The following is a 72,089-nucleotide window of genomic DNA, read 5'->3' on the forward strand; positions in this document are numbered from 1 at the left end:
CTATCTATTTCATTTTACAGGCACTTAGTGCATATATTTCAAATTTGAACTGCAAGTGCTTGAAAAATGGGGAAATTGTTTGAAATATGCCCTAGAGGCAATAATAAATAAGTTATTATTATATTTCCTCGTTCATGATAATCGTTTATTATCCATGCTATAATTGTATTGATAGGAAACTCAGATACATGTGTGGATACATAGACAACACTATGTCCCTAGTAAGCCTCTAGTTGACTAGCTCGTTGATCAATAGATGGTTACAGTTTCCTGACCATGGACATTGGATGTCATTGATAACGGGATCACATCATTAGAAGAATGATGTGATGGACAAGACCCAATCCTAAGCCTAGCATAGAGATCGTGTAGTTCGTATGCTGAAGCTTTTCTAATGTCAAGTATCTTTTCCTTAGACCATGAGATTGTGCAACTCCCGGATACCGTGGGAATGCTTTGGGTGTACCAAACGTCACAACGTAACTGGGTGGCTATAAAGGTGCATTACAGGTATCTCCGAAAGTGTCTGTTGGGTTGGCACGAATCGAGACTGGGATTTGTCACTCCGTGTAAACGGAGAGGTATCTCTGGGCCCACTCGGTAGGACATCATCATAATGTGCACAATGTGATCAAGGAGTTGATCACGGGATGATGTGTTACGGAACGAGTAAAGAGACTTGCCGGTAACGAGATTGAACAAGGTACCGGTATACCGACGATCGAATCTCGGGCAAGTACAATACCGCTAGACAAAGGGAATTGTATATGGGATCAATTGAGTCCTTGACATCGTGGTTCATCCGATGAGATCATCGTGGAATATGTGGGAGCCAACATGGGTATCCAGATCCCGCTGTTGGTTATTGACCGGAGAACGTCTCGGTCATGTCTGCATGTCTCCCGAACCCGTAGGGTCTACACACTTAAGGTTCGGTGACGCTAGGGTTATAAAGGAAGCTTGTATGTGGTTACTGAATGTTGTTCGGAGTCCCGGATGAGATCCCGGACGTCACGAGGAGTTCCGGAATGGTCCGGAGGTAAAGATTTATATATGGGAAGTCCTGTTTTGGTCACCGGAAAAGTTTCGGGCGATATCGGTAATTTACCGGGACCACCGGGAGGGTCCCGGGAGTCCACCAAGTGGGGCCACCTGCCCCAGAAGGTTGCGTGGGCCAAGTGTGGGAGGGGACCAGCCCCTAGGTGGGCTGGTGCGCCCCCCACAAGGGGCCCAAGGCGCAAGGGAGAGTGGGAGGGGGCAAACCCTAGGGCAGATGGGCCCTAAGGCCCACCCCAGGCGCGCCTCCCCTCTCTCCCCCTCTTGGCCGCCTCCCCAAGCCCCATCTAGGGCTGGCCGTACCCCTTTGGGGGGGAAACCCTAGATGGGGGCGCAGCCCTCTCCCTCCCCTATATATGTTGGAGGTTTTTGGAGCAGCCCAACACATGAGAACTTCTCCTCTTGGTGCAGCCTTGCCCCTCTCCCTCCTCCTCCTCTCCCATGGTGCTTGGCGAAACCCTGCGGGATTGCCACGCTCCTCCACCACCACCACGCCGTTGTGCTGCTGCTGGATGGAGTCTTCCTCAACCTCTCCTTCTCTCCTTGCTAGATCAAGGCATGGGAGACGTCACCGGACTGTACGTGTGTTGAACGCGGAGGTGCCGTCCGTTCAGCACTAGGATCTCCGGTGATTTGGATCACGACGAGCACGACTCCTTCAACCCCGTTCTCTTGAACGCTTCCGCTTAGCGATCTACAAGGGTATGTAGATGCACTCTCCTTCCCCTCGTTGCTGGTTTCTCCATAGATAGATCTTGGTGACACGTAGGAAAATTTTGAATTTTTGCTACGTTCCCCAACAGTGGCATCATGAGCTAGGTCTATTGCGTAGATTCTTTGCACGAGTAGAACACAAAGTAGTTGTGGGCGTTGATCTTGTTCAATATGCTTACCGTTACTAGTCCAATCTTGTTTCGACGGTATTGTGGGATGAAGCGGCCCGGACCGACCTTACACGTACTCTTACGTGAGACAGGTTCCACCGACTGACATGCACTTGGTGCATAAGGTGGCTAGCGGGTGCCAGTCTCTCCCACTTTAGTCGGAACGGATTCGATGAAAAGGGTCCTTATGAAGGGTAAATAGCAATTGGCATATCACGTTGTGGTTTTGCGTAGGTAAGAAACGTTCTTGCTAGAAACCCATAGCAGCCACGTAAAACATGCAACAACAATTAGAGGACGTCTAACTTGTTTTTGTAGGGTATGCTATGTGATGTGATATGGCCAACAAGAATGTGATGAATGATATGTGATGTATGAGATTGATCATGTTCTTGTAATAGGAATCACGACTTGCATGTCGATGAGTATGACAACCGGCAGGAGCCATAGGAGTTGTCTTAAATTTATTGTATGACCTGCGTGTCATTAAACAACGCCATGTAATTACTTTACTTTACTGCTAACCGGTAGCCATAGTAGTAGAAGTAATAGTTGGCGAGACAACTTCATGAAGACACGATGATGGAGATCATGATGATGGAGATCATGGTGTCATGCCGGTGACGATGATGATCATGGAGCCCCGAAGATGGATATCAATGGAGCTATATGATATTGGCCATATCATGTCACTACTATATAATTGCATGTGATGTTTATTATGTTTATGCATCTTGTTTACTTAGAACGACGGTAGTAAATAAGATGATCCCTTACACCAATTTCAAGAAGTTTTCTCCCCTAACTGTGCACCGTTGCTAAAGTTCGTCGCTTCGAAGCACCACGTGATGATCGGGTGTGATAGATCCTTACGTTCACATACAATGGGTGTAAGACAGATTTACACATGCAATACACTTAGGGTTAACTTGACGAGCCTAGCATGTACAGACATGGCCTCGGAACACGGAGACCGAAAGGTCGAGCATGAGTCGTATAGTAGATACGATCAACATGAAGATGTTCACCGATGATGACTAGTCCGTCTCACGTGATGATCGGACACGGCCTAGTTGACTCGGATCATGTAATCACTTAGATGACTAGAGGGATGTCTATCTGAGTGGGTGTTCATAAGATGAACTTAATTATCTGAACATAGTCAAAAGGATTTTGCAAATTATGTCGTAGCTCGCGCTTTAGTTCTACTGTTTTAAATATGTTCCTAGAGAAAATATAGTTGAAAGTTGAAAGTAGCAATTATGCGGACAGTAGAAAGCTTATGTCCTTAATGCACTGCTCAGTGTGCCGAACCCCAAACGTCGTTTGTGGATGTTGCGAACATCGGACATACACGTTTTGATAACTACGTGATAGTTCAGTTAAACGGTTTAGAGTTGAGGCACTAAAGACGTTTTCGAAACATGGCGGAACATATGAGATGTTTCAAGGGCTGAAATTGGGATTTCAGGCTCGTGCCCACGTCAAGAGGTATGAGACCTCCGACGATTTTCTTAGCCTGCAAACTAAGGGAGAAAAGCTCAATCGTAGAGCTTGTGCTCAGATTGTCTGAGTGCAACAATCACTTGAATCGAGTGGGAGTTGATCTTCCAGATGAGATAGTGATGTTTCCCCAAATTCATTGCCACCAAGTTGCTAGAGCTTCGTGATGAACTATAACATATCAGGGATAGATATGATGATCCTTGAAATATTCGTGATGTTTGACACCGCGAAAGTAGAAATCAAGAAGGAGCATCAATTGTTGATGGTTGGTGAAACCACTAGTTTCAAGAAGGGCAAGGGAACAAAGGGATACTTCATGAAACGGTAATTCAACTGCTGCTCTAGTGAAGAAACCCAAGGTTGAACCCAAACCCGAGACTAAGTGCTTCTGTAATAAAGGGAACAGCCACTGGAGCAGAATTACCCTAGATATTTGGTAGATGAGAAGGCTGGCAAGGTCGATAGAAGTATATTGGATATACATTGTGTTGATGTGTACTTTACTAGTACTCCTAGTAGCACCAGGGTATTAGATACCGGTTCGGTTGCCAAGTGTTAGTAACTCGAAATAAAAGCTACAGAATAAACGGAGACTAGCTAAAGGTGAGCTGACGATATGTGTTGGAAATGTTTCCAATGTTGATATGATCAAGCATCGCACGCTCCCTCTACCATCGAGATTGGTGTTAAAACCTGAATAATTGTTATTTGGTGTTTGCGTTGAGCATAGACATGATTGGATTATGACTATCGCAATACGGTTATTCATTTAAAGAGAATAATGGTTACTCTATTTATTTGAATAATACCTTCAATGGTCTTGCACCTAAAATGAATGGTTCATTGAAATCTCGATCGTAGTGATACACATGTTCATGCCAAAAGATAGTAATGATAGTACCACCTACTTGTGGCACTGCCACGTAAGTCATATCGGTATAAAATGCATGAAGAAGCTCCATGTTGATGGATCTTTGGACTCACTCATTTTTGAAAAGTTTGAGACATGCGAACCATGTCTATCGGTGTATATGCATGAAGAAACTCCATGCAAATGGACCGTTTGAACTCACTTGATTTTGAATCACTTGAGACATGCAAATCATACCACATGGGCAAGATGACTGAAAGCCTCGTTTTAGTAAGACGGACAAGATAGCAACTCGTTGGAAGTAACACATTTTGATGTGTGCAGTCCAATGAGTGCTGAGGCATGCAGTGAATATCGTTATGTTCTTACTTCACAGATGATTCGAGTAGATGTTGAGAATATTTTCTTGATGAAACACAAGTCTGAATTATTGAATGGTTCAAGTAATTTCAGAGTGAAGTAGAAGATCATTGTGACAAGAGGATAAAATGTCTATGATATGATCATAGAGATGAATATCTGAGTTACGAGTTTTGGCACGCAATTAAGACATTGTGGAAATTGTTTTACAATTAATACCGCCTGGAACACCATAGTGTGATGGTGTGTCCGAACATCATAGTTGCACCCTATTGGATATGGTGGGTACCATGATGTCTCTTATCAAATTACCACTATTGTTCATGGGTTAGGCATTAGAGACAACCACATTCACTTTAAATAGGGCACCACGTAATTCCGTTCAGATGACACCGTATGAATTATGGTTTAGAGAAACCTAAGTTGTCGTTTCTTAAAGGTTTGGGGCTGCGACGCTTATGTGAAAAAGTTTCAGGATTGATAAGCTCGAACCCAAAGCGGATAAAATACATCTTCATAGGACACCCAAAACAGTTGGGTATACCTCCTAATTCAGATCCGAAAGCAATATGGATTGTTTCTTGAATCGGGTCCTTTCTCGAGGAAAGGTTTCTCTCGAAAGAGTTGAGTGGGAGGATGGTGGAGACTTGATATGGTTATTGAACCATAACTTCAACCAGTGTGTATCAGGGCACAGGAAGTTGTTCATGTGGCACCTACACCAATTGAAGTAGAAGCTTATGATAGTGATCATGAAGTTTCGGATCAAGTCACTGCCGTACCTCATAGGGTGACAAGGATACGTACTACTTCAAAGTGGTACAGTAATCCTGTCTTGAAGGTCATGTTGCTAGACAACAATGAACCTACGAGCTATGAAGAAGCGATGGTGGGCCCAAATTCCGACAAATGGTTAAGAAACCATGAAATCCGAGATAGGATCCATGTATCAGAACAAAGCATGGACTTTGGTGGACTTGCCCAATGATCGGCAAGCCATTAAGATAAATGGATCTTTAAGAAGAAGACGGACGTGGACGGTAATGTCACCGTCTATGAAGCTCGACTTGTGGCGAAGATTTTTTCACAAGTTCAAGGAGTTGACTACGATGAGATTTTCTCATCCGTAGCGATGCTTAAGTCCGTCGGATTCATGTTAGCATTAGCTGCATTTATGAAATCTGGCAGATGGATGTCAAAACGAGTTTCCTTACCAGTTTTCGTAAGGAAAGGTTGTATGTGATACAATCAGAAAGGTTTTGTCGATCCTAAGGATGTTAAAAGGTATGCTAGCACCAGCGATCCTTCTAAGGACTGGAGTAAGCATCACGGAGTTGGAATGTGCGCTTTGATGAGATGATCAAAGATTTTGGGTTTATACAAAGTTTATGAGAAACTTGTATTTCCAAAGAAGTGAGTGGGAGCACTATAGAATTTCTGATGAGTATATGTTGTTGACATATTGATGATCAGAAATGATGTAGAATTTCTAGAAAGCATATAGGATTATTTGAAAAGTGTTTTTCAAGGGAAAACCTGGATTAAGCTACTTGAACATTGAGCATCAAGATCTATAAGGATAGATCAAAATGCTTAATAATACTTTCAAATGAGCACATACCTTGACATGATCTTGAATGTGTTCAAGATGGATCAGTCAAAGAAGGAGTTCTTGCCTGAGTAGTAAGGTATGAAGTTAAGACTTGAAGCTCGACCACGGCAGAAAAGAGAGAAAGGACGAAGGTCGTCCCCTATGCTTTAGACGTAGGCTCTACAGTATGCTATGCTAAGTACCGCACCTGATGTGTGCCTTGCCACATGTCTGGCAAGAGAGTACAAAGGTGATCAAGGAGTGGATCATCAGATAGCGGTCAAAGTTATCCTTAGAGGAATAAGGATATGTTTCTCGATTATGGAGGTGATAAAGAGTTCGGCGTAAAGGGTTACGTTGATGCAAGCTTTAACACCTATCTGAATGACTCTGAGTAGCAAACCGGATACGTATAGTGGAGCAACCATTTGGAATAGCTCCAAGTGGAGCGTGGAAGCAGCATTTACAATATGACATAGAGAATTGCGAAGTACATACGGATTTGAATGTTGCAGACCCGTTGACTAAAACCTCTCTTACAAGCAAAACATGATCAAACCCCAGAACTCATTGAGTCTTAATCATATGATGATGTGAACTAGTTTAATGAAACTAGTAAACTCTTTGGATGTTGGTCACATGGCGATGTGACCTGTGAGTGTTAATCACATGACGATGTGAACTAGATTATTGACTCTAGTGCAAGTGGGAGACTGTTGGAAATATGCCCTAGAGGCAATAATAAATAAGTTATTATTATATTTCCTCGTTCATGATAATCGTTTATTATCCATGCTATAATTGTATTGATAGGAAACTCAGATACATGTGTGGATACATAGACAACACTATGTCCCTAGTAAGCCTCTAGTTGACTAGCTCGTTGATCAATAGATGGTTACAGTTTCCTGACCATGGACATTGGATGTCATTGATAACGGGACCACATCATTAGGAGAATGATGTGATGGACAAGACCCAATCCTAAGCCTAGCATAGAGATCGTGTAGTTCGTATGCTGAAGCTTTTCTAATGTCAAGTATCTTTTCCTTAGACCATGAGATTGTGCAACTCCCGGATACCGTAGGAATGCTTTGGGTGTACCAAACGTCACAACGTAACTGGGTGGCTATAAAGGTGCATTACAGGTATCTCCGAAAGTGTCTGTTGGGTTGGCACGAATCGAGACTGGGATTTGTCACTCCGTGTAAACGGAGAGGTATCTCTGGGCCCACTCGGTAGGACATCATCATAATGTGCACAATGTGATCAAGGAGTTGATCACGGGATGATGTGTTACGGAACGAGTAAAGAGACTTGACGGTAACGAGATTGAACAAGGTATCGGTATACCGACGATCGAATCTCGGGCAAGTACAATACCGCTAGACAAAGGGAATTGTATACGGGATCAATTGAGTCCTTGACATCGTGGTTCATCCGATGAGATCATCGTGGAATATGTGGGAGCCAACATGGGTATCCAGATCCTGCTGTTGGTTATTGACTGGAGAACGTCTCGGTCATGTCTGCATGTCTCCCGAACCCGTAGGGTCTACACACTTAAGGTTCGGTGACGCTAGGGTTATAAAGGAAGCTTGTATGTGGTTACTGAATGTTGTTCGGAGTCCCGGATGAGATCCCGGACGTCACGAAGAGTTCCGGAATGGTCCGGAGGTAAAGATTTGTATATGGGAAGTCCTGTTTTGGTCACCGGAAAAGTTTCGGGCGATATCGGTAATGTACCGGGACCACCGGGAGGGTCCCGGGGGTCCACCAAGTGGGGCCACCTGCCCCAGAAGGTTGCGTGGGCCAAGTGTGGGAGGGGACCAGCCCCTAGGTGGGCTGGTGCGCCCCCCACAAGGGGCCCAAGGCGCAAGGGAGAGTGGGAGGGGGCAAACCCTAGGGCAGATGGGCCCTAAGGCCCACCCCAGGCGCGCCTCCCCTCTCTCCCCCTCTTGGCCGCCTCCCCAAGCACCATCTAGGGCTGCCATACCCCTTTGGGGGGGAAACCCTAGATGGGGTCGCAGCCCTCTCCCTCCCTTATATATATTGGAGGTTTTTGGAGCAGCCCAACACATGAGAACTTCTCCTCTTGGTGCAGCCTTGCCCCTCTCCCTCCTCCTCCTCCTCTCCCATGGTGCTTGGCGAAACCCTGCGGGATTGCCACGCTCCTCCACCACCACCACGCCGTTGTGCTGCTGCTGGATGGAGTCTTCCTCAACCTCTCCTTCTCTCCTTGCTAGATCAAGGCATGGGAGACGTCACCGGGTTGTACGTGTGTTGAACGCGGAGGTGCCGTCCGTTCGGCACTAGGATCTCCGGTGATTTGGATCACGACGAGTACGACTCCTTCAACCCCGTTCTCTTGAACGCTTCCGCTTAGCGATCTACAAGGGTATGTAGATGCACTCTCCTTCCCCTCGTTGTTGGTTTCTCCATAGATAGATCTTGGTGACACGTAGGAAAATTTTGAATTTCTGCTACGTTCCCCAACAGTGGCATCATGAGCTAGGTCTATTGCGTAGATTCTTTGCACGAGTAGAACACAAAGTAGTTGTGGGCGTTGATCTTGTTCAATATGCTTACCGTTACTAGTCCAATCTTGTTTCGACGGTCCTGTGGGATGAAGCGGCCCGGACCGACCTTATACGTACTCTTACGTGAGACACGTTCCACCGACTGACATGCACTTGGTGCATAAGGTGGCTAGCGGGTGCCAGTCTCTCCCACTTTAGTCGGAACGGATTCGATGAAAAGGGTCCTTATGAAGGGTAAATAGCAATTGGCATATCACGTTGTGGTTTTGCGTAGGTAAGAAACGTTCTTGCTAGAAACCCATAGCAGCCACGTAAAACATGCAACAACAATTAGAGGACGTCTAACTTGTTTTTGTAGGGTATGCTATGTGATGTGATATGGCCAACAAGAATGTGATGAATGATATGTGATGTATGAGATTGATCATGTTCTTGTAATAGGAATCACGACTTGCATGTCGATGAGTATGACAACCGGCAGGAGCCATAGGAGTTGTCTTAAATTTATTGTATGACCTGCGTGTCATTAAACAACGCCATGTAATTACTTTACTTTACTGCTAACCAGTAGCCATAGTAGTAGAAGTAATAGTTGGCGAGACAACTTCATGAAGACACGATGATGGAGATCATGATGATGGAGATCATGGTGTCATGCCGGTGACGATGATAATCATGGAGCCCCGAAGATGGAGATCAATGGAGCTATATGATATTGGCCATATCATGTCACTACTATATAATTGCATGTGATGTTTATTATGTTTATGCATCTTGTTTACTTAGAACGACGGTAGTTAATAAGATGATCCCTTACACCAATTTCAAGAAGTGTTCTCCCCTAACTGTGCACCGTTGCTAAAGTTCGTCGCTTCGAAGCACCACGTGATGATCGGGTGTGATAGATCCTTACGTTCACATACAATGGGTGTAAGACAGATTTACACATGCAATACACTTAGGGTTAACTTGACGAGCCTAGCATGTACAGACATGGCCTTGGAACACAGAGACCGAAAGGTCGAGCATGAGTCGTATAGTAGATACGATCAACATGAAGATGTTCACCGATGATGACTAGTCCGTCTCACGTGATGATCGGACACGGCCTAGTTGACTCGGATCATGTAATCACTTAGATGACTAGAGGGATGTCTATCTGAGTGGGAGTTCATAAGATGAACTTAATTATCTGAACATAGTCAAAAGGATTTTGCAAATTATGTCGTAGCTCGCGCTTTAGTTCTACTGTTTTAAATATGTTCCTAGAGAAAATATAGTTGAAAGTTGAAAGTAGAAATTATGCGGACAGTAGAAAGCTTATGTCCTTAATGCACTGCTCAGTGTGCCGAACCCCAAACGTCGTTTGTGGATGTTGCGAACATCGGACATACACGTTTTGATAACTACGTGATAGTTCAGTTAAACGGTTTAGAGTTGAGGCACTAAAGACGTTTTCGAAACATGGCGGAACATATGAGATGTTTCAAGGGCTGAAATTGGGATTTCAGGCTCGTGCCCACGTCAAGAGGTATGAGACCTCCGATGATTTTCTTAGCCTGCAAACTAAGGGAGAAAAGCTCAATCGTAGAGCTTGTGCTCAGATTGTCTGAGTGCAACAATCACTTGAATTGAGTGGGAGTTGATCTTCCAGATGAGATAGTGATGTTTCCCCAAAGTCATTGCCACCAAGTTGCTAGAGCTTCGTGATGAACTATAACATATCAGGGATAGATATGATGATCCTTGAAATATTCGTGATGTTTGACACCGCGAAAGTAGAAATCAAGAAGGAGCATCAATTGTTGATGGTTGGTGAAACCACTAGTTTCAAGAAGGGCAAGGGAACAAAGGGATACTTCATGAAACGGCAATTCAACTGCTGCTCTAGTGAAGAAACCCAAGGTTGAACCCAAACCCGAGACTAAGTGCTTCTGTAATAAAGGGAACAGCCACTGGAGCAGAATTACCCTAGATATTTGGTAGATGAGAAGGCTGGCAAGGCCGATAGAAGTATATTGGATATACATTGTGTTGATGTGTACTTTACTAGTACTCCTAGTAGCACCAGGGTATTAGATACCGGTTCGGTTGCCAAGTGTTAGTAACTCGAAATAAAAGCTACGGAATAAACGGAGACTAGCTAAAGGTGAGCTGACGATATGTGTTGGAAATGTTTCCAATGTTGATATGATCAAGCATCGCACGCTCCCTCTACCATCGAGATTGGTGTTAAAACCTGAATAATTGTTATTTGGTGTTTGCGTTGAGCATAGACATGATTGGATTATGACTATCGCAATACGGTTATTCATTTAAAGAGAATAATGGTTACTCTATTTATTTGAATAATACCTTCAATGGTCTTGCACCTAAAATGAATGGTTCATTGAAATCTCGATCGTAGTGATACACATGTTCATGCCAAAAGATAGTAATGATAGTACCACCTACTTGTGGCACTGCCACGTAAGTCATATCGGTATAAAATGCATGAAGAAGCTCCATGTTGATGGATCTTTGGACTCACTCATTTTTGAAAAGTTTGAGACATGCGAACCATGTCTATCGGTGTATATGCATGAAGAAACTCCATGCAAATGGACCGTTTGAACTCACTTGATTTTGAATCACTTGAGACATGCAAATCATACCACATGGGCAAGATGACTGAAAGCCTCGTTTTAGTAAGACGGGACAAGATAGCAACTCGTTGGAAGTAACACATTTTGATGTGTGCAGTCCAATGAGTGCTGAGGCATGCAGTGAATATCGTTATGTTCTTACTTCATAGATGATTCGAGTAGATGTTGAGAATATTTTCTTGATGAAACACAAGTCTGAATTATTGAATGGTTCAAGTAATTTCAGAGTGAAGTAGAAGATCATTGTGACAAGAGGATAAAATGTCTATGATATGATCATAGAGATGAATATCTGAGTTACGAGTTTTGGCACGCAATTAAGACATTGTGGAAATTGTTTTACAATTAATACCGCCTAGAACACCATAGTGTGATGGTGTGTCCGAACATCATAGTTGCACCCTATTGGATATGGTGGGTACCATGATGTCTCTTATCAAATTACCACTATTGTTCATGGGTTAGGCATTAGAGACAACCACATTCACTTTAAATAGGGCACCACGTAATTCCGTTCAGATGACACCGTATGAATTATGGTTTAGAGAAACCTAAGTTGTCGTTTCTTAAAGGTTTGGGGCTGCGACGCTTATGTGAAAAAGTTTCAGGATTGATAAGCTCGAACCCAAAGCGGATAAAATACATCTTCATAGGACACCCAAAACAGTTGGGTATACCTCTTAATTCAGATCCGAAAGCAATATGGATTGTTTCTTGAATCGGGTCCTTTCTCGAGGAAAGGTTTCTCTCGAAAGAGTTGAGTGGGAGGATGGTGGAGACTTGATATGGTTATTGAACCATCACTTCAACCAGTGTGTATCAGGGCACAGGAAGTTGTTCATGTGGCACCGACACCAATTGAAGTAGAAGCTTATGATAGTGATCATGAAGTTTCGGATCAAGTCACTGCCGTACCTCGTAGGGTGACAAGGATACGTACTACTTCAAAGTGGTACAGTAATCCTGTCTTGAAGGTCATGTTGCTAGACAAGAATGAACCTACGAGCTATGAAGAAGCGATGGTGGGCCCAAATTCCGACAAATGGTTAAGAAACCATGAAATCCGAGATAGGATCCATGTATCAGAACAAAGCATGGACTTTGGTGGACTTGCCCAATGATCGGCAAGCCATTAAGATAAATGGATCTTTAAGAAGAAGACGGACGTGGACGGTAATGTCACCGTCTATGAAGCTCGACTTGTGGCGAAGATTTTTTCACAAGTTCAAGGAGTTGACTACGATGAGATTTTCTCATCCGTAGCGATGCTTAAGTCCGTCGGATTCATGTTAGCATTAGCTGCATTTATGAAATCTGGCAGATGGATGTCAAAACGAGTTTCCTTACCAGTTTTCGTAAGGAAAGGTTGTATGTGATACAATCAGAAAGGTTTTGTCGATCCTAAGGATGTTAAAAGGTATGCTAGCACCAGCGATCCTTCTAAGGACTGGAGTAAGCATCTCGGAGTTGGAATGTGCGCTTTGATGAGATGATCAAAGATTTTGGGTTTATACAAAGTTTATGAGAAACTTGTATTTCCAAAGAAGTGAGTGGGAGCACTATAGAATTTCTGATGAGTATATGTTGTTGACATATTGATGATCAGAAATGATGTAGAATTTCTAGAAAGCATATAGGATTATTTGAAAAGTGTTTTTCAAGGGAAAACCTGGATTAACCTACTTGAACATTGAGCATCAAGATCTATAAGGATAGATCAAAATGCTTAATAATACTTTCAAATGAGCACATACCTTGACATGATCTTGAATGTGTTCAAGATGGATCAGTCAAAGAAGGAGTTCTTGCCTGAGTAGTAAGGTATGAAGTTAAGACTTGAAGCTCGACCACGGCAGAAAAGAGAGAAAGGACGAAGGTCGTCCCCTATGCTTTAGACGTAGGCTCTACAGTATGCTATGCTAAGTACCGCACCTGATGTGTGCCTTGCCACATGTCTGGCAAGAGAGTACAAAGGTGATCAAGGAGTGGATCATCAGATAGCGGTCAAAGTTATCCTTAGAGGAATAAGGATATGTTTCTCGATTATGGAGGTGATAAAGAGTTCGGCGTAAAGGGTTACGTTGATGCAAGCTTTAACACCTATCCGAATGACTCTGAGTAGCAAACCGGATACGTATAGTGGAGCAACCATTTGGAATAGCTCCAAGTGGAGCGTGGAAGCAGCATTTACAATATGACATAGAGAATTGCGAAGTACATACGGATCTGAATGTTGCAGACCCGTTGACTAAAACCTCTCTTACAAGCAAAACATGATCAAACCCCAGAACTCATTGAGTCTTAATCATATGATGATGTGAACTAGTTTAATGAAACTAGTAAACTCTTTGGATGTTGGTCACATGGCGATGTGACCTGTGAGTGTTAATCACATGACGATGTGAACTAGATTATTGACTCTAGTGCAAGTGGGAGACTATTGGAAATATGCCCTAGAGGCAATAATAAATAAGTTATTATTATACTTCCTCGTTCATGATAATCGTTTATTATCCATGCTATAATTGTATTGATAGGAAACTCAGATACATGTGTGGATACATAGACAACACTATGTCCCTAGTAAGCCTCTAGTTGACTAGCTCGTTGATCAATAGATGGTTACAGTTTCCTGACCATGGACATTGGATGTCATTGATAACGGGACCACATCATAAGGAGAATGATGTGATGGACAAGACCCAATCCTAAGCCTAGCATAGAGATCGTGTAGTTCGTATGCTGAAGCTTTTCTAATGTCAAGTATCTTTTCCTTAGACCATGAGATTGTGCAACTCCCGGATACCGTGGGAATGCTTTGGGTGTACCAAACGTCACAACGTAACTGGGTGGCTATAAAGGTGCATTACAGGTATCTCCGAAAGTGTCTGTTGGGTTGGCACGAATCGAGACTGGGATTTGTCACTCCGTGTAAACGGAGAGGTATCTCTGGGCCCACTCGGTAGGACATCATCATAATGTGCACAATGTGATAAAGGAGTTGATCACGGGATGATGTGTTACGGAACGAGTAAAGAGACTTGCCGGTAACGAGATTGAACAAGGTATCGGTATACCGACGATCAAATCTCGAGCAAGTACAATACCGCTAGACAAAGGGAATTGTATACGGGATCAATTGAGTCCTTGACATCGTGGTTCATCCGATGAGATCATCGTGGAATATGTGGGAGCCAACATGGGTATCTAGATCCCGCTGTTGGTTATTGACCGGAGAACGTCTCAGTCATGTCTGCATGTCTCCCGAACCCGTAGGGTCTACACACTTAAGGTTCGGTGACGCTAGGGTTATAAAGGAAGCTTGTATGTGGTTACTGAATGTTGTTCGGAGTCCCGGATGAGATCCCGGACGTCACGAGGAGTTCCGGAATGGTTCGGAGGTAAAGATTTATATATGGGAAGTCCTGTTTTGGTCACCGGAAAAGTTTCGGGTGATATCGGTAATGTACCGGGACCACCGGGAGGGTCCCGGGGGTCCACCAAGTGGGGCCACCTGCCCCAGAAGGTTGCGTGGGCCAAGTGTGGGAGGGGACCAGCCCCTAGGTGGGCTGGTGCGCCCCCCACAAGGGGCCCAAGGCACAAGGGAGAGTGGGAGGGGGCAAACCCTAGGGCAGATGGGCCCTAAGGCCCACCCCAGGCGCGCCTCCCCTCTCTCCCCCTCTTGGCCGCCTCCCCAAGCCCCATCTAGGGCTGGCCGTACCCCTTTGGGGGGGAAACCCTAGATGGGGGCGCAGCCCTCTCCCTCCCCTATATATATTGGAGGTTTTTGGAGCAGCCCAACACATGAGAACTTCTCCTCTTGGTGCAGCCTTGCCCCTCTCCCTCCTCCTCCTCTCCCATGGTGCTTGGCGAAACCCTGCGGGATTGCCACGCTCCTCCACCACCACCACGCCGTTGTGCTGCTGCTGGATGGAGTCTTCCTCAACCTCTCCCTCTCTCCTTGCTGGATCAAGGCATGGGAGACATCACCGGGCTGTACGTGTGTTGAACGCGGAGGTGCCGTCCGTTCGGCACTAGGATCTCCGGTGATTTGGATCACGACGAGTACGACTCCTTCAACCCCGTTCTCTTGAACGCTTCCGCTTAGCGATCTACAAGGGTATGTAGATGCACTCTCCTTCCCCTCGTTGCTGGTTTCTCCATAGATAGATCTTGGTGACACGTAGGAAAATTTTGAATTTCTGCTACGTTCCCCAACAGAAATTGGGTTGAAAATTCATATTTGTGTTCTTGAGTCAATGTTTAGGCCTTATCCAAGAAAAAGGAAAGCAATTACAAATCTCATGGTGCCAAGACTCAACCTCCAACATGCTGGTTATTGGTTTTTAATTCATAAAAAATGCAAACTAGGTCTGAAAAACTATGAAACTTGGCATGGAGCCCTCAAATGGCATCAACATGTTGTGATAAAAATTTAGAAGGTTTCACACAAGTTGTGACTTATAGTGCTTACAACTGAGACCATCTCCGAGTAACAATCTAAGTTTCGAGAGGTGATGGGTTAGGTGTGCAGCCAAAGTGCCGGCTACTTCAACAATTGACCTTGATTTTTCTTTTCTATACTCAAGATACACCGAATGTTCCATGTTAAAAAATGATTATTTTTTTGCTATGTTATGTAATTTAGTGCATTTCCAAACATTTATTGTGTATAATTAAAATTTGAATTGTATGTGCATTATAAAGTTGGCAAAATTGAGTTAAAAATCCTATTTGTGTTATTGAGTATATGTTTAGGCCTTATCGAAGAAAATAAAGGAATTCGAAACTTCAGGGTGCAAACACTCGACCCCGAACATGGAGGTTATTTGTTTCTTAATCTCAAGAAATGCAAAGGATGTCTAAAAACATGAAACTTAGCATGGTGACATCATGTGGCATTAACAAGCTATGGTAAAATTTTGACAAGGTTTTGAAAAAATTATGATGTGCATTGCTTAGAAACCGGACCATCTCAGAGTAAGAATCTACGTTTCGGGAGAGAACGAGTTAGGTTTGAAGTCAAATTAAAGATTCTTTCATCAGTCGACCTTGAATTATTTTGCTACACTCAAGATACATCATTATTTCCATGCCATTATTTGGCATTTTTCGGGTTTGTTTACTATATTTAAATCATTTGCTGCATTTCTAGGCATTTAGTGAATACAATTAAATTTGAACTCCATGTACATGAAAAAAATAGTTAAGATTGGGCTAAAAAGTCAAGTTTGAAGGAAAGGAAAGAAATTCCAAATTTCAAGGTGCCAAGACTCGACTGCAAACATGGAGGTTATGGATTTTTAATTTTGAACTCGGAAAAAGCGATACTTGGCGGTTTGCCCTCATATGTACTCATCTTATTGTGGTAAAAAATTTAGAAGGTTTAGCAAAATTCTTGACGTCCACTAAACCATCTCCGACTAAGAATCTAGGTTTCGAGAGGAAACACGTTAGGTTTGAATGCAAAAGTGCAGGTCTCTTCATCGGTTGACCCTTATTTTTTGTCTACACTCAACATATATCATTACATGTTCCATACTATAATTTAGCATTTTTTGGGTTCACTTGCTTTATTTAAATCGTTTAGTACATCTCTAGGCATTTAATGAATATAATTAAAATTTAAACAATAATTGCATTAAAAAGTTATCAAAATTGGGTTGAAAATATCCAAATGTGTTCTTGAGTCTAATTTTAGGCCTTATCCTAGAAAATTAGAGGAATTTCAAATCTCAGGGTGCCAAGACTCAAACCCAAACATGAGGGTTATTATTTTTTAAATTCCAAAAAGGGAAATGAAGTCTGAAAAACATGGAACTTGGCGTTATGCCACCATATGTGATCAACATGTTGTAGTCAAAATTAGAGGAGGCTTCGCAAAATTTTGTGATGTGCTCTGCTTAGAAATCGGACCATCTTCGAGTAAGAATCTAGGTTTCTAAAGGAGACAAATCAGGTTTGAAGGAAAGTTATGGTCCATAAGGCCAGGAGGCGGCGCCGATGTCTTTGTCAGGTAGTCTTGAGAGATGGCTATAAGTTGCATTTGTTCTCGCAACAATGTTGTTCTATAGTTTCACCGGCGTGGCCATCCTTATCGGGCGCAGCCTAGGTACTCAACGAATTGCGTGAACCAAATATAAACTTTAGGGAATTACTCTCTCCATTTGGTTTGTCCCAAGTCCAGCTTGGCTAAGTTTGAAGATTTACAACACAAAATACACCTAGTATGAAAATATATCTCATAAAAATCCCACAAGAGTAGATGCTCTAGATGTCAATATATTTTTCTATAGAGTTGATCAAACTAAAACAAGTTAAGACTCTGAACAAACACAGAAACTCAATTATTTTGAAATAGAGGTACAATATTACATTTTCGGGGATCTGCTAAATGAAGAAAAAAAATTAAAAATATGGGATAGAAGATGTGTTTGGATTTTTCGGGTAGGTGATCTAGAGTCTTTAGCTAGGTGCTAACTCCGTCCGGTTTTACTAGTCCTCCTGTATTTTGGGTCAAAATTTTACCAAATATTTTATTAGTAAAATATTAATACATGTCATAAAACATTATATTGTTAGACTCGTATTGTAATGTAGTTTCCAGCGATATTATATTTTCTACATATAAATTATATTTTATTAGTTAAACCCATGATCAAAATATGATCTAAAATATGATGGGGACTAGTAAAGCAAGACCGAGGTAGTAGTCAATTCTTTCAACAGGACGATGCGTACTTTTTTTTTGGCATGGGACATGACGACATACCTGACGACTCCAATATAACAGTCGTTCGTTTAATAGTCAAATTTCTAAGTGTCCCGTCTAAATTAGCCCCACATTTACTGTGGTTGGACAAATGTATGGTGCAAACGAATAGTAGTACCGTGTGTGGTATGAACCTATTGTGAGAAGGGGGTCCGTCTATATTACATCTAGATGTGAGATAATATCTCACATCTAAGTATAATGTCAACGCCATCTCCTCATTGTTTATTTTGTTTGTCCGATTTTGATTTTTCATAAAGCCTGAAACAAACGAACCAGTCTCGCGCTCACGCCCACCTGGTGGGCCGGCCTATATGGCCGACAACTCGTAGTGTGTACTAGCAGGAGGCTAGCTTTTTACGGTGTGCATCAGCCAGCCAAAGATTCCTTCTTGCTACATGTGTCTCTTTCTGTGCGTGCATGATAGATCGACACATCACATTAGATCGGATGGCGACACAAGGAGAAGCAGCAAGCACCTTGGTAAGTAGTGTTGCGTCACAACTCGAAGCTAGCGATCAGATTTTTTTTCCAAGAAAAGCTAGTGATCAGATGTATATCAGTGAAAATAAAGTAGCTCTACCATCAACCACAAAAAAAAGTAGCTATACCATCGATTTGTTACGTTTTGCATTTTATTGCCATCTATTTAGCGGCGTGTCTCTGATCTCTAGCTTCTAGTAGGCTATAAATGATTTTTCCCTTTTGTTTTTGCTTTTCCGTTCCGCTCTTTATATTTTATGCATTAATTTTCAATAAAAGACAAAGCTTGATAAAAATCAGAAACATTTTCATGAATTTGTGGTAATATACATTTAATTTTTAAAATATAAATTGAACTTTTTAAATTATATTCACTGAAGTTTTTAATACAAACTAATTTTTTAATACAAACTTAATTTTTTTAATATACATAGGACCATTTTAAATATGTGGTAAGACATTTTCATAATATACACTAAATGTTGATAAAACACATACTGAACAATTGATCGTTCATCCAAAAGTGTTAAAAATTGTTCTGGATTCAGAAGATGTTCGCTGATTCAGAATAAATAAATCACAAAGTTCCAAAATGTTCACGAATTTAAAATTATTCATATATTTGAAAAAAGGTTCAAAAATTTTAAACTGTAAAGGAAAATAAAAAATAATGAAAAAAATAAATAGAAAAACCGAAAGAATAACCAGAAACCCCAAAAGAGGAAAATAGACAAAAAATAAGAGAACAAAAAAGCCGGTTGCAACCATCCAAAACAACCAAAAAGGTTCCTAAAACCGGATCCCCAAACCACAACTTTCCCAGGAATCCTCGATCGCTTCATAAAAAACACTCGCTAACAACACAAAAAGTCCAACCTACTATGAGCGAATAGTGAGCGACCGCTAAGCTTGATTGTATCAGCGCCCCTTGAGGGCCTTATTGTAGGTATTAGTGGGCCTTGTTGTTTTATTAGAAACATGCAACTGGGACAAAGGGTCGAGTCATGCAACTGCAAGTCCATCCTCGGTTGCATGTCGAGGGCAGACATGCAATTGGATAGGGTTCGGGCAAGTTGCATCTAGGGTGAAAACAAAACAACACCCTCCTGAGTTTCAAGTCGAGGGTAGACTTGCAATTGGGCCGAAAGAAACCCCTAGTTTCAGGTCGAGGTCCAATTGCAACTACAATAAAAAAAAGAACAAAAAACACCCCCCCCCCCAAATTGCGAGTCGAGGGTGGACTTGCAACTAGGGCAACTACAAAACAACACCCTCCCGAGTTGTGAGTACATGGTTGATTTGCACCTGGAGCTATTACAAACTACATCGCCCGAGTTGCAAGTCGAGGGTGGACTTGCAACTGGGGTAAAAACAAACAACACCTTTCCCAAGTTGCGAGTACATGGTTGACTTGCAACTGGGGCGATTACAAACTACATCTCTCGAGTTGCATGTCGGGGGTGGACTTGCAACCGGGGTAAAAGCAAAATCTCACCCTCCCGAGTTACAGACGAGGGTGGACTTGCAACTGGGCCGAAAGAAATCCCTAGTTGCGGGTCGAGGGTCTAATTGCAACTACTATGAAACAAGAACAAAAAACAACACCCCCCGAGTTGCGAGTCGACGGTGGAGTTGCAACTAGGGCAACTACAAAACTACACCCTCCCGAGTTGCGAGTACATGGTTGACTTGCAACTGGGCGATTACAAACTACATCCCTCGAGTTGCAAGTCGGGAGCGAACTTGCAACCGAGGTGAAAACAAACAACAAACAACACCCTCCTGAGTTGCAAGTACATGGTTGACTTGCAACTGGGGCGATTCCAAACTATATCCCTCGAGTTGCAAGTCAGGGGTGGACTTGCAACTGGGGTGAAAACAAACAACACCTTTTCCGAGTTGTGATTACATGGTTGACTTGCAACTGGGGCGATTAAAAACTATATCTCTCAAGTTGCAAGTCAGGGTGGACTTGCAACTGGGGTGAAAGCAAAGCAACACCCTCCCGAGTTGCAGACGAGGGTCGACTTGCAACCGTGCCGACAGAAATTCCTATTTGCAGGTCGAGGGTCTAATTGCAACTACTATGAAACTTGAACAAAAACAACACCCCCCCTCCCGAGTTGCGAGTCGAGGGTGGAGTTACAACTAGGGCAACTACAAAACCACACCCTCCCGAGTTGCGAGTATACAGTTGACTTGCAACTGGAGCGGTTACAAACTACATCCCTCGAGTTGCAAGTCGGGGATGGACTTGCAACTGGGGTGAAAACAAACAACACCCTCCCGAGTTGCGAGTACATGGTTGACTTGCAACTGGGGCGATTACAAACTACATCCCTCGAGTTACAAGTCAGAGGTGGACTTGCAACTGGGGTGAAAACAAATCAACACCCTCCCGAGTTGCGAGACGAGGCTGGACTTGCAACTGGGCCGACAGAAACCCCTAGTTGCAGGTCTAATTGCAACTACTATGAAACAAGAACAAAAAACAACGCCCCCCCGAGTTACAAGTCGGGGGTGGACTTGCAACTAGCGCAACTACAAACTACACCCTCCCGAGTTGCGAGTACATGGTTGACTTGCGACTGGGCGATTACAAACTACATCCCTTGAGTTGCAAGTCGGGGGTGGACTTGTAACAGGGGTGAAAACAAACAACAAACAACACCCTCCCGAGTTACGAGTACATGGTTGACTTGTAACTGGAGTGATTACAAACTACATCCCTCGAGTTGCAAGTCATGGGTGGACTTGCAAATGGGGTGAAAACAAAACAACACCCTCCCGAGTTGGGAGTCGAGGGTGGACTTGCAATTGGGCTGACATAAACCCCTAGTTGCATGTTGAGGGTCTAATTGCAACTACTATGAAACAAGAACAAAAAACAACACCCCCCCGAGTTGCGAGTTATGGACTTGCAACTAGGCAAACTACAAAACTACACCCTCCCGTGAGTCAGGGGTGGACTTGTAACTAGGACAACAACAAACGACGATGAAAAACAAAATAGTGGCCTAGTTGGGAGTTGAATGTTGATTTGCAACTAGAACAACAACAAACAATGGCCTAGTTAGAGTTGAGGGTGAACTTACAACTTTGACAACAACAAAAGTATGAACCTAGTTGCGAGTCGAGGATGGACCTGCAATTAGGACAACTATGAAACAATGCGCCCAGTTACGAGGAAATGGTCGACCTGCAACTGGGATGAAACAAACTATGGACCCAGTTGCGAGAAAAGTTGGACTTGCAACTAGTGTGTAAAACAAAAGGCACATCTTGTTGCGAGTCGAGGATGGGCTTGCAATAGGGAGAACTATGAGGCCAGTTGCGAGTCGAAGGTGGACTTGCAACTGAGACAACTACGAAACTACGAACCAAGTTGCGAGTCAAGGGTCGACATGCAACTGGGATCAAACAAACTACAATCCCAGTTGCGAGTCAAGGGTGAACTTGCAACTAAGATGAAAGACAAAACACAGGTCAAGTTGCGAGTCAAGGGTGGGCTTCCAACAAGGATAAAACAAACTATGGGCCTAGCTAGTTGTGAATCAAGGATGGACTTGTAACTAGGACAACTGTACAAAACTATGATATGAGTTGCGAGTCAATGGTGAGTTTGTAACAGGGACAACTACAAATTGTGAGCTTAATTGCGAGTCAAGGGTAGACTTGCAACTGGGATAAAAAAACAAACCGCATGCCCAGTACGAGTCAATGGTGAGTTTGCAACTGGGAAAACTAAACAAAACTACTATACGAGTTGTGAGTAGAGGGTGGATTTCCAATTATAACAATTTCAAACTATGAGCTGCGTTATGACCAAGAGACGAACTTGCAACCAGGATGAAAAACAAAATATGGACCCAGTTATGAGTCTGAAGGTAGACTTGCAACCGGGACAAGCGCATAACCTACCTCTTTGACTTCTACGACATTGCAAATGACATGGGCACACAAGAACACGTGCAGAAAAATGCCCAATAAAAAAACATATGTACATCACGGACGGGATGACAAACGAACAAAAGGGAACAACGCGATAGAGGAATACATCGGCCCACATGCAAGATCAAAAATTTGCACTAAATTACAACAGCAAGATCCGGTGGACAATAACTCAGATGAAACATTGCTATTTTTATCTTGATAAAGCTTATAAGAAATGGGAGACAATGTGAAAATGAACAGAGAAGGTAACAACCACGATAGACCTTTGATTTTCTTGTCTCTTCTAATTCTACGCAGTGGCCTAGAAACATCATAGCGAAATGGCTTGTCAGCGCGGCACGATAATGGGCCGAAAAGTGTGAAGCCAAACTGACCAACAAAAGGATGCGAGACAAACAAAACATTGACCAACAAGGCAGGGATAGCGCTTGCACAAAAATTACAAAAACTAAATCAACCGGTAAAAAAATTAGATGAGACATCATCAAAAATCATCTAGATTGTGATTTTGCAATTTAGTATAAAAGTTTTGACTGGACAAATGGAGGACTAAAGCCACAACGCGCACCAAACAGAGCAAATTACATGATCTGTACAACAATTAATCATGTGGAGAGAATTGGCAAATAGTTAATCTGATTTGTACAAAAAAAAAGGAAAAACTTATAACATTTTCTTCTAGAAAATCACGAATAACTCATATTTTTTAAAGGCAAACGAACAACTCACATTTTTTTGAGGTGGTTCAACAACTCATATGGGCGTGAAATGATCGGGGGACAAAGAAAAAAAAACAGGCCCAAACACTAACGCAGGGAACATAGGCCAACAAACAACGACTAAGGACATAATGGGCCCAAGAAACGCAGCAGCGATGCAAGCACAATGGACACGGGAACTATGCGAGCACATAATGGACACGACTCGCATGAAAAAAAAGACTGTAGATCAAACGGTGAGAGACTTAGATGTGAGACACCAACAAAAATCACGAGTTTTTGAAAAGGCAAAAACAAAAATTAAAAAGAGAAAAAACAGAGAAAAAGATTGGAAGCTTCTCCCAGAACTAGTAGAAGAAACCTTCATGGGTCAGCTCATTCACACATGTAGGCTTCGGGGAGACAAAAAACCAAACAAATGGTACAAGGACATAAAACGACTAGACAAATTTTTCTCCCTGAAAAAAGAAATTGTCATTTTTCTTGGCTGAAAGCCCACAAAGAACAAAAAAGGGAGACTCACAAAAAACAAAGAAGCCCACAACAGGCAGGCGGGACAAGAGGCCACAACTGCCATGTGCGGTGTCTAAAAAAAACTGCCATGTACGGAGACACACACAGGACACGGGCTGCCGCACCTCGTACCTGGACACGGGCTGCCGCGCGCGACGCCAGGTAGGGCGAGCGAGCCGAACGCAAATCTTAAATACAAAACAAGATCCGACGGCTCTAAACTTAGATGTGAGATAACTATTTCACATCTAGATGTGAAATAGCAAATCAGTTGTGAGAAAACAACACGGCCGATATTCTCCTGGCCGGGATTCAAGTTTTATTCCTGACCTCGGACGCACCGGAAGGACCTGCCAGGTGGTCGTGTGCACACCAGAGCCGCTAGCTGCCACAGACGCGCGCTTCCTGGAAGGCTGGAACCTACGTACATGTTTAGCTGACTGTGGAAAAATCGAACGCAGGTTACCTGGGCGACTTGCTATGTATCCATGGCGCTCTGTTGCCAGATTTTTAGAGTCATCCGGTAGCCGCTATATATCGGCGACGCACGGGCCCTATACCTTCACTAGTTTAGACGTCGCCTGTGATCCGATCGGAATAGGCCATGGACCTCCGGCACCACACTATCCAACTCAGTTCGAGTCCTGGCTCGGCGGCTGCCGTGACCACGCAGCCTGGCGATGGCGGCACGATGAGCTCCGAGCTGTACCTTGCCGTGTGCGGCGGGAAGAAAGAGAAAGCCATGGCGTTGCTTCGGCAACACCCTAGCGGTAATGTTTACCGAACTGTTGGATTTCCCGTCATCTGTACATACACATACTTGTTAGTGCACAATAGCTAGATGTAAGCTGCTTCGGAAGGAAGGAGCTCGCCGGAGAAGCCTCTGTGTCTGTCTTAGGGTGGCAAGCGACCCCATCATCTATCTTAGCGTGTGGTGGTGGTACAGATTTACCCAAAAAAACTGCCCATCGCCGGGACTAGAGGGATGACAGGAGGAGCCAGAAGCACGGCGGTGAGCGGCGGTTGAGGGTAGGGTGGGACGGCGAGGCTCGCACGGGGGCGCCGCCGGCGACAAGCGATGGTGGCTGGCGGTCCAGCCGGTGGCCCCTGGGGGCGGATGGGAAGGAAGCCATGGGGAGGTTGAAGAAGTTCGAGAGGTTAAAGAAAGGATCCAGTTGTTCGTTTTGCACCCAACGGCTGAGAGAATCGATAGACCCAATTTAAGTTTTGAGTCGACTTACACCTAGCCACTCTCTTATCAATGAAAGTTCAGTTTTTTGTCCAGCTAAACTAATGTATTGAAACTCGCTAGAGTTTGGCTGAAATCCTACCAAAGTTTGAGAAAATTTATAAAATTTTAAGTTCTGCCTAAGCTTAGCTAGAATTCATCACAAGTCACTGATAGTTTGCAAACAAAAGTGTCACCAATATATTTTGGCTGCTACAAACGTTTCGAAGACCCAATTTCATTTTTTTTGTTGTTGGGTTGGGCGGGTCATGACCTACTTTTGTCTCCGCCACTACTGATAGATACGTACATTTATAACATGTCTAGATACATCTGTATTTAGACAAATCTAAGACAACTTTTTGGGACTGAGCAAGTATTTTGGTGCATAGTGAATTAACTGAGATTTCCGTTTTTCTTTTGAAATTTCATTCAAATTAAATGGGAACACATGTTTTTATTCTGGGGGGAAACCCACATTTATATTTGAATTGTTTCAGGCATACACCAAGTCAGCGCGGAGAGGAACAACGTTCTTCATTTAGCCGCAGAGCACGGCCACGGCGAGCTAATCCAAGAGCTCGCCAGCTTCGGGGACAAGAGCTTGTTGTCTTCCCGGAACTCGGCTCTGGACACGCCTCTGCACTGCGCTGCGAGGGCGGGGCATGACAAGGTCGTATCCCTCCTCGTCCAGCTCGCGCAGGACTGCGGAGATGAGGGCACCTTGTGGTGCAAGGACGAGGCTGGGGACACGGCCCTTCATCTCCCGGCGAGGCTTGGCCATGGCGCGGTGGTTGAGGCGATGGCCTCCACGTCGCCCGACCTGGCCTCTGAGGTTAACGACGCCGGCGTGTCGCCGCTGTACTTGGCGGTGATGAGCAGGTCGGTGCGAGCCGTCAAAGCTATAACGACCAGGTGCGGCGACGCGTCGGCTGCCGGCCCGAGCTCGCAGAATGCTCTGCACGCCGCCGTCTTCCAAGGCTCAGGTCAGCTTGGTAGCTAGCTCCTTCTTGATCCACTACTCACCACTTTAGTGATCTAAACGTCTTATATTTCTTTAGGGAGGGAATACATAATTGTCATTTGTCAATCCTCGGCTGATATCTATTACCATCGATATGAACATTGCCAGGAATGGTCAGGCTGCTACTGGAGTGGAAGCCACGTGGCCCATCCCTGGTTAGCCAAGCCGACGGCAACGGCAGTACTCCGCTGCATTTCGCTTCGCCCGACGGTGACCTCTCCATCGTACGTGGCATCCTAAGCGCCGTGCCGCCCTCCGCGGTGCACATGCGGGACTCTGGCGGCCTCTCTGCTCTCCATGTCGCGGCAGGGATGGGCCACGTCCGCGTCGCCGAGGCTCTGATGAAAGCCTGCCCCGACGCCGCCGAGCTCAGGGACGACCGCGGCGGAACCTTCGTGCACGCCGCGGCCAGGGGAGGCCACTTCAAGGTCGTGCGGCTCGCCATCAAGAAACCGACGCTGCACGGCATCCTGAACACGCAGGACAGGGACGGCAACACGGCTCTCCATCTGGCGGTGGCCGCACGCGCGCCGGCCGTGGCAGAGGCCCTGATGTGGAAGGGGAAAGTGCAAGCGGACGTCATGAACAAGGACGGGCAGACGCCGCTGGATTTCGCCGCGAAATCCACCAGTTTCTTCTCCATGGTAAGTCTGGTGGCGACACTGGCTGCATTCGGCGCGCAGTCAAATCCTCAAAGGCGGGACCATGTCCAGCAATGGAACAGCCATGACATAACAAAGGCGATAGAGAAGACGTCCGACAGCCTCGCGGTGATCGCCGTTCTCGTTGCTGGCGTCGCCTTCACCGCGGCCAACAGCATACCCGGCTCATACGAGCAAGAGGGCGATACAATAGGGATGGCGGTCCTCCAGAAGAAAACCGTCTTCAAATGCTTCCTTATCCTCGACACCTTCGCCCTGGTGACCTCCGTGCTCGCCGTGGTCCTGCTCGTCTACGGCAAGGCGTCACGCTCCGCCGTGTCGTGGAAAACCTTCACGGTAGCGCTGCACTGCCTGTGGGTGTCCCTGATCAGCATGGTCCTGGCATTCTACGCGGCTCTGGCAGCCGTCACGAGGACGAGGGCAGTCCACGACATCGCCTTCAACATCATAAACTCTGGCCTCTTCCTGATGTTAGGTGTGGTCTCGCTTTTGGTCAGCCCTCACGTGTCGTTCCGCACACTGTGGAAGTACCTGTGGCGGCAATGTGGCTTGAAAGGACGTCAAGCTTCCATCCGTAGGCGTATCAAGCAGCAATATCCAGTCGTTGGTGCTTTCGTGCGCAACCTCATTCTGTTCAGGGTTGCAAATTATGTTCTTCTCCTTGTGGGCCTCGGCATAGTCTCCACATTTGGTCTCTCAAAAGTTGGGTAACCATCGCTATGGGAAGAACATGGCAATGCGGAGTGTCGGGCTATTTGGAGTAAATTGCAAAAAGCCACCATAATTGAGGACCCTAATTCAAAAAACCGCCACCATTCATTTTTTTTCAAAAACCCACCATTATTGTACTGACAGTTTGCAAAAAACACTGATCACACCGTTAAATAAGTTTAAGTGAAAACCTGACGGGGTGGACCCGCTGTCAGGTGCCATGTGGCTGGGGTAAATGGATGAAACAAACGGACGTTATACGACCGGTCAAACCCCCTGCTCTGCCTCCTTGGCATTTTGCCAAACAGGTAGCGGGCGTGCTAGAGTGGCAGCCCGGTGCATCTCGTCGGCCGCCCTCGTCTCCGGCAGCCGCCGTCCCGGCGCGCCACCACCCGTCGATGGCTTGGGGATTCCATTGGACTGCATCGTGGATTGGTCTTCGAGCAAGTACACGTGAATGAGCAAATAAATGTCCGTGCAAACTTTGCCTCGGAAGCACTGATTCCGGCACGAAGCCGACGCCGCCTAAGCTGGCGAGGCCGAGCTCCAGCGAGCCTACGAACCTGACCGCTCCGGCGAGTACAATATCCTGCACGCCGCGCCCCATCCCGCTCCGGCGAGGCCGAGCTACAGCGCGCCCGCTCCCCTACCTGCTCGGCGAGGCGGAGCTAGATTTGGTCGGGAGGTAGAGCACCAGACCTCGCCGCCTCCCCCAGCTGCTTCGCATCAACGCCCCGGTGCCACAGGGCATCTTCACAACGAGCCCCGCAACCTCCTACTACCTCCTGTCATCGCCTTGCTCCGGCAGCAACCGCCGCGCGCCGCCATCGCGGACTCGCCCTCCCCTGCCACCCCCGCGTCGACTACAAGCTCCTGGTGAGCTCCGCCTTCCCCTTCTCACGCTCTCCTAGCAAGCACCCATGGCTGGGTCGACGACGGCGAGGGCGCCGGTGCGTCCGTGTCGAGTGCGTTGGAGTTGACCAGAGGAGGAAGAGGAACGGGAGTGAGAATGACGGGCGGCCCCTACTCCAGCCTAATATTTGAGCCAAACGGGGTGAGTTGTTTTCATGCCGCGTCATCATTTATAGAGGGACCTAGCTGTCAGTTTTTCATCAAGCAGCTCTAATTGACCCATCAGTGTTTTTTGCAAACTGTCAGTACAATAACGGTGGGGTTTAAAAAAAACGAATAGTGGTGGTTTTCTGAATTAGCGTCCCCAATTGTGGTGGGTTTTTGCAATTTACTCGGCTATTTGTCGTGTGTATTTTATCAGACACTTGGCAAACAAGCTCTTTGCAGAATGTATCAGAGACAACACGAGGCAAGGGCTTTGCCAAGTGTTCTTTATACGACACTCGATAAATAAATAATTCCAAAGCAATATCAGTTTTGCTAAGTCTCAGTCGACGAAGACTTTGTTATATCTCAGTCGATGTTATTCCTCTGATCTTGATCTTGCATGAAGATCCGTACATAATGTATCGGAGACAATACGGAACACTCGGCCGGTCGCACACGCGCTCCATCGCTCCATCTTGTGTGTAGCGATTCGTGCAAACACCCCAACCACAATCACGCAGCTGGATGGCCCCACGACCAAACAGAGTTAGCCTTATCTCTTTCAGCCGTTGCTCCTTTTCCTTCTCCATGAGGACGGCAGCACAGGGCAGCCGGCCAGTGATGACAGGTATGCCGTGCGCTGTATGCTTGATTCCCTCTTCCCTTCTCCCTCAAGCTCATTTGATTGCACCATAGCATCAATCTTCTCCCTCAAGCTCGACGCTTCGTGATCTCTCTTCATTTTTTACTTAGTCTTCTTGTCGTCATCGGGCTTGTTCAAATTTCTTGGGCCATCACTATCCTCATCTTCATCCAAGTTTGTAAAGTGAACCTCTCTTCGGTACAAGAGCTTGCTGTCTTCCCGGAACTCGGCTCCTTCCTCGTCCAGCTCGCGCAGGACTGCGGAGATGAGGGCACCTTGTGGTGCAAGGACGAGGCCCGGGACACAGCCCTTCATCTGGCGGCGAGGCTCGACCATGGCGCGGCAGTTGAGGCAATGGTCTCCGTGGTGCCCGACCTTGCCTCAGAGGTTAACGACGCGGGCGTGTTGCCGCTGTACTTGGCCGTGATGAGCAGGTCGATGCGAGCCGTCAAAGTTATAACGACCAGGTGCGGCGACGCGTCGGCTGCCGGGCCGAGCTCGCAGAACGCTCTGCACGCCGCCGTCTTCCAGGGCTCAGGTCAGCTTGGCAGCTAGCTCCTCCTTGATCCGTGTGGATCCTAAAAATACATGCATAATTGTTAATCCTCGCATTGCTCAATGTGAACATTTTCAGAAATGGTCAGGCTGCTACTCGACTGGAAGCCGTGTGGCTCATCCCTCGCTAGCCAAGCCGATGGCACCGGCAGTACTCCCCTGCATTTCGCTTCGTCCGACGGTGACCTCTCCATCGTACGTGTCATCCTGAGCGCCGTGCCGCCCTCCGCGGTGCACACGCGGGACTCTGACGGCCTCTCTGCTCTCCACGTCGCGGCAGGGATGGGCCACGTCCGCGTTGCCGAGGCGCTGATGAATGTTAGTAGTAATCTTGATTAGACTAGTTGTTAGTTGCATGCATAGGTTAGTGCAGCAGGTGCCGTTGTGATTTGTTGTAGGCTGGCCGCGTCGTGCGTGGCCGGAGCCTGTGGATCAATGAGCTGAATGTGGCGTGCATGTAGTTAGCTGGTTGTTAGCTACATGGACGGCCGGGTCGTGTGTGCGTGGGTGCGTGGGTGCTGCGTCACCGGACGGTTATAAAGCCAGGCATGATCAGAGTCTATAGAGAAGCTGTGTTGTAAGCCATGTAGCCGGTGCAGAGTTCGTGTTCTGGGGAAAGAAAGCCGTTTGTGCGGCAGTGGCTTACGTGCACCAGGAAAATCCACCCGTGCCCGGTGTCTCCTTCTTCCTTCTTCTTGTTTCGTTCGAGTGAACCAGAGAGATTGGAGAGAGAGAGCGAGGAGAGGGCAAGAGGAAGGCCACGGAAAAGCATTGGGGGCTAAAAGAGTTAGAGCTCTCAGGGAGGAGCTTTACTTGGTCTAATAACCAGGACGATCCCTTGTATGTAAAACTAGATAGGATTCTTGTTAGCCCATCTTGGGAACAACATTTTCCTTTAGTTACGGTCAGGACACTCGTTAGAGGTGTCTCTGATCATGCTGCTCTTTTGGTACATACTGGAATTGTAAATGCTGTAGCTACCAGGCCTTTTAAATTTGAGCTATGCTGGCTTCTCAGAGATGAGTTGCCGGCCGTTGTTTCTAGAATTTGGAAATCTATCGCTCCTAAAAAAAACAGCCTGGATTGGTGGCAGGCTATTATGAGAAAATTAAGAAGCGGGCTCAAGGGTTGGAACCTTAATGTTGAGGGTAGTTACAGGAAAAAGAAGAGTTTTATTATTAATGCTTTAGATATACTTGATAAGAAGTGTGAGCTTGTTGGTGTATCAGCAGCTGACTATGTGCATATAAATAGTCTGCAAAATGATTTGAATAAAATTCTTAGAGAGGAAGAAATAAAATGGTATCAACGCTCGAAGGAGAGGGATATCAAAGAAGGGGATAGCAACACTAAGTATTTTATGATTAAGGCTAGTGGTCGGAAGCGTAAGAGTAAAATCTTTCGACTTATCCAGGATGAAGGGATCATCCAGGGGGATGATAACTTGCTCAAATATGCAACTAATTTTTATAAAGATTTATTTGGCCATGTAGATTTACCTCCTACATCTCTGTGTATCCCTCTTGATGATGTGTTGTCAGAAGAGGATAAGGTTGAGCTCAGTTGCAAATTTACTATGGATGAAGTTAAAAATGCGTTATTTTCTATGAAGCGCAACAGTGCGGCTGGCCCGGACGGCTTTCCTGCCGAGTTCTTTCAATTTTTCTGGAACCTCATTTGTAACGATCTCCTTAGGCTTTTTCATGACTTTTATGAGGGCAAGATTAACATTTCAAGGCTTAACTATGGGGTAGTCACTTTGCTTGCTAAGGGGCAGGGGGCTGATAGGATTCAAATGTACCGCCCCATCTGTATGCTGAACGTTCCTTTTAAAATTTTTACAAAAGTTCTTAACAATAGAGCTATGAAAATTGCGGATAAAACAATTTCCAAAGCTCAATCTGCGTTTATAAAAGGGCGCTACATCCTGGACAATGTACTTATGCTTCATGAAGCTATCCACTCTTTACATAGAAAAAAATGTTCTGCTGTGCTTTTTAAGGTTGATTTCGAAAAAGCTTACGATAAAATTAATTGGAGTTTCATGCTTGATGTCCTAAAGATGAAAGGCTTCCCTGAACGTTTTGTCCAATGGACAAAAGATGTCGTTAGTAATGGAAAGGTTGCCATCACTATTAATGATGTTATCGGCCCGTATTTTGTTACTAGGAAGGGTTTGAGGCAAGGGGACCCGTTTTCCCCCTTGCTTTTCAATTTGGCAGCTGATGTTCTTGCTACCCTGGTGCAAAGGGCGCAAGAACAAGGATTTATCAAGGGAGTGTTGCCTAGGGTGTATGCAGGAGGTCTAAATATTTTGCAATATGCGGACGATACTATTTTCTGTTTTGAAGATGACCTTGAGGGGGCTAGGAACCTCAAAATTATTCTATGTGTTTTTGAGCATTTGACCGGTCTGAAGATTAATTTTTTAAAGAGTGAAATTTTCTGTTTCGGTAAAGCTTTGGAGAAACAAGCTGATTATGCCGGCATTTTTACTTGCGCTATTGGGGGCTTCCCTTTTAGGTATTTAGGTCTTCCCCTTCATTATAAAAAACTTTGTAATGCGGATTGGAAATCAGCGGAAGAAAAAGTAGAGAAAGGAGCTGCAGCGTGGCAAGGGGGTCTTTTATCTATGGGCGGTAGGCTTATACGCACTGAAACTTGCTTGAGTAACATCATTAGCCATTTACTTAACTTTTTCCGTCTACCAAAAGGAGTAGGAAAAAGAATCAATTTCTTTCGAGCGCGGGTGCTTTGGCAAGAAAGAGAGGGGGTTAGGAAGTATCATCTAGTTAACTGGCTTGACGTTTGTCAACCTAGAGACCAAGGGGGGTTGGGTGTTACTAATCTAGATATCAAGAATATTAGTCTTTTGTGTAAGTGGCTCTGGAGACTTGAGAATGAAGATGGGGATTGGCAGGAGATGATTAGAGCAAAGTATTTGAAGAGGAAAACTCTGTCTCAATGTGAGTCATCTCCTGCCAACTCTCATTTCTGGAATGGTATCATGAGTGTTAAAGATATCTTTTACAACTGTTGTCAGAGAATTGTTGGGGATGGGCATAAAACTAGATTTTGGGAAGATGCTTGGATCCACAACAAGCCTCTCTGTCAACTTTTTCCTCGCTTGTACAAGCTTACTTTTCATCAAAACATTACGGTTGCTAAAGCATTTGAACATGATTTTAACTGCATTAGATTTAGGAGATGTTTATATGGGGAGACACTGGATATGTGGAATAAGCTTCTGGATATGTGCAGTCAGGTTGTTCTGAGTGAGGAACCTGACAAAGTCAACTGGCTTTTGACTAGCTCTGGTCAGTTCTCTGTTAAATCTCTTTATCAATATATTATTGCAAAGAGAGTAGTGTTCCCTTTTAAGTTTCTTTGGAAACTGAAGGTACCTTTGAAAATTAAAGCTTTTATATGGTTAGTTATCAAAGGAAGGATCCTGACCAAGGACAACTTGTGTAAAAAAGGCTGGAAAGGCACCAACAAATGTGAATTTTGTGATGCCAATGAATATATTGATCATCTGTTTTTCACTTGTTCTCTTGCTCGGTTTCTTTGGAATGTAGTTGGGAGTGCTTTGGGAAATCCCCAAACACCCCTGTCATTCTTTGACCTTTGCCAGAATTGGCTTCCTAAGTATACTGGGAAAGATAGAATGGTTATAGCTATTGGTACGACTGCTTTGTTATGGTCGATCTGGAAAGCAAGAAATAAATCCTGCTTTCAAAGTTCTTTACCTAGGGATCCTACTGATATTATCGTCTCTTTATGTTATATGTTGGATTCCTGGGGTGTGCTACAGAAAAGAGGGGTGGAAAAAACTCTTAAGGAAGTGACCAAGAGGTTGGCCCAGATAGCGAGGGACGTCTTCAAGCGTGCTTACGGATGGGGCCCAGCTGTACGGAGGCTCTGTTGATCAAGTGTTGACAGATGCAGCATTTACGATTATCTCTCTTGTTCTTTTGATATAGCACCTTGTAGGTGCAGATTTTGGTATCTCAGATGTAGGAGTTTATTTCCCCTGATGCAAAATATTAGGCAACATTTGTAGCGATGATGCTTTGGAGCGTTCTTCTGTTGTAGCATCCTGTAGGTGCGGTTGAAGTGCCTCTAGATGTATGAGTAGTGTTTCCTGATGCAGATGTTAGGCATCGAAAAATGTTAAATTTGTATGGAACTTGCTTTGTATGTTGTGACTCCATTTTCGTAATGAAAATGGGGGCCATGGGGCCCCTCTGATCGAAAAAAAAGGCCACGGAAACAACAATGAAAGCATGCCCCGACGCCGCCGAGCTGAGGGACGACCGCGGCGGAACCTTCATGCACGCCGCGACCAGGGGAGCCACGGCAAGGTCGTGTCGCTGGCCATCAAGAAAACGAAGCTGCGCGGCATCCTGAACACGCAAGATGGGGATGGCAACACACCTCTCCACCTGGCGGTGGCCGCACGCGCGCCGGCCGTGGCGGAGGCCCTGATGTCGAAGGGGAAAGTGTGAGCCGATGTCATGAACAAGGAGGGGCAGACGCCATTGGATCTCGCCGCGAAATCGACCAGTTTCTTCTCCATGGTAATTCTGGTGGCGACACTAGCTGCATTCGGCGCGCAGTCCCGTCCTCAAAGGCGGGACCATGTCCAGCAATGGAACAACCAGAACATAACAAAGGCGATATAGAAGACGTCTGATAGCCTCGCGGTGATCGCCGTTCTCGTTGCTGGCGTCGCCTTAACCGCCGCCAACAACATACCCGGGTCGTACGAGCAAGATGGTAACCTCAAAGGCATGGAGATCCTCCAGAAGAAGACCATCTTCAAATGCTTCCTGATCCTGGACAGCTTCGCCCTGCTGACCTCCGTGCTCGCCGTGGTCCTGCTCGTCTACGGCAAGGCGTCATGCTCCGCCGGGTCTTGGAAAACTTTCACGGCAACGCTGCATGTTAGCGAATAACCTAGCGTGACAGGTCACTAGGACGAGTGTTTCTGAAGTTCAGTAGAGTTGCGGCTACAGTGTTAGTTTTTCAGTTTCAGGTAGCATTTTTCCCGTTTTCAGTTAGACAGTGCCTGAGGACGCGGCATGTGTGATCCCGAGGCCCTTAGCTCGCGGCATGAGCACGCCCATGGTCGTGGGACGGCACGACACAGTAGTGGGGGCTGTTCTTGATCCGTTTTCCCCGTTCACCAAGTGAATAAGAAGAGAAGAGGAGAAAAGCAGCAAGGATTGCGCTGCACAAAAAAAATCAGTCCCTCGTGAGTGCTTTCGCCATTGACAGAGCTTCGAGCTCGGGGATAACAATTGGCATCAGAGCCGTCTTGCGGTCCAGGGCATGGCCGGGGACGACACCGGTGGTAGCAAGTCGCCATCAACGCCGCGCACGAAAATCTTCGACGGCAAAGAGCTGGCCGTGGCAGAGAGATCATCGGCGCGGGTGAAGCGCGACACCGGTGGTGCGGCGTGGCCGCAGCTGACGAGGACCAACTACACCGACTGGGCCGTCCTCATGCAAGTCATGATGGAAGGGCAGCACCTGTGGGACGCCGTGGTAATGGGCACGACGGAGTGCAATGATGATCGCTCCCGCTCGAGGCCATCCTGCGCGGAGTGCCACCGAAGATGGGGCCTACTCTCGCCGGCAAGGCCACGACGAAGGAGGCGTGGGAGTCCGTCAAGACCATGCGCCTCGGTGTGGCTCGCGTCCGCGAGGCGAAACTCGCAACACTTTTCAAGCTGTACAACGACATTCGTTTCGCCGTCGGCGAGACGATAGACGACTTTGCCATGCGGATCACGAACATGGCGGCCCAGATGGTGCAACTCGGGGAGATCATTCAGGAGAAACACATGGTCCTCAAGTTCCTCTCCGTCGTCCCGAAGAGGTACTCACAAATCGCTTTGTCAATTGAGACGCTCGTTGATGTGGATACACTCTTCATGGAGGAGCTCACCGGGCGGCCGAGAGCTGCCGAGGAGAGGTGCGACCTCGACCAGGTGGACTCAGGCGTGGGGCGCCTCATGTTCACGGCGGAGGAGTGGCTCGCGCACATGCAGCGCAGCGAGAACGACGGATTCGGAGGCAGCAGATCTGGCTCAGGACGCGACGGTGGACGCTGCGGGCGAGGCTGCGGACGCGGTTCTGGGAGCCGCGCAAAACCCACGGTCCAGTACCGTCACTGCAAGAAGTACAGGCACTGAGCGCGTGAGTGCAAAACACGCATCCGCGAAGAGCCGGCGGAGGCGAATCTCACCGAACAAGGTTGGCACGCCGCAGACGGGCACGACGACAACCCGATGCTTCTGATGGCAGTGATCACCGCGACCCCGGCGTAGAGCACGGGGGAGCACATCATGCTCAATGAAGAGCGTGCAGAAGGCGTCATGTGACGGCCGCTGGTTCCTGAACACCGGCGCATCCAATCACATGACTGGTGATCGATCGGTGTTCACGGAGCTGGACGAGCACGTCACCGACAGCGTCAGGTTTGGGGATGGCTCCAGCGTGGCCATCCGTGGCCGCGGCACGTTCACGTTCACCGTGCGCAGCGGCGATCATCGCGCCCTCACAGATGACTACTTCATCCCATGTCTCAAGACGAGCATCATCAGCCTCTGGCAACTAGACGAGCACGACTGCACCACAAAGATCCACGGCGGCGTCCTGACTTTGTACGATCGCCGCCAGAATGAGTTGGCCCAGGTACGCTGAAATGGCAGATGTCTGTATGTTGTGCGCCTGGACATCGCGCATCATGTTTGCCTGGCAGCACACGGCGGCGACAAGGCGTGGAAGTGGCATGCTAGGTTCGGCCACCATCACTTCGACGCGCTCCGGCGCATGGGGAGCGCTGACATGATGCACGGGATGCCGCTGGTGGATCACGTCGAGCAGATCTACGACGCATGCCTGGTGGGGAAGCAACGGCGTGCTCCGTTTCCCTCCCAGGCGTGCTACCGGGCGACAGGGCCGCTCGAGCTTGTTCACATCGATCTTTGCCGGCCCATCGCTCCTTCCACCCCCGGCGGCAAGCGCTACTTCATGCTCGTCGCCGATGATCATAGCCGCTACATGTGAGCTATGTTGTTACCGGCGAAGGACGTTGTCGTGTCCATCATCAAACACTTTGTTGCCGCGGCTGAGGCAGAGCAGGGTGCACGACTGTGCGTGTTCCGGACGGACCGGGGCGGCGAGTTCACTTCCAGCGCGCTCGGCGAGCACTTTGCAGGTCAAGGCATACAGAGGCACCTGACGGCACCCTACTCGCCGCAGCAGAACGGCGTGGTCAAACGGCAAAACCAGACCATCGTAGGCATGGCGAGGAGCATGCTGAAGGCGAAGAACATGCCGAGCTGGTTTTGGGGGGAGGCCGTGGCGACTGCGGTGTTCATCCTCAACAGATCCTACACCCGCAGCGTCGACGGCAGGACTCCATACGAGGCGTGGTACAGTAAGAAACCGGTCGTGCACTTCCTGCATGTCTTCGGCTGCATCGCCTACGTCAAGAACACGCGGCCCAGACTAAAAAAGCTCGACGACCGCAACACTAAGATGGTCTTCAACGGCTACGAGGCAGGCTCAAAGGCGTACATAGTGTATGATCCGCTGACCAAGCGCGTGTACGCGTCACATGACGTGTTGTTCGACGAGGGTGCGAGCTGGGACTGGGGTGCCACTCGCGAGCACACAGCGGAGCCGTTCGTCGTCCACCACGAGCTCCCGCTCACCACCGGAGTGCGGAGCATGCACACTACGGCAGGCGACGAAAGCGGGGACCAAGAAGGGGACCACGACACCATGGTGGACTCACCAGCCACGCCCAAAAGCGGGACCGTGGCTGCATCTCCCGCCACGCCCCAAAGCGCGGCCATATCCAGCTCTCTAGCGACACCGTGGTCCGGCGCGTCTACGGCTTCACTGGATGGGTCTAGCGGTGGGACGCCTCCGGACGAGGCTCCAGGGGCGGTGGAGTTTGTCACACCGCCTGCAACGCGGTACGACTCGTACGACGCCGACGACGATCCATTCGCGGGGCACCGTTTCCACCATCTCGCGGACTTGTACGGCGGGGCGGCCAAGTCATCTCGCCGACGGAGCGCATGCTGCTGGCCGGAGAGGAGCCAGCTACATTTGCCGAAGCAGCACCCCACGAGAGCTGGCAGAGCGCTATGCTGGAGGAGCTGGCATCCATCAAGGACAACGGTACCTGGACGCTCACCGATCTGCCTGCAGGTCACACGGCCATTGGCCTCAAGTGGGTCTTTAAGCTGAAGAAAGATGCCGCTGGCGTCGTCGTCAAGCACAAGGCGAGGCTCATCGCAAGGGGCTTCGTGCAGAAGGAGGGCGTGGACTACGACAACGCGTTCACGCCTGTGGCGAGGCTGGACTCGGTGCACGTCATGGTCACCACGGCGGCACAGCGCGGCTGGGAGCTGCATCATCTCGACGTCAAGTCGGCCTTCCTCAACGGCGAGCTCAAGGAGGAAGTCTACGTCTCACAGCCACCTGGCTTCGCGCGGAGAGGCGAGGAACACAAGGTGTTCCGACTCCACAAGGCGCTCTATGGGCTGCGGCAGGCACTGCGAGCGTGGAACGCCAAGCTTGATTGCACCATGCAGCAACTTGGGTTCACGAGTTGCCCGTCAGAGCATGCCATGTAGCGACGAGGCAAGGGACAAGCCCGGCTCCTGGTTGGTGTCTACGTCGACGACCTTGTCGTCACCGGAGCCGACGTCGAGGCGATCCGCAGTTTCATGAGGGAGATGATGGCTAGGTTTCGTATGAGTGATCTTGGTCTCCTCAGATTTTACCTAGGCATAGAGGTGAAGCAGGGGGCGGAGAGATCACCCTGTCGCAGGCGGCATACGCTGGTGAGCTCTTGGAGCGAGCGGGCATGGCGGACTGCAATCCAACACACGTACCCATGGAGCCACGCCTCAAACTGAGCAAGGAAGGGCCAGAACCGCGTGTGGACGCCACGGACTACCGCAGCAGCATCGGAGGACTCCGCTACCTGACCCACACGCGGCCGGACATCACCTTCGTGGTGGGGTACCTGAGCCGGTTCATGGAGGTGCCGACCACGACGCACCTGGCCACCGTCAAGCATCTTCTTCGCTACATCGTCGGCACCCGCAGGTATGGGTGCAAGTACATCAAGGGCGGCAACAGCGGGCTCATTGGGTATAGCAACTCGGACATGGCCGACGACATTGACGATCGCAAGAGCACATCCGGCAACCTCTTCTTCCTCGGAGGAGCGCCGATCACCTGGCAATCACAGAAGCAGAAGATTGTCGCGCTGTCCTCGTGTGAAGCAGAGTACGTGGCTGCAACAACTGCGGCATGCCAAGGCATCTGGCTGAGCAGCCTCCTGGGTGATTTGCTCGAGGATAAGGAAGGCGCCGTCACCATTTTCATCGACAACAAGTCGGCCATCCGGCTGTGCAAGAACCCCGTCTTCCACTACCGAAGCAAGCACATCGACGTTCGGTTTCACTTCATTCGAAGGTGCATGGAAGAAGAAAAGATCAGGGTCGAACACATAGCCACCGGCGATCAGCTCGCAGACATCTTCACAACGTCACTTGGGCGCACGTGGTTCCTGGAGCTGCGCGCATGCATCAGCATGGTTGAGGTTTAGACTCTCTGTCACGACTAGCTTAGGGGGAGATTGTTAGCGAATAACCTAGCATGACGGGTCACTAGGGCCGAGTGTTTCTGAAGTTCAGTAGAGCTGCGGCTGTAGTGTTAGTTTTTCAGTTTCGTCAGATAGCGTTTTTTCCCGTTTTCAGTTAGACAATGACTGAGGACGAGGCATGTGCGATCCCGAGGCCCTTAGCTCGCGGCATGAGCACGCCCATGGTCGTGGGATGGCACGACCCAGTAGTGGGGTCTGTTCTTGATCCATTTTCCCCGTTCACCAAGTGAATAAGAAGAGAGAATGAGAAAAGCAACAAGCATTGCGCTGCACACAAAAATTCAGTCCCTCATGAGTGCTTTCGCCAGTGACAGAGCTTCAAGCTCGGGGATAACACAGCACTGCCTGTGGGTGTCCCTGATGAGCATGGTCTTGGCATTCTACGCGGCCTTGGAAACCGTCACGAGCACGAGGGCAGTCGACATCAGCTATTACATCATAAACTATACCCTTTTCCTGATGTTAGGCATGGTCGTGCATTTGGTCAGCCCTCACGCATTATTAAGCACACTGCGGAAGTACCTGTGGCGGCAATGTGGCTTGAGAGGACGCCACGGTGCTATCCGTAGGCGTATCAAGCAGCAATATCCAGTCGTCGGTGCTTTTGTGCGCAACCTGCTTCTCTTCTGGGTTGCAAATTATGTTCTACTCTTTGTGGGCCCCCACCATAGTCTTAACCCTTGCAAAGTCTCAAGAATTGGGTGACCTGCCGGAAAAACATCGTCGTAATGCCGAGTGTCGGGCTATTTGGCGGGTGTATTTTATCGGTCATTCGGTAAACAGACCCTTTGCCAAAAGGTATCATGAACAACACTAGGCCTTTTTGCTCGTTTCGGTGCTTATAGTCGTCGCTAGCTGGTCTACGGACCTGGATTTAATTTTTTACTTCTGGTGATTTTATACTATCATGACAGTTGATGAATAGATCAAGAGTTTTTCTCGCAAAAAAAAGACACAAGGCAAAGTAGGGGCTTTGCAGAATGTTTTCTATACAACACTCGGTAAACAATTAAAAGCAATAAAGTACATGTATCAATTCATTTGGATTTTTCAAGATCAAACTCTTAAATTTTGATTTTCTTTCAAGGAAACTAGAAATATTCAACGACTACTTAGGCTGTCGATCGTGGCACTCGGCCAGAAAACGTCCATATTTTAGCCATACCAACGAGACATGCCTGAGGTCAGCCTAAAAGTGGCCTAGAGTTAGGTAAAAAAATTTGGCAAAAGGTGGCCTAGATCATATACCGTAATTGAACATTGCTTTCTTGTTTTCTTTTTGCAGGGGAACATATCTTTTTTTGCCGGGCTTGAACATTGCTTTCTATCTTAATGTATATAGGCACGTACGTGTTCTAAAAAACCCGAACCGCTAAAGAAAGGGGCACAATAATATATTTAACCCAGGAAACAGATCGATTGTTAGGAGCATCATCCACTGAAAGTGGTCGACATACTGAACCCGTTTCCAGAGTCGGCAACGACGTTCCTAGTGTAGAGCGTAGAAGCCGGCTTTGACGGGGCACCGAGAGACACTATGTCACTTCCAATCATCATGCCCACCACCGACATCACCGGCCTATCCCTCGGGTTCTCCTGGACGCACAATGATCTACCTGGATGAACCTCCTCGGGTCGGTCTCTGAGAAGTTGTTGTTCATGCACGGGTCCATCTTCTCCAGCACCGTTCCTGTCATCCAACGCTCCCAAATCTGCACCCACATTATTTTTTGCAACAACTTAGTCATTTATGGTAACTGTTTAGATATAGTAGCGATGGATCACAGAATAATGCTTACCGTGGTCAACAGATCTTCAGATTGGAACATTGTCGGGGGTTTGGTGCGACATATGCCAAGAGATGGCTTATCATGGTGGGAGCTAGTAAGACATCGCCGGTGCCTGGAAAACGGGATAAGGCGCAAACATGTACGCCGATGCATCTTACCTAGGTTCGGGGATCTCCTAGGAGATAACACCCCTAATACTGCTCTGCGGGGTCTCCGCATGATTAGTAAATCAACAAGGAGCTACAAGCTTGCTCCCTGAGCTGTTTGGCTAGAGGAGGAAGAAGGGCTAGGCCAGCTCTATTCCTCTCTCTATATGTGTGTGTATTCCCTAAGAAGCTAAACCCTTTGCATGGGTGCCTTGGGGGGTTTATATAGGCCTACCCCCCAGGGGTACAATGGTAATCCGGCCGGGTGTAGGCCCGGGCCGTCAGTGTCTCTGGACGGCGGCTTCTCCGCTCGCTGCTGGGCTCTCGACCGACAGGTAGGGCCCATCGCTGGTGGGCCCTATCGACTGCTCATCACTGTAGCCTTGCCTCTGATGATGATGGCTTGGTCGGGAGGAGCATGAATACAGTACCGCCGCCTGGTGGGCGCTCATTGTAGCCACACCCCGTCTTATCTGGTTAATGGCGCACAAACTTCAAGGGGAGGGGAGGGCCGGCTGCTGGGAGTCGGCTTCCCCTTATGCCGATAGGTCTGGGCTCGCCATCTTCTGGCATCCCACGGACAGGTAGGGCCTGAGGGAGTCCTCGATAAGGGGGTATCCGGACACCCGGACTATATACATCGTCCGGACTATAGAAGCGTCAAGATATAAGACTTAAGACTTCGGCTCGTGTCCGGATGGGACTCTCCTTTGCGTGGAAGACAAGCTTGGCGATCCAGATATTGTATTTCCTTCCTTGTAACCGACTCCATGTAAACCCTAGCTCTCTCCGGTGTCTATGCCCCTGGCCGCCAGATCAGGTTCGGAAACTTGAACTACATAGCGGATATTCGCGGAGACTTGATCTTCGACGGATTCGACCCTGTGCCAGGAGCGCCGGACAGTCACAACGAGCACGGCCTAGACATGCTGTCGGACAATGCTCGAAACATCATCCCTGCAATAGCCCTGGATCTAAATCCGGAACAGGTTGCGTCGCCCGAGGACGGAGGGATGGGCCCCGCCCTGCAGGCCACACGCTCATCAGCGGTGGAGCCGTACACAGGTCACATCTCTGTGGAGGCCTGTAACCCCGGGCCCCCGGACTCATATCCGGTTGTTGGCTCATGTCCGCACACTCTCGAGCCAGCCGAGCCAGGTTGGGCTCCGGTAATGGAGTTTACTACTGCGGACATCTTTCAGCACTCACCTTTTGGCGACATGCTGAACTCATTAAAGTCTCTCTCTTTGTCAGGAAGCTCTGGGCCGAACTATGTCCGGCTTGAGTGGGAAGCAGGCGACGAAGTAATTCGCTGCCCACCCACCACCCACTTTGTCACCATGATCGATGATTTAACCGACGTGCTCGACTTCAACTTCGAAGACATCGACGGTATGGACGACGATGCAGGAGACAGACAGGAGCCACCGCTCACAGGATGGTGGACAGCCACCTCTTCATACGATATATACATGGTGGACACTCCGAAAGAAACCAATGGTGATGAGGCAACGGAGGACAACCCCTCCAAGAAGAAAGCAAAGCATGGGCGTCGCACGCGCCGCTCCAAGCCCCACCAAGGCAATACCGACACCGGAGACGAAGACAATCCAGATGGTGCCGACGATGAATACAACCCCGAACAGCCCGCCTTCGACCAGGCCGAACAGGAAGATGGGCATGACAGCCCAGATGAACATGCGACAGACGGGTATCCGGAGGAGGACAACTACATGCCCCTCTACGAAGACGAGATTAGCCTCGGCGACGGCGAGTTCGGCGTACCCGAAGAACCCGCAGAGCAGGAGCGCTTCAAGCGCCGGCTTATTGCCACTGCGAGAAGCCTGAAGAAGAAGCAGTAGTAGGTTCAAGCTGATCAAGATCTACTTACAGATAGATGGACAGAAGTCCTGGCAGCCAAGGAATATGGACTCGAGCGCCACACGGCTGATCGGCCGCCTCGAGGTCGGGATAAATCGGCATATCAGCCTAAATACCAATCCCCACCCCCGCACTGGTTTACTACGGCCCGGGGCAATACCCAGGACCTGCACAATAAACTGGATAACGCTGCAGGACAACCAAGATCGATCTACGGATCACGGGGGCGCACCACGGCACATGACGATGACCGTCATACCGGATACACTACCAGCAAATCCGGACGGGCCGAATATAACCAGTCAGACGCAGCCGAACTGTGTCGCGACATAGCCCGGCACAGAGGCGCCGCACATCCCCTCTGCTTCACCGATGAAGTGATGGATCATGAATTCCCAGAAGGGTTCAAACCCGTAAACATTGATTCATACGATGGCACAACAGACCCCGCGGTATGGATCGAAGATTTCCTTCTTCACATTCACATGGCCCGCGGAGATGATCTACATGCCATCAAGTATCTTCCCCTTAAGCTCAATGGACCCGCCCGACACTGGCTCAACAGCCTGCCCGCAAATTCCATTGGCAGTTGGGAAAACCTGGAAGACACATTTCTTGACAACTTCCAAGGCACATATGTGCGACCTCCGGATGCCGATGACTTGAGCCACATTACTCAACAACCCGGAGAATCAGCCAGGAAATTGTGGAGTCGGTTCCTAACTAAAAAGAACCAAATAGTCGACTGTCCGGACGTCGAAGCCCTGGCGGCCTTCAAGCATAATATCCGTGACGAGTGGCTCGCCCGACACCTCGGCCAGGAGAAACCCAAGTCTATGGAAACTCTCACGACACTAATGACCCGCTTTTGCGCGGGCGAGGACAGTTGGTTGGCTCGCAGCAGCACTACACCACATTCTGGCACGTCAGACGTCCGTGACAACAATGGCAAGCTACGGCGCAACAGACACAAGCGACGGAACAACGGCGACAACACCGAAGACACGGCGGTCAATGCCGGATTCAGCGGATCCAAATCCGGTCAGCGGAAGAAGCCATTCAAATGCAACAATCAGGGACCGTCCAGTCTAGACCGTATACTGGAGCGCTCGTGCCAAATTCATGGCACCCCGAACAAGCCAGCCAACCACACCAATAGAGACTGCTGGGTATTTAAACAAGCCGGCAAAATAAACGCCGAAAACAAGGACAAGGGGCTGCACAGTGACGATGACGAGGAGCCCCGGCGTCCGAACATGGGGGGACAGAAGAAATTTCCCCCCCAGGTGAAAACGGTCAACATGATCTATGCCACCCACATCACAAAGCGGGAACGGAAGCGAGCACTACGGGACGTCTACGCGATGGAGCCAGTCATCCCCAAATTCAACCCATGGTCAGCTTGTCCGATCACCTTTGATCGTAGGGATCATCCTACTAGCATCCATCACGGCGGCTCAGCCGCATTGGTTCTAGACCCAATCATAGACGAATTTCACCTCACAAGAGTCCTTATGGACGGAGGCAGCAGCCTAAACCTGCTTTATCAGGACACAGTGCGTAAAATGGGCATCGATCCTTCAAGGATTAAGCCCACCAAAACCACCTTTAAAGGTGTCATTCCTGGAGTAGAGGCCTGTTGTACGGGCTCTATAACATTGGAAGTGGTCTTCGGATCTCTGGATAACTTCCAAAGCGAAGAGCTAATCTTCGATATCGTCCCTTTCCGCAGTGGCTACCACGCCCTGCTCGGACGAACCGCATTTGCTAGATTCAATGTGGTACCACACTATGCATACCTCAAGCTCAAGATGCCAGGCCCACGCGGGGTCATAACAGTCAACGGAAATATGGACCACTCTCTCCGTACAGAAGAGCACACTACAGCCCTTGCGGCAGAAGTACAATGCGGCCTCCTCTGACAAACCATCAATCCGGCGACGACAACCTCAAGCTCCGTCAAGCGAGGACGGAACACCCTGCAACAGGATTAGCAGGCACACCAAGAGCATGACTAGCAGTCCGGCTTCCGCTCAAATCCCATCAAAGCTGCATCTATGCCATGCGCACACAATTATGCACTCAAAATACCATGGGCACAGGCGGAGGCGTAGCAGTGGCTCAGTCAACAGTACGGTATCGCTTCGTAACCTTTCCATTTACCCTTAAGGACATTGCTTTAGAGCAGCTTCTCCAGAAGAGCCGGATTGTCGGACTTACATAGGAGAGGAAACCCAGGAGGCAACAGGCTTTGGGCACAGCAGGAAACACCCAGGTGGAATCTATTTACGATCATTGTTTCTGCTTTATCTATCTATACGTAGCCTGCCCCTGGATAGGATATGTCAAATAATCCTATTTATCTCTGCTTAATGCATTCATTGTAAACATACGCTTAAACGTATTATTCCTCAATGGGAGACCATATATAGCATCAGCTTATTATTCTTATTTGAGCATTTTTTTACAAATGTCTATTTGATTTTGCATCCGTACACTTTGGTACGCTTAGTTTGCCAGGGGCTTCTTATGATGCCCCATAATACGGCAAGACAAGTCCGAACACTTCCATTAGTGCGGCACCCCGAACTTATAGCATTATATGCATCAGCTCCGAATCATGTCTTGGGTCTACAGTTGGGATAGCCCGGCTCCCTTGTTTTGGTGCCTTACGTTCCGTTAATTCGGCTATGGTGGCGTAGGGAGAACTACTGCGATTGTGCCCTGGTTCTTTCGGACGAGCACCTCAGTAGAGAAAGCACAAAACTGACCGACATGATGTGGCAAGAGGTGGTTGCTGTTCGAGAGGTCTTAAAATCCTTAAAGATTTGTCCGCTTTAGGCGATAATTCGGCTTTGTCCGATATAGGCGTGTATAGCGCCCCAATTCGGCCTTCCAGATTCTAGGGGCTTTGCCGAAATTTAAAATTGTAGACTTCTATGTCTAAGTGAAGGTTATAAAGCCATATAGTCTGATTGCCTTGTTCGCTGCACTGGACACCTCCTTAAGGGACCAAACATTTGGATAAAGAGTGTTCAGGTTTTCCACGAACACCCCGGTACTAGTTACACGGGGCGGAAGCCGACGACTGGCCTACTTTCAGAATTTGATAAACAGCCGCATAGAAGGTAATATTTTAAATAACAAAAGCGCTCCATAGCACAAGTAACTTCGTCTTTAATTTACAAACATGACAGAGGTGTATTCATTCAAAAATTATGTCTTTGGTACATTCATCGGCCACGAGGCAAGCACCCTTCATAACGCCATCATATTACTTCTCGGGGACGCGATGCGGCTTGCCCTCTGGTGGCCTGTCCTTCACCAGCTTCTTCGCATCCAGCTTGCCCCAATGCACCTTTGCACGGGCAAGGGCCCGGCGGGCACCCTCAATGCAAACGGATCGCTTGATGACTTCCAGTCGCGGATAGGCATCCACCATCTGCTTGATCAGGCCGAAGTAGCTGGTGGGAAAAAGCTCACCAGGCCATATTCGTACTATGAGATCATGGCCACTTCAGCCGCCTTGTGGAGTTCAACCAACTGCTTCAGTTGGACACTCAGAGGAGTTGAATGTTCAGCCCCAGCATACTGGGACCAGAACAGCTTCTCCGTTGAGCTCCCCTCCTGGGCATGGTAGAACTCCGCGGCATCTGATACGCTGTGTGGCAGATCTGCGAATGCCCCTGGAGAGCTCCGGACTTGGGTAAGTAAAAGAAACGCCTCCTCCACATGTTTGCTTTGCATAAAGAATTTCTTACCTGTCGTTATCTTTTTGGCCTCCTGGATCTCCTGTTGTGCCCTATCGGCTTCGGCCTTGGCGTCTTTTATATTTGTAAGGGCCTTCGCAAGCTCGGCCTCTTTTGCTTTAAGCTCACGCCCCACGGACTCAAACCTTTTGCCGAGCTCCTGGAGCTCTTCTTGTACTTCGCCCACTCGGGCTTCTTGCTTTTTGCGCTCCTTCCGCTCCAAGGCCGCCTTGTGTTTGGCCTCGGACAGCGCTTTCTTCAGAGACGCCACTTCGGTGGTGGCCTCTGTTACCAAATCACGACGCCTCGTTGTTAGAATAACCAATGTTATTTATACTTTACTATATGAGAGAGGGGAATCATTAACCTTTGCTCTCCTCGAGCTGCCTCCTCGTGAGGCCGAGCTCTCCCTGTGCCCGCTCCAAGTCCTACTTCAGGCCGGCAATTTCGACCGTACGGACAACAGCGGTCAGTAGCACAACCTGTTTATTTATATTCAAACTTATTGTTAGACTCCTGCGGATTATAATTGACCCTCCGTTTGGTTTTTCCTTCCGAACACCAAACAGAGTATCAGGGGCTACTACCTATCGGGTGGTAATTTCACACATTTTTTACTTACCTCAAAGCCTGTCAGGAGGCTGGTGCAGGCTTCGGTTAGTCCGCTCTTGGCGGACGAAACCTTCTTAATCACCACACTCATAAGAGTACGGTGCTCTTCATCGAGGGAAGTGCCGCGAAGCGCTTCCAGTAGACAATCCGGCGCCTCGGGCGCAACGGAAGTCCTTGATACAGACGGCCCTCCCTCCCTAACGAGGGGCTGCCTGCCTGAGTCCGGAACCACTGAAGGCTCCGGAACAGTGTTCGGCTGAGAGCCCGGCTTACCGTGGCTCTCATCGACACGATCCAAGGGGATCTTGAACCCCGCGAGTCCGACGGCTGGGACGCCGCCTTGAGGCACCTCCAGGGCCACCTCCCCCATCTCTGGGAGCCTTCGGGACAACACCTCCATGTCGTCCGCAGGCCGAGGAGAAGTGGCCGTCGGGAGTGAGTTCATTGCTGACTCACTCAAGGACCCGTCCGAAGACGACGCTTCGGGATGGGACCTGGCCGGACTGCATACAAGTTCGGCATTACAACAAAACTATGAAGCAGAATTATGATGGAGTGCGGGTACTTACGATCGCACTAGGGGCTTCTTCCTGGGCAGCCACCCTTCCTCGCTGTTGGCGGCGGTGGCGGAGTAGTCCGGAAGGGACACCTTTCCCTTCTTGGACGTCCCAGCCTCCCCCATCGAGGCGGCCTTCCTCTTTTTCTCCCCCCCCCCAGTACGGGGAGGTGGAGTTTCTTCTTGTTTCCCCCCGCTTCCGCGGGAGGAATCTGCCTCATCATCATCTGACGACAAGGGTATGACGGCCTTGCGCTGGGGGCCTCTCCTGGTCCCCTGGTCCGCCGTCTCCGGCCCCCCATCCTTTCCGGATAGGGCGGCCTCCTCTTCTTCTTCTTGCCCTTTGGGGGAGGAGTGCGCCTCGTCGTCTTCGGACGAGGCCTGCACAACCTTACATCGGAGACCCTTTCGGGTCCCCGGGGCCTTCTTATCGGCCTTCTTCTCCGGCCCCTTATAGGGCGCTGGGACTAGCATCTTCATCAGAAGATCATTGGCTGGGCTTTCTGGCAGCGGAGCCGGACAGTCAATCCGCTCCACTGTCTCCACATAATCCTGCACAAATATACACAATTACTTAAGCCTCCCCCATGAGTGTGTTGGGAAACCGAATCCGGTGGCGGCCTAAGAACTCACTTGAATAGGACGCCGTGCAGCGTGGAGCCCACGGTCCTCGGATATGGGAGGAGGTACTTCAGAGGCCTTGAACAACGCCTTCCACGCGTTTTTGTGCTTCATACCGTAGAGCCTCTGAAGCATCTGGTGTTCGGCCGGGATGAACTCCCACAGATTGAATGCCCGCCTTTGGCATGGCAGGATCCTACGAACGAGCATGACCTGGATCACGTTGATGAGCTTGATGTTCTTGTCCTTCATGCCCTTGATGCAGTTTATGAGTCCGGTCAGCTCTGTAGATTCACCCCATAACAGGCCCTTCTGTTCCCAGGAGGTGAGCCGCATAGGGGTTCTAGATCGGAACTTGGGGGCTGCCACCCAGTTGGCGTCGCGCGGCTCGGTGATGTAGAACCACCCCGATTGCCACCCCTTCACCGTTTCCGCAAAGGAGCCGTCAAGCTAGGTGACGTTAGGCATTTTGCCCACCATGGCTCCTCCACACTCCGCTTGCTGGCCGCTCACGATCTTCGGCTTCACGCAGAAGGTTTGTAGCCACAAGTCGAAATGAGGCTTGATGCGGAGGAAAGCCTCGCATACGACGATGAACACCGAGATGTTGAGGACGAAGTTCGGGGCTAGATCATGGAAATCTAGCCCGTAGGAGAACATGAGCCCGCGGACAAAGGGGTGGAGTGGAAACCCCAGTCCACGGACGAAGTGGGCAAGGAACATGACCCTCTCGTGGGGTCTTGGAGTTGGTATGACCTGCCCGCCGTCTGGTAGCCGGTGCGCTATGTCCGCGGCCAAGTATCCGGCCGCCCGAAGACTTGCGATGTTCTTCTCCTTCACGGTGGAAGCCACCCATTTGCCTCCTGCTCTGAACATGTTTAGTTGTGCGGAGAAAACTTGGACTAGGATGCTGGAGCTCGAGGAGGCAAGAGTGGGCAGAGGAGGAAGAAGGCGTGGGTAAGAATGGGGAACTCTTATCCCTTTATAGAGGCGACGAAAGCGATGCGCCTCCCCACTAGCCTGTTGAGAATCGCTTACTTCCCAAGCGCCACGATTGATGGCACGGGGGGGTTACCCATACCCGTATTGATGAGAATCCCATGATAAGGGGACATGATCTCTGCTTTGACAAGACGTGTCAAGGAAACTGCTTCGCAATGCGCGCTGTGGTTGGTTGTGAAAAATGGTTCGAATAATGACCGGGCTATAATGGCATGTGTCGGTGTCAAAACCGGCGGATCTCGGGTAGGGGATCCCGAACTGTGCATCTAGGCGGATGGTAACAAGAGACAAGGGACACAATGTTTTACCCAGGTTCGGGCCCTCTTGATGGAGGTAAAACCCTACGTCCTGCTTGATTGATATTGATGATGTGGGTATTACAAGAGTAGATCTACCACGAGATCAAGGAGGCTAAACCCTAGAAGCTAGCCTATGGTATGATTGTTGTTCGTCCTATGGACTAAAGCCATCCGGTTTATATAGACACCGGAGAGGGCTAGGGTTACACAGAGTCGGTTACAATGGTAGGAGATCTACATATCCGTATTGCCAAGCTTGCCTTCCACGCCAAGGAAAGTCCCAACCGGACACGGGACGAAGTCTTCAATCTTGTATCTTCATAGTCTTGGAGTCCGGCCGATGATGATAGTTCGGCTATCCGGACACCCCCTATTCCAGGACTCCCTCAGCATGTCATGTCGTCTAAAAGTTGTCAGCTGAAGTATCATTCTCTCTACGGTGGTATGTGAAGATCATTTTGCAGATCCGTACACGGCCTACGTGTTCGGTAATAACCTCGGAGTATTCGGAAGGAGGAACCCGCCTTGCAACACCGAAGACAAGACTGCGCATCGGACTCATCGTCATTGAAGCCTGGTTCAGGGGCTACTGAGGGAGTCCTGGATAAGGGGGTATCCGGACAGCCGGACTATACACATCGTCCGGACTATAGAAGCGTCAAGATATAAGACTCAAGACTTCGGCTCATGTCCGGATGGGACTCTCCTTTGCGTGGAAGAAAAGCTTGGCGATCCGGATATTATATTTCCTTCCTTGTAACCGACTCCATGTAAACCCTAGCTCTCTCCGGTGTCTATATAAACCGGAGAGGATGGTCCTTAGAAGGCCGATCACAATTACAATCATACCATCATAGGCTAGCTCTTAGGGTTTAGCCTCTACGATCTCGTGGTAGATCTACTCTTGTACTACTCATATCTTCAATATTAATCAAGCAGGAAGTAGGGTTTTACCTCCATCGAGAGGGCCCGAACCTGGGTAAACATTGTGTCCCTTGCTTCCTATTACCATCAGCCCAAGACGCACATATCGGGACCCCCTACCTGAGATCCGCCAGTTTTGACACCGATAGGGCCCGCCTCCTATGGGCCGTACCGACAGCCCGTCCTAGGAGCATGGCTTCCTCCGCCATGGATGATGTCATGGGCTGCGTGGCAACAGTGTTGCGCCGGACTAGGGATGGATGCCCGGTACGCTGCACTTTGGCCACGTCCGTCCCTGGATTTGGGGGTGGCAGGCTGCAGGGTAGCCATGCCCCGTCTCATCGTTGTTATGTGGGTGCAAACTTTGAGGGCGCGAGGGTGGCCCGCCTGCTAGGAGTCGACCACTCTGGTGGCCGCCTGTTAGGAATCGGCCCATGTCAGGGCCGCTCTCTAGACCTTGCCGCCTTCTAGCAGCCGGCCGTTAGGACCAACCGGCCACCAGAAGGCAGACCCTTGTCTTTGATTCTTGAGGGGCGCAGTCGGCCACGAGGTCTTGAAATACCATGGGGGGTAGATAGGGCTAACCGTGGTTATTTACTCCGATAGTAGTGCCCGAAGCTGGTGGGGAGTTATGGTCGAAAGGGCAAGAAGCCTCAGCAGCTTCCTACTCCGAGGAGCGGGCAGCTAAAAGCCGGCCGCGATCAAGCTTACCGCTTGGTGATTTCGAAATGCAGAGGTGGGAGCTAGGTGGTGCGCTTGCCGGGCGCCAGGCCAGCCGTCCGCTGACCGTATGCGATGCGGCGCTAGCTAGTCGGACCAGCCTGCCAGCCCACGCGCGCGATGGGACGCTGCCGCATGATGGGGCCTGCCACTACCGGGCCTCGGCACCCGCATGGATTCACTGTGGCCAAGGCGGACGGTTGGGGTTCCGGGGCGCAGTAAATGTGCGCCGTTACTGCGCGGTAAACGTGGGGTCGTGGGGTCGTGGGTGTAGTTAATCCCATGATCCACATGCCCCGCCCCCTCGGCTCTGTCGCCAGGGGCTATAAGTATGGGGGAGGAGGGGAGTGGCAGACGCACGCGCTCCCTCCTCTCCCTTCGCCAATTCCCTCTTCTTCTCTTTGCTGCCGCCGTAGCTCGCCGTCGCCAAGCCCATCCATCTCGCAGCATCGCCGCTCCGCCGCGGACTCATACGTTCGTCGTCGCGCCGTACCTCTGTCAGGCTTCAAGCTCAGATGGCGCGCGAGCGGGCAAGCGCCGACGCCTGGAATGGCTCCAATGTCCACGAGGATCACCTCGATTTCCTCCGCCAAACATGGCGGCTACCTGGCGAGGGCTACGTCCAGGTACGCCTACCGCCCAAGAGGGAGATCTCACCGATGTCGGAGGACAACAAACGCGTCGTCTTTCGGTCGCACTTCCTTCGCGGCTTCGGCCTGCCAACGAGCAGCTTCCTCCATTCCTTCCTTCAATTATATCAACTCCCGCCGCACCACCTCACGCCAAACACGGTGGTGCTGTTGTCCGCCTTCGTGACCCTCTGCAAGGGTTACCTCGGCATTCTCCCCACCCTCGAGCTCTGGGGGAGTTCTTCTACACCAAACTCGGCACTGCTGCCAAGGGAAGGCAGCTCAGTGCGGAGCCTTTATCGCGGTGCGGTGGCCAGGCGCAGAGAACTGCTTCCCGGCCATCAGCTTGATGCTGTTCGTTAAGCTATGGAAAAAATCTTACTTCTATGTCAAGAATGTCCACCCGGAGGCAGACTTCATCAGCCTGCCGGCTTATGTAGCTGGCCCGCCGGCTGATCCCCGCACCAACTGGGCATTCCGACCGAAGACGCTGTCGGCCGCCTCCTCCGCAGCCACTACCCGACTTAAGGTGATGACGGAGGCAGAAGGCCTCAAGGGGTCGGACCTGCTGACCACCGTGGTGGTGCGCCGAGTGCTCCCCCTTCAAGGCCGGCCTCACATGATCAGCCAGAGGAGCGGGCACCGAGACCCGTGCCAGATGTGCACCAGGGAGATGCCGGGTGCGGAGGTGGCCCATCTGGTGAAATACATCTCGAACTGCAAACTCCCGGAGGAGGAGTGGAAGTTTGGCAAGCGGTCGTACTCCCGCGCGCACCCGCCGCCCGCAGTGAGTACTCAACACTTTTTCCTCTTCATTTGTCGGGTTCTTCTTTGCCGCCTGATCAGCCGGTCATGATGCAGATCTTCACGACCCAGTCGGCAGCTGATGCCCTGGAGCAGGGCCATGAGTACCTGCCCGACCGGTCGATGAGTGACACGGACGACCCAGACTTGGGGATGATCGCCCTGGAAGAGGACGACGCCACGGGTAGCGATGGCAGAGCAGGCGGCTCCGGAGGTGGAGGTGGCCTCGACGATTGGCTAGACGATGATGGTGAGGAGACCGAGCCGCGCCGTCCGTCGGGCGCTGAAAAGGCAGGCCCGAGCTCATCAGCCGCGCCATCCGTCGGGCGCCCAAAAGGCGGGCCTGAGCTCATCAGCCGCACCGACTGCTGCAGGCGGCGAACCAAAGTGCCGGGTCGGCTCATTGCTGTACGGCAGCCGGCCGAAGAAGCCCAAGAGCTCAGCGGTGGCGACCAAGCGGGAGGAGGCCGCCGCGAAGGTGGCCCGGTTTAAGAAGACCGTGAAGCAGCCCCTGATGGTGTCTGCGTAAGTGTTTGATTTGTTTCGCGTCCTTTCTCCTTCTTGCAACTCCTTTCTGAATTCCTTTTTATTTTTGCTTGAACAGGGGCCCGCTCTCTCTTGAGCGATCCGATGCTGCCTCTGTGATTGGGACGAGGGAGGGCTCCACCAACACCCTCCGTGTGGACCCGCTTGCCGAGCTCCAGGCGGCGACGGAGAGGAACGCGTAGGAGGCGTGTGAGGAGCGGGAGGAGGCGGAGCAGCATAGGGCGCAGGCGGCCAAGGCGGTGCAGGCGAAGGCAGACACGGCCGCTAAGGCCTAGGCCGACACCGCGGCCAAGGCCCAAGCGGACACCGCGACCAAGATCCAAGCGGACGGGGCCGCCAAGGCGCAGGAGAAAGAGGCCACATGCCGCCGGGCTCCACAACTTGTCATCCCCCTGCGCGTCGCGCCACTCGCGCCCGAGATTTCGGCACCAACTAGAGGAGACGGCAGCGACCAACCGGTCATGGAGAGGGGAGGAGGCGACGGCATCACGCTGTGGGGCGAAGATGCCCCCTCCAGCACCGACCGTCGACTCCCAAAGCAGGCGGCCTGACGCACCACCGGCACCACCGGCTGGTGGCAAGCTGGTGGTGGGGGCGACCCCTATGGTCTGCACTCCGGTACGTCGCCGTGCGGCGAAGGTGGCTTCGACGCCACGGCCGCAGGAGGTCAGGGCCGCAAGCTCGTCGGCCCCAGATGTGGAGGCCACCAGTGCTGCTCCGCCGGAGTGGACGCCTGGGGGCGAAACGGCTGTTCTGAATGCAGCCGTGCAGGACGTCCGGGCCCGGCTCCAGGCTCAGGCCACCGCTCTCCAGCATTATACACTGGAGTTCCTGGCATCGCGAGCGGCCGTCCGGGTATGTTTCTTGTTTTTTATTCTTTTAACCTTCTGTGGGGGCGCATCAGCGCACCCACTGGGTGTAGTCCCCGAGTTCCGGGCCGGCTGCTAAGCAGACGGGCTGGAACTTTGAAGTAGGCTCGAGTCCTGACTTGTTTCTCTTCTGTTGTCTTTGTTGTAGGATTATCACAATATCCGCGCGGCCGCCTTCAACTCCCAGGTCCAGGAGCTGGCCCAGCGGGCCGCTGATTTATCCGAGAGCCGGAGTAAGCACTCTGTCTTCTCTCTCGCATGGGGGCGTGTCAGCGCACCCGCTGGGTGTAGTCCCTAAGATTCAGGCCGACTGCCGAGCAGTCAGGCCGAATTTCCCTAGCAACTTCTTTCCTTCTTTGTTGATTGTTGACCATCTTTTCCTTCTTGTCCTTGCAGGAGCCAGCGCCACCTTGCAGCAGCAACTGGGCGAAGCCCAAACCGTGTTGCGTGCCAAGGAGGAGGAGTGCAGCAAGGTGGCCTAGGAGCGCGACCGTCTGGTCAAGGAGCTAGCTGACCAGGCGGATCTTCACAAGGCGGCCCTCTAGAAGGCGAAGACAGCGAGGCCAGTCTTTAGACCGAGTTCGAGACTTAGTGCTCGAACTGGGCCGATACGGAGAGGGCGCTGAATGACGGCTACGGCCATATCGAGGACATGGTCGATGGTGCGGTGTCTTCTTCTTTCTTTCATATGCCGATTGTTATATGATTCGGCTTCCGGCTTCATACTTATTTTTCCTTCTTGCGCAGAGTACTTCCCTGGTTATGTCATTGCCGCCAGCCAGGCCATCGAAGCTCGTCGCGAAGAGCGAAGATAGGCTGGTACGGAGGTCGTGCCCAACGCCCCTCGGTTGCTCGACGAGCAGCTTCTGGCCATCCGGGCTCGTCTCCAGCCGGCTCATCGGATGCTCCACCGGCTGTAGCATGTCAGGCCCCAGGTGATCTCCGCCCTCTGGCCAGGCATCCAAGCTCCACACACCCCAGTCGGACTGCCGACTTGTTGGATGTGACTTGCCGTTTGATTGCGGTTGGGCAACGGACGCTAAGTCCAGTCGGATGCCCTGCGTCGCTCAGAAATGGGCCAATGCTCCTTTGGCAAACTTTGTGTCGTTTGCCAGTGATGATGTTGTGTGGTATGCCGTACCGGACGGTGATATCTGCGGTGAAGGTCACAGTAGTTGGCCCATTCAACTTCTTGATTGACTTTGCTTCAATCCACTTGGTGAATTTGTCCATGACAACAAGCAGATGAGTCATGCCGCCGCATGCTGTCTTGAATGGGCCCACCATGTCCAGCCCCTAGACGGCAAAGGGCCAAGTGAGGGGGATGATCTTGAGTGCAGAAGCCGGCAGATGTTGCTTGGAGCTGAATTTCTGGCACCCCTTGCAATGCTTGACCAAGTCCTTGGTGTCGTCCAAAGCAGACGGCCAGATGAAACCATGCTGGAAAGCCTTGGCAATGAGTGATCTTGAGGCCGGGTGGTGCCCGCATTCGCCTTGGTGGATATCTTTGAGGATTGCCTTTCCTTTCTCTGGTTCTACGCATTGCTGGAAGACTCGAGTCGCGCTGCGCCTGACAAGCTCTCTGTTTACTATCGTGTAGGCTCCTTCCCGATGCTGCACTTGTCAGGCTGAGATCTCATCAGCCGGCAGCTCTCTGTTCACCAGGAAGTTGAGAATGGGTTACGCCCATAATGGAGCCGCGACTTCTTCTACAGTCAGTACGGCCACTGCAACAAGGGCGGTTGGGTTGGGAGGTGGCGGGCTGGAGTCGGCCCCGCTTGCTGTGTCGTTGAAGTCCCCGGGCCAGGTTCTGAAGTCCTCGGGCCGGGTTCTGAAGTCCCCAGGTCGGGTGCGGCTGCAGCAGTCCCTGCGCTGCCTGCCGAAGTCCCCGAGCTGACTGCTGAGGTCCCCAAGTCGGATTCGACTGTTCCGGGGGCAGCCGGCACGAAGATGGAATCTGATTTTGGCGAAGGCTTGATAGATGGCTTGAGGAGGCGCTGAATGGAGATGCCCGCTGGTATGGCTTGCCGGGTGGAGCCAATTAGTGCCAGGGCATTTGCTTGCTTGTTGTCGGCCCATGGCACATGAAGGAACTCGCACCCTTCGAAATATCCGCTGAGTTGCTGGACGATGAAGCGGTAGCTTGCCATGTTTGCATCCTTGGTGTCCCAGTCGCCAGACGATTGCAGGACCACCAAGTTTGAGTTGCCGTAGCATAGGATCCGGCGGATGCCGAGTTCTTTGGCCAGTCGGAGCCCGTGTACGAGCGCCTCGTACTCGGCCACATTATTGGAGGCGGCAAAGTGGACTTGCAATGTGTATCTAAGCTTTTTGTCGCCTTCGGGAGAGGTAAGGATGATGCCGGCTCCCAGACCGGTGCGCATCTTGGAGCCATCAAAGTGCATCCGCCAATGGGTGGAATCCGGCGCTGGCGGCAGGTACTGGGTCTCGGCCCAGTCGACGAGGAAGTCGGGCAGCGCTTGGGACTTGATGGCGGTGCGAGGCTGGTAAAAGATGGTGTATGAGCCAGCTCGATGGCCCATTTGGCCACCTGGCCTGATGCATCTCTGTTGCCCATGATCTCGGCGAGTGGGGTAGTGCAAACAACCGTGATGGGGTGCTCTTGAAAGTATGGCTTGAGCTTCTTGGTAGCAAAGTACACGTCGTAGCACATCTTCTGGTAGTGTGGATAGTTCTGCTTTGAGGCTGATAGCACCTCGCTCAAGTAGTACACAGGCCTCTGGACCAGCTGTGCATTACCGTCTTCTGGGTGCTGTACCACAATGACTGTGCTAACCACCTGGCTAGTTGCGGCAATGTAAAGGAGCATAGGCTCTTTGTCAGTCGGAGCCGCCAGGACAGGCGGCGTGGTCAACATCTTCTTTAGCTGAAGAAAAGCCTCGCCCGCTTGGTCGTTCCACTCAAAGTGAGTGGTTTTCTTCATGAGCTGGTACAGGGGAAGAGCCTTCTCTCCCAGCCTACTAATGAAGCGGCTGAGGGATGCCAAGCACCCGATGAACTTTTGGACATCCCGCAGTCGGGTGGGTATCTCCATCCTCTTGATAGCTTTGATCTTCACAGGGTTGCACTCAATGTCGCGTTCTGAGACCAAGAAGCCAAGGAGCTGGCCGGTTGGTACTCCAAAGACACATATATCTGGGTTGAGCTTGATTTGAAAACGGCGCAGATTGTCAAATGTTTCCTTGAGATCTTCCAAAAGGGTGCTGCGCTTCTCCGTCTTCACCCCAATATTGTCTACATAGACGTGGGCATTTCTGCCGAGTTGTTTGAGGAGGCACTTCTGCATGCAATGCTAAAAAGTGGCACCGGTATTTCTGAAGCCGAATGTCATGGTCAGGTAGCAGAAGGCTCCGAATGGTGTGATGAAGGCGGTCTTCAGGCGGTCGGACGGGTTCAACTTGATCTGGTGGTACCCTGAGTAGGCATCGAAGAAACTCAGCAGCTCACATACGGCTCTGGAGTCTATTACTTGATCAATCTGAGGCAGGAAAAACGGATCTTTGGGGTAAGCTTTGTTGAGGCTGGTATAATCAATGCACATACACCACTTGTTCTTCTTCTTCAGTACAAGGACTGGATTGGCTAGCCACTCTGGAAAGAACACTTCCGTAGTGAAGTCGGCTGCTAGGAGTCGGGCTATCTCTTCACCAACAATTGTTCTCTTCTCTTCTAACAGTCGGCGGAGGGGTTGCTTGACTGGTTTTGCATCTGCTCTAACATGTAGCTTGTGCTCGGCGAAATCCGTCGGAACACCCGACATGTCCTTGGGGGACCATGCAAAGATATCTCGATTCTCACGGAGGAAATCGACGATCTCGCTTTCTTATTTGCTTTCAAGGTTGGTTCCTACAAGAGCGAACCTCTCTGGGTGGTTCAGGTCCAAAGGTATCTTCTTGGTTTCTTTGGCCGTCTGGAAGGAGCCCTGAGTATCCGACCCCTTGGGTCTGGTGACAGGTCTGTTTGCTTGCTGGCCATGGCCACAACCCGGTCAAGGAGCTTCTTCTCTGCAGCAATCACGAGGGACTTGGCCAGCCGACTGCTAGTCGTGGCACAGGCGGCTGAATTCTTGTAGTCTCCAGCTATGGTGACGATGCCCTTGGTTCCTGGCATCTTCATCTTGAGGTAGGCGTAGTGAGGTACTGCCATGAACTTGGCCAGAGCAGGTCGGCCAAGCAATGCATGATAAGGGCCCTCCAGGTCTACCACCTCAAACCAAATTGCTTCGCGGCGGAAGTGATCTCTGTCTCGAAAGAGGACATCTATCTTAACATTGCCGATTGGTGAGCAGGAAAGGCCGGGCACAATGCCATGGAAAATAGTTTGGCTGGGTTGGAGTTGTTTCACTTTGATGCTCAACTTCTCCATAGTGTCGCAGTAAAGGATGTTGATGTTGCTGATACGTATATTTTGCATCATGCTTTTATATCCATATTTATTGCATTATGGGCTATTGTTACACGTTATGTTACAATACTTATGCCTATTCTCTCTTATTTTACAAGGTTTACATGAAGAGGTAGAATGCCGGCAGCTGGAATTCTGGGCTGGAAAAGGAGCAAATATTAGTGACCTATTCTGCACAACTCCAAAAGTCCTGAAACTCCATGGGGGTTATTTTTGGAATTAATAAAAATACTGGGCGAAGAAAATACCAGAGGGGGCCACCCACCATCCACGAGGGTGGGGGGCGCGCCCTACCCCCCTGGGTGCGCCCTCTGCCTTGTGGGCCCCCTGGCAGTCCTTCCGTGGCCATCTTCTTCTATATGAAGTCTTTTACCCTAGAAAAAATCATAAGAAAGCTCTCGAGACGAAACACCGCCGCCACGAGGAGGAACCTTGACGGAACCAATCTAGGGCTCCGGCGGAGTTGTTCTGCCTGGGAAACATCCCTCAGGGAGGGGGAAATCATCATCATTGTCATCACCATCGATCCTCTCACCGGGAGAGGGTCAATCTCCATCAACATCTTCACCAGCGCCATCTCCTCCCAAACCCTAGTTTATCTCTTAAATCAAATCTTTCTCTCAAAACCTCAGATTGGTACCTATGGGCTGCTAGTAGTGTTGATTACTCCTTGTAGTTGATGCTAGTTGGTTTATTCGGTGGAAGCTCATATGTTCAGATCCTTAATGCATATTAATACCCCTATGATTATGAACATGAATATTATTTGTGAGTAGTTTCATTTGTTCCTGAGGACATGGGAGAAGTCTTGCTATAAGTAGTCATGTGAATTTGGTATTCGTTCGATATTTTGATGAGATGTATGTTGTCTCTCCTCTAGTGGTGTTATGTGAATGTCGACTACATGACACTTCACCATTGTTTGGGCCTAGAGGAAGGCGTTGGGAAGTAATAAGCAGATGATGGGTTGCTAGAGTGACAGAAGCTTAAACCCTAGTTTATGAGTTGCTTCGTAAGGGGCTGATTTGGATCCACATGTTTCATGCTATGGTTAGGTTTACCTTAATACTTCTTTTGTAGTTGCGGATGCTTGCAATAGGGTTTAATCATAAGTGGGATGCTTGTCCAAGAAAGGGCAGTACCCAAGCACTGGTCCACCCACATACGAAATTATCAAAGTAACGAACGCGAATCATATGAGCGTGATGAAAACTACCTTGACGATAATTCACATGTGTCCTCGGGAGCGCTTTTCTCTATATAAGAACTTGTCCAGGCTTGTCATTTTCTACAAAAAGGATTGGGACATCTTGCTGCATCTTATTTACTTTCATTACTTGTTGTTCATTACAAATTACCTTATCACAAAACTATCTATTACCGATAATTTCAGTGCTTGCAGAGAAAACCTTACTGAAAACAGCTTCTCATTTCCTTCTGCTCCTCGTTGGGTTCGACACTCTTACTTATCAAAAGGACTACGATAGATCCCCTACACTTGTGGGTCATCAAGATTCTTTTCTGGCGCCGTTGCCGGGGAGTGAAGCGCCTTTGGTAAGTGTAACTTGGTAAGGAAAAATTTATATAGTGTGCTGAAATTTACTGTCACTTGTTACTATGGAACATAATCCTTTGAGGGGCTTGTTCGGGGTATCTTCACCCCGACCAGTAGAGCAAAGAATTGCTCCTCAACCTACTGAACCTACTGAAAATGTTTACTTTGAAATTCCTTCGGGTATGGTAGAGAAACTGCTAGCTAATCCTTTTACAGGAGATGGAACATTGCATCCCGATTTGCACCTAATATATGTGGATGAAGTTTGTGGATTATCTAAGCTTGCAGGTGTGCCCGAGGATGTTATTAAGAAAAAGGTATTCCCTTTATATTTGAAGGGAAAGGCACTGACATGGTATAGGCTATGTGATGATATGGGATCATGGAACTACAACCGATTGAAATTGAAATTTCATCAGAAGTTTTATCCTATGCATCTTGTTCATCGTGATCGTAATTCTATATATAATTTTTGGCCTCGCGAAGGAGAAAGCATTGCTCAAGCTTGGGGGAGGCTTAAGTCAATGTTATATTCATGCCCCAATCATGAGCTCTCAAGAGAAATTATTATTCAAAAAATTTATGCTCGGCTTTCTCTCAATAATCGCTCCATGCTCGATACTTCTTGTACTGGCTCTTTTATGATGAAGACTATTGAATTCAAATGGCATTTATTGGAAAGAATTAAACGCAACTCTGAAGATTGGGATCTCAAAGAAGGTAAGGAGTCAGGTATAACACCTAATTTTGATTGTGTTAAATCTTTTATGGATACCGATGCTTTTCGTGAATTTAGCACTAAATATGGACTTGACTCCGAGATAGTAGCTTCTTTCTGTGAATCATTTGCTACTCATGTTGATCTCCCTAAGGAGAAGTGGTTTAAATATAATCCTCCCATTGAAACAAAAGTAGTTGCACCTATTAAAGTTGAAGAAAATACTATCACTTATAATGATCCTATTGTTCCTACTACTTATATTGAGAAACCACCTTTCCTTTTTATATTTTATCCTTTTGCAAGCACCTTGTGTTGGAAAGATCCTGATGTATATATCCAATTGGATGTAAGTTAGCATGAACTATTATTGTTGACATTACCCTTTGAGGTAGAAGGTTGGGAGGCAACACTATAAGCCCCTATCTTTCTTTGTGTCCGATTAAAACTCCATACCCATAAGTATTGCGTGAGTGTTAGAAATTGTGAAAGACTAAATGATAGTTGAGTATGTGGACTTGCTGAAAAGCTCTTATATTGACTCTTTCCGATGTTATGATAAATTGCAATTGCTTCAATGACCGACATTATAGTTTGTTAGTCCTAAATGAAGTTTCTGATTCATACTTGACATTGTTGATAGATTATTACTTGAGCATAAGAAATCATATATGTTGCTGTTATAAGAATGATCATGATGCCCTCATGTCCATATTTTATTTTATCGACACCTCTATCTCTAAACATATATGTGGACATATTTTTCATTATCGGCTTCTGCTTGAGGACAAGCGAGGTCTAAGCTTGGGGGAGTTGATAAGTCCATTTTGCATCATGCTTTTATAGTGATATTTATTGCATTATGGGTTGTTGCTACACGTTATGTCACAATACTTATGCCTATTATCTCTTATTTTACAAGGTTTACATGAAGAGGGAGAATGCCGGCAGTTGGAATTCTGGGCTGGAAAAGGAGCAAATATTAGAGACCTATTTTGCACAACTCCAAAAGTCGTGAAACTCCACGGGAGTTATTTTTGGAATTAATAAAAAATACTGGGTGAAAAAATACCAGAGGGGGGCCACCCACCGTCCATGAGGGTGGGGCGCGCCCCTGCCTCATGGGCCCCCTGGCAGTCCTCTGGTGGCCATCTTCTGCTATATGAAGTCTTTTACCCTGGAAAAAATCATAAGAAAGCTTTCGGGATGAAACACCGCCGCCACGAGGAGGAACCTTGGCGGAACCAATCTAGGGCTCCGGCGGAGCTGTTTTGTCAGGGAAACACCCCTCCGGGAGGGGGAAATCATCATCATCGTCATCACCATCGATCCTCTCACCGGGAGGGGGTCAATCTCCATCAACATCTTCACCAGCACCATCTCCTCCCAAACCCTAGTTCTCTTGTATCAAATCTTTGTCTCAAAACCTCAGATTGGTACTTGTGGGCTGCTAGTAGTGTTGATTACTCCTTGTAGTTGATGCTAGTTGGTTTATTCGGTGGAAGATCATATGTTCATATCCTTAATGCATATTAATACCCCTCTGATTATGAACATGAATATGATTTGTGAGTAGTTACATTTGTTCCTGAGGACATGGGAGAAGTCTTGCTATAATAGTCATGTGAATTTGGTATTCGTTCGATATTTTGATGAGATGTATGTTGTCTCTCCTCTAGTGGTGTTATGTGAACGTCGACTACATGACACTTCACCATTGTTTGGGCCTAGAGGAAGGCATTGGGAAGTAATAAGTAGATGATGGGTTGCTAGAGTGACCGAAGCTTAAACCCTAGCTTATGAGTTGCTTAGTAAGGGGCTGATTTGGATCCACATGTTTCATGCTATGGTTAGGTTTACCTTAATACTTCTTTTGTAGTTGCGGATGCTTGCAATAGGGGTTAATCGATGCTTGTCCAAGAAAGGACAGTAATCAAGCACCGGTCCACCCATATACCAAATTATCAAAGTAACGAACACGAATCATATGAGCGTGATGAAAACTAGCTTGACGATAATTCCCATGTTTCCCCGGGAGCGCTTTTCTCTATATAAGAACTTGTCCAAGCTTGTCCTTTGCTACAAAAAGGATTGGGCCATCTTGATGCATCTTATTTACTTTCATTACTTGTTGTCCGTTACAAATTACCTTATCACAAAACTATCTGTTACCGATAATTTCAGTGCTTGCAGAGAAAACCTTACTGAAAACCACTTGTCATTTCCTTCTGCTCCTCGTTGGGTTCGACACTCTTACTTATTTTAAGGACTATGATAGATCCCCTACACTTGTGGGTCATCAGATGCTACTGCCATCTATCAGGACTCGGGAGAAACGAGCAGCTCGCCTCTCTTTTGCGAAGGTGGCATCCAATACCAGGGCATAAGAACCCGGAGAAGGCATCACTTCCAGGTGGTCGGCTCGGCTCCAACTCATGGGGTTCTCGGACCAGTGCATGAACTCTGGGACTTTAGAGGCGATAACGTTGACTTCTTGGTGCTGCTGGCGCCGGCTGCGCCTATCATCAGCCTGGCTTGTGAAGACCACGTATGCTCCATGTTCTTCAGGGAATTCATCTTGGATGGCACCGACTGCTGGACGGGCCGCCGGCTGCTGAGGAGGCGGAGGCGGCTGGCTAGCAGGCGGAGGGGGCAGCATCCCTTCGCCCTTGGAGATTCGGGTGAGCCAGTGGCACTTCCGGGTGATGTGATTGGATGGCTTCGCACCGCTGTGAAACTTGCAGGGTGCATCAAGGGTTTGCTCATAAGAAAAGGCAGGCTGCCAAGCAGGCTGCTTGCTGATACGTCTCCTTCGTATCTATAATTTTTTATTGTTCCATGCCAATATTATTCAACTTTCATATACTTTTGGCAACTTTTTATACTATTTTTGGGACTAACATATTGATCCAGTGCCCAGTGCCAGTTCCTGTCTGTTGCATGCTTTATGTTTCGCAGAAACCCCATATCAAACGGAGTCCAAACGGGATAAAAATGGACGGAGATTGTTTTTGGAATATTTATGATTTTTGGGAAGTACAATCAACGCGAGACGGTGCCCGAGGGAGCCAGGAGATAGGGGGCGCGCCCCAGGGAGGCAGGTGCGCTCTATACTCTCCTGGGCCCCCTGTAAGGCGGTTGACGCTCTTCTTTTGCCGCAAGAAAGCTAATTTTACGAGAAAAATCTGGGCGAAAGATTCACCCCAATCGGAGTTATGGATCTCCAGATATAAAGGAAACGGTGAAAGGGCAGAATCAGAGAATGCCAAAACAGAGAGATAGATCCAATCTCGGAGGGGCTCTCGCCCCTCCCACACCATGGGATCCAAGGACCAGAGGGTAAACCCTTCTCCTATCTAGGGAGAAGGTCAAGGAAGAAGAAGAAGAAGGGGGGCTCTCTCTCCCCCTTGCTTCCGGTGGCGCCGGAACACCGCCGGGGGCCATCATCATCACCGCGATCTTCACCAACACCACTGTCATCTTCACCAACATCTCCATCACCTTCCCCCCTCTATCTACAGCTGTCCACTCTCCCGCAACCCGCTGTACCCTCTACTTGAACATGGTGCTTTATGCTTCATATTATTATCCAATGATGTGTTGCCATCCTATGATGTCTGAGTAGATTTTTGTTGTCCTATTGGTGGTTGATGAATTGCTATGATTGATTTAATTTGCTTGTGGTTATGTTGCTGTCTTATGGTGCCCATCATATGAGTGCGCGCGTGGATCACACCATAGGGTTAGTTGTATGTTGATAGGACTATGTGTTGGAGGGCTAGAGTGACAGAAGCTTCCACCTAGCATAGAAATTGATGCATACGGGATTGAAGGGGGACCAATATATCTTAATGCTATGGTTGGGTTTTACCTTAATGAATGTTAGTAGTTGCGGATGCTTGCTAATAGTTCCAATCACAAGTGCATAGAATTCCAAGTCAGGGATGACATGCTAGCAGTGGCCTCTCCCACATAATACTTGCTATCGGTCTAGTAAAGTAGTCAATTGCTTAGGGACAATTCCACCACTCCTACCACCACTTTTCCACACTCGCTTTATTTACTTTATTTCATCTTTATCTAAATAGTCCCTAGTTTTTGTTTACGCGTTCTTTATTATCTTGAAAACCTATCCTATCACACCTACAAAGTACTTCTAGTTTCATACTTGTTCTAGGTAAAGCGAACGTCAAGCGTGCGTAGAGTAGTATCAGTGGCCGATAGGACTTGAGAGAGTATTTGTTCTACCTTTAGCTCCTCATTGGGTTCGACACTCTTACTTATCAAAAGAGGCTACAACTATCCCTTATACTTGCGGGTTATCAAGACCTTTTTCTGGCGCCGTTGCTGGGGAGTCATAGCGTGGGTTGAATATTCTTGTGTGTGCTTGTTTGCTTTATCACTAAGTAATTTTTATTTGCTGTTCTAAGTTTTTCTCTATCTTTAGTTATGGATATGGAACACAAAATACCAAAAAAATTAGGTGTACTTGCTACTCATGTAGATGGGGTAACTCCTAAAACCCCCGATTATCATTATGTGAGAGATATTATATACTACTTTGATAATCCTGAGAAAACCCCATTCAACTTTATAATGGGAGACACGTTGGATCAACGTGAATACTTTAGGGATTATCGCTCGACACAAAAAGGGAAACTATTATGGGATCAATTTATTATGTTGCCCTGGTATGCCTGGAATCTCTGCTTAAGATATGATATTACTTGTTGCTCTAGGATGAAGGCTCCACACCTTCCCTTTTCATGCAAATTTAATGATAATGAAACCTTAGCTTCTTATGATAATGGTATATATGATTACTATGATGTGGAACAGATAGAAGAATTTGTTGCTTTTAAGGCTGCTTATGAAATTGAAGCTTTGTTTGAAAAGTATGAAGCTTTTGATGATGATGGTTATAGGCCTGAAAATCTTGCTATACTTAGATATTGCTATGAAAATTATGAATACAATTATTATATTAATGCTTTTATGAAGAAAGTCTCCGCTGTCCAAGAAGAGACTAATATTTTGCAGGAAGCTATGGATGAAGAAATTGATGAAACTGTGAGCTCATTGGATGAAAAAGATAATGAGGAGAGCGAAGAACAAAAGGAGGAAGAGCGGATTAGCTACCCGTGCCCACATTCTAATGAGAGTAACCCTCCAACTCATACATTATTTAATTCCCCTTTGTGCTTACCGAAGGATGATTGCTATGATGATTGCTATGATCCCTTGAATTTGTTTGAAATATCCCTTTTTGATGATGCTTGCTATGCTTGTGGCCAAGATGCCAATATGAATTATGCTTATGGAGATGAACTTGCTATAGTTCCTTATGTTAAACATGAAATTGTTTCTATTGCACTCATGCATGATAGTCCTATTATCTATTTGAATTCTCCCGACTACACTATATCGGAGAAGTTTGTGCTTATTAAGGATTATATTGATGGGTTGCCTTTTACCATTGCACATGATGATTTTGATGAATGCAATATGCATGAGCTTGCTACTCCTACTTGCAATTATTATGAGAGAGGAACTATTTCTCCACCTCTCTATGTTTCCAACACGATAGAATTGCAAGAAACTGTTTATACTATGCATTGGCCTTTACTTGGTGTGCATGAATTGTTCTTTTATGACATGCAGATGCATAGGAAGAGAGTTAGACTCCGTTGTTGCTTGATATATGTTACTTTGTGCTCACTACTAAATTACAAATTATTGTTAATTAAAATTGGCTTTGATATACCTTGGGATCCGGGTGGATTCATTACTTGAGCACTAAATGCCTAGCTTAATGGCTTTAAAGAAAGCGCTGCCAGGGGGACAACTCGGAAGTTTTAGAGAGTCATTTATTTCTTTTGTGTGCTTTTATATAGTTTAAAAACAAACAAAAAATAAAGAGGGGAACTCAAAAACTTTTCAAAAAGGAAAGTGAATGAGAAAGACAAGCATTGTTGAAGTGGGAGCTAGCCTTGAACTTTGTTCATGCTCACGGAGACTTTGTGAATCTTGATTACAGAAACTTTTCATCAAAAACAATTATCCCCTTGTACAATTCCATTGTATTATAAAAATAATGTGCCAAGGTTTGCCTTTAGGATGTTTACAATGCTTGTTGGTTTGTATGCAGGACAGAAACTATGGCTATAGTGCGCGATTTTACATTTTTATCTGGAACATCAATTGGTTCTGATTCCTTTTTCACTATCTTTATATAAAACTTTTTTATTTTTCATAATTTTGGTAGAATTTTTGGGGTACCAGAATTATGGTGGATGTTCAGATTTCTACAGACTGTTCTGTTTTTGACAGATTTTGTTTTTGATGCATAGTTTGCTTGTTTTGATGAATCTATCAATTTTCATTAGTGGATTAAGCCATAAAAAAGTTATGTTACAGTAGACACAATGCAAAAACAAAATATGAATTGGTTTGCAACAGTACTTAGAGTGGTTATTTGCTTTATTATACTAACGGATCTTACCGAGTTTTCTGTTGAAGTTTTGTGTGGATGTAGTGTCTAATCGAGGATGTCTCGATATGAGGAAAAGGAAGAGAGGCAAGAACTCAATCTTGGAGATGCCCGAGGCACCCCAAGTAAATATTCAAGGAGACTCAAGCGTCTAAGCTTGGAGATGCCCCAGAAGGCATCCCCTCTTTCTTCAACAAGTATCGGTATGTTTTCGAATTCGTTTCGTTCATGCATTATGTGCAAGTCTTGGAGCGTCTTTTGCATTTAGTTTTCATTTTTCTTTTATGCACCATGCTGGTATGAGATAGTCTTTGATTGATTTATAGAATGCTCATTGCACTTCACTTAAATCTTTTGAGTATGGCTTTATAGAATGCTTCATGTGCTTCACTTATATCATTTGAAGTTTGGATTGCCTGTTTCTCTTCATATAGACAACCGCCATTTGTAGAATGCTCTTTTGCTTCATTTATATTTGTTAGAGCGTGGGCATATCTTTTGTAGAAAGAATTAAACTCTCTTGCTTCACTTATATCATTTTAGCGAGATGACAGGAATTGGTCATTCACATGGTTAATCATAAAATCCTACATAAACTTGTAGATCACTGAATATGATATGTTCCTTGCAATAGTTTTGCGATATAAAGGTGATGATATTAGAGTTGTGCTAGTTGAGTAATTGTGAAATTGAGAATTACTTGTGTTGAGGTTTGGAAGTCCCGTAGCATGCACGTATGGTGAACCGTTATGTAACGAAGTTGGAGCATGAGGTGCTCTTTGATTGCTTTCCTTATGAGTGGCAGTCAGGGACGAGTGATGGTCTTTTCCTACCAATCTATCCCTCTAGGGGCATGCGTAGTAGTACTTTGCTTCAAGGGCTAAGTAGACTTTTGCAATAAGTATATGAGTTCTTTATGACTAATGTGAGTCCATGGATTATACGCACTCTCACCTTTCCGCAATTTGCTAGCCTCTACGGTACTGTGCATTGCCCTTTCTCACCTCGAGAGTTGGTGCAAACTTTGCCGGTGCATCCAAACCCCGTGATATGATACGCTCTATCACACATAAGCCTCCTTATATCTTCCTCAAAACAGCCACCATACCTACCTATCATGGAATTTCCATAGCCATTCCGAGATATATTGCCATGCAACTTCCATCATCATCATATACATGACTTGAGCATTCATTGTAATATTGCTTTGCATGATCGTAAGATAGCTAGCATGATGTTTTCATGGCTTGTCCGTTTTTTGATGTCATTGCTATGCTAGATCATTGCACATCCTGGTACACCGCCGGAAGCATTCATATAGAGTCATATCTTTGTTCTAGATATTGAGTTGTAAGTAAATAAAAGTGTGATGATCATAATTATTAGAGCATTGCCCCAGTGAGGAAAGGATGATGGAGACTATGATCCCCCCACAAGTCGGGATGAGACTCCGGACTTTATGAAAAATAAAAGAGTCCAAAGAAGCCCAAATAAAAGAAAGAGGCCAAAGAAGCCCACCAAAAAAAAGGAAAAAGAAAAGAAAAAAAATGGGAAAATAAGAAAAAATTGAGAGAAAAAGAGAGAAGGGGTAGTATTACTATCCTTTTACCACACTTGTGCTTCAGAGTAGCACCATGTTCTTCATATAGAGAGTCTCTTGAGTTATCACTTTCATATACTAGTGGGAATTTTCATTATAGAACTTGGCTTGTATATTCCGAGGATAGGCTTCCTCAAACGCCTGAGGTCTTCATGAGCAAGCAAGTTGGATGCACACCCACTTAGTTTCCATTTTGAGCTTTCATACACTTATAGCTCTTAGTGCATCCGTTGCATGGCAATCCCTACTCCTCGCATTGACATCAATTGATGTGCATCTCCATAGCTCGTTGATCAGCCGCGCCAATGTGAGACTTTCTCCCTTTTTGTCTTCTCCACATAAACCTCCACCATCATATTCTATACCACCATAGTGCTATGTCCATGGCTTGCGCTCATGTATTGCGTAAGAGTTGAAAAAGCTGAAGCGCGTTAAGAAGTATGAACCAATTGCTCGGCTCGTCATCGGGGTTGTGCATGATGGGAGTAATTTGTGTGACGAAGATGGAGCATAGCCAGACTATATGATTTTGTAGGGATGAGCTTTCTTTGGCTATGTTATTTTGATAAGACATAATTGCTTGGTTGGTATGCTTGAAGTATTATTGTTTTTATGTCAAATGATAGACTATTGCTTTGAATCACTCGTGTCTTAATATTCATGCCATGATTAGACATATGATCAAGATTATGCTAGGTAGCATTCCACATCAAAAATTATCTTTTTTATCATTTACCTACTCGAGGATGAGCAGGAATTAAGCTTGGGGATGCTGATACGTCTCCGTCGTATCTATAATTTTTGATTGTTCCATGCCAATATTATTCAACTTTCATATACTTTTGGCAACTTTTTATACTATTTTTGGGACTAACATATTGATCCAGTGCCCAGTGCCAGTTCCTGTCTGTTGCATGTTTTATGTTTCGCAGAAACCCCATATCAAACGGAGTCCAAACGGGATAAAAACAGACGGAGACTTTTTTTGGAATATTTATGACTTTTGGGAAGTAAAATCAACACGAGATGGTGCCCGAGGGGACCAGGAGATAGGGGGCGCACCCCAGGGAGGCAGGCGCGCCCTGGACTCTCCTGGGCCCCCCGTAAGGAGGTTGACGCTCTTCTTTTGCCGCAAGAAAGCTAATTTTACGGAAAAAAACTGGGCGAAAGATTCACCCCAATTAGAGTTACGTATCTCCAGATATAAAGGAAACGGTGAAGGGGCAGAATCAGAAAACGCAGAAACAGAGAGATAGATCCAATCTCGGAGGGGCTCTCGCCCCTCCCACGCCATGGGAGCCAAGGACCAGAGGGGAAACCCTTCTCCCATCTAGGAAGAAGGTCAAGGAAGAAGAAGAAGAAGGGGGGCTCTCTCCCCCTTGCTTCTGGTGGTGCCGGAACGCCGCCGGGGGCCATCATCATCACCGCGATCTTCACCAACACCACCGTCATCTTCACCAACATCTCCATCACCTTCCCCCTCTATCTACAGCGGTCCACTCTCCCGCAACCCGCTGTACCCTCTACTTGAACATGGTGCTTTATGCTTCATATTATTATCCAATGATGTGTTGCCATCCTATGATGTCTGAGTAGATTTTCGTTGTCCTATTGGTGGTTGATGAATTGCTATGATTGATTTAATTTGCTTGTGGTTATGTTGTTGTCCTAAGGTGCCCATCATATGAGCGCGCGCGTGGATCACACCATAGGGTTAGTTGTATGTTGATAGGACTATGTATTGGAGGGCTAGAGTGCAGAAGCTTCCACCTAGCATAGAAATTGATGCATACGGGATTGAAGGGGGGACAATATATCTTAATGCTATGGTTGGGTTTTACCTTAATGAATGTTAGTAGTTGCGGATGCTTGCTAATAGTTCCAATCATAAGTGCATAGAATTCCAAGTCAGGGATGACATGCTAGTAGTGGCCTCTCCCACATAATACTTGCTATCGGTCTAGTAAAGTAGTCAATTGCTTAGGGACAATTACACCACTCCTACCACCACTTTTCCACACTCGCTTTATTTACTTTATTGCATCTCTATCTAAACAGCCCCTAGTTTTTGTTTACGCGTTCTTTATTATCTTGCAAACCTATCATATCACACCTACAAAGTACTTCTAGTTTCATACTTGTTCTAGGTAAAGCGAACGTCAATTGTGCGTAGAGTCGTATCAGTGGCCGATAGGACTTGAGAGAGTATTTGTTCTACCTTTAGCTCCTCATTGGGTTCGACACTCTTACTTAATGAAAGAGGCTACAACTATCCCGTATACTTGCGGGTTATCACTTGCCGCCTTCCTGACGCTTGGGTAAGGGCTGCCCTTCTGGCTGCTGATCTTCGATTGTTGCCACCTGCCGGCTGGGGGAAGTCGGCATCGGGACTTTGCTCTTGTTGTTGTTCTACTGCTGGTGCCGACTGGTGTCACCAGCCGGCGTTCTGGGAGCCGGAGGGAGCACCTCCCCAGATGCGTCCACCTGAAGCTTCGACTTCATAGAGAAGTTGGCAGTGGCGTACTTGTCTGCTATGATCAGCAGCTCGTTGAGTGTAGTCGGCTCGTCGTAGAGGAGTCGGTGCTTGAGCAGAGTGCCTTCTCTGCACCCGGCGGTGAAGTACTCTATGGCTTACACCTCGTGCACCCCTTCGCACGAGTTGTGCAATTCGGCCCAC

The 72,089-nt window shown here is 48.1% G+C and overlaps 1 protein-coding gene and 1 pseudogene across 1 annotated transcript; both read left to right on the forward strand.

Moving 5' to 3' along the window:
• Positions 1 to 24,498: 24,498 nt before the first annotated feature.
• Positions 24,499 to 27,519, forward strand: LOC123114950 (ankyrin-1). Its single transcript, XM_044536301.1, has 3 exons — positions 24,499 to 24,664; positions 25,623 to 26,108; positions 26,255 to 27,519. Exons 1-3 carry the CDS (start codon positions 24,499 to 24,501, stop codon positions 27,517 to 27,519), a joined length of 1,917 nt encoding a protein of 638 aa, XP_044392236.1.
• Positions 27,520 to 29,199: 1,680 nt separating this feature from the next.
• LOC123114951 (ankyrin repeat-containing protein At5g02620-like) lies at positions 29,200 to 40,181 on the forward strand (annotated as a pseudogene).
• Positions 40,182 to 72,089: the final 31,908 nt, after the last annotated feature.

This window comes from Triticum aestivum, chromosome 5B (genome assembly GCF_018294505.1).
Source record: "Triticum aestivum cultivar Chinese Spring chromosome 5B, IWGSC CS RefSeq v2.1, whole genome shotgun sequence".
Taxonomy (NCBI): domain Eukaryota; kingdom Viridiplantae; phylum Streptophyta; class Magnoliopsida; order Poales; family Poaceae; genus Triticum; species Triticum aestivum.

Excerpts from the sequence above, each read along its gene's own strand:
- LOC123114950 (XM_044536301.1), top strand. The coding sequence starts at position 24,499 with ATGGACCTCCGGCACCACACTATCCAACTCAGTTCGAGTCCTGGCTCG. Across the intron at positions 24,665-25,622 it reads GCTTCGGCAACACCCTAGCG|GCATACACCAAGTCAGCGCG; the intron begins GTAATGTTTACC and ends GAATTGTTTCAG. Across the intron at positions 26,109-26,254 it reads CGCCGTCTTCCAAGGCTCAG|GAATGGTCAGGCTGCTACTG; the intron begins GTCAGCTTGGTA and ends GAACATTGCCAG.